The following is a 60,948-nucleotide window of genomic DNA, read 5'->3' as shown; positions in this document are numbered from 1 at the left end:
TTTTTAAATTATGTGTGTATGTGCCAGCTTGACTTTGCAGCTTTAATCTCAGCACTTGGGAGGAAGAAGCAGGCAGACCGCTGTGAATTCGAGGCCAGCTGGGGCCTCAGAGTTCCAGTTCTATATAGCGAGACCATGACTCAAAAAAAAAAAAGAAAAGGAAAGGAAAGGAAAAGAAAACAACAACAACAAAATACTTTAGAAAGAGATCTTAGGGCAGATCAGTGGTGGCGCACGCCTTTAATCCCAGCACTGGGATTTCAAGGTTCTAGATTTAGCTAATGAGGAAAACCTTGGAGGGAGCAGAGTGGGAACGAGCGGACATTCCGGAGCCCTCCAGCGCTGGCACCAGGACCTTCAGTTCTTATCAAACGAGGGCACTAGAGGCCGCTGTCCGAGTGCAGCCTGGGCGCGCAGGCGCAGAGGCGAAGTAGTCCGGAACTCTGTTTCTCAACTACCAGGCCGGTGCTCCTAGAAGGCAGGTCCGGGCGGGAAGCGCAGGCGCAGAAGCTCGGAACCCGGTGGCTGGGTTTGCGCGCGCGGCCGGGCCGAGTCCGCTGCCGTCCCTGTCCCCCGGGTCGGCGGCTCCGGCGTGACAGTGGCGGCAATATGTACGCGGTGTACAAGCAGGCACACCCGCCCACCGGGCTGGAGTTTGCCATGTACTGCAACTTCTTCAACAACACGGAGCGCAACCTCGTGGTGGCCGGCACCTCGCAGCTGTATGTGTACCGCCTGAACCGCGACGCCGAGGTAAGCCGTGTCTCCGGAGCAGAGATGCCGAGGCCGTGCCGCAGTCACCTCGGCAGGTTCCCCAGGGCAGGAACCTAGCTTTGCCTAAGGCCTCTTGTCCCCAGAGCCGGTTCTCCGCTACCACGTTGTTTGGCCTCATCCTACCCTGCGGGAATGCCCCTGCCTACGGTCTCCTATTTGTTCCTTGGGATTTCCAGCAGATTGTTGCAGACCTTCCATGTGCTTAGCAGTAAGGACATGGCAGTGAACCAGACCCTTGAGGGATATGACCCGTTAGTAAAAGAATATATACAGACTGCCGCAGTATCTCCGGGAGTGAGACCCGGTGAAGGAGGCCGGGTGCTTCCAAACCAGAGCTTTTCTGAGACTGATCGGGTTTGTTGGGGGAAAGAACACTTCTACCTAAAGGAGCAAGGCTGGATGCAGCTTGGGGACCGACTACTGGCAGTAGATGTAGTAAAGTGGAACAAACCCATCAATAGATAAGATATAGGGATGTTTTGGTTGCTGGAGTGACAGCAAGTGGTTCAGGAAGCCTTCTTGCAAAGAGGCAATTTCCGTGGAATCTTGGTAGTGCGTGCCTTCAATCTCGGGCAGAAGCAGACAGATTTCTGGGTGTTCCAGTCTAAACTGGTTCCAGCCAGCCAGGGCAACATAGTGAGACTGTCTCAAAAGAAAACCAAACAAACCAAACAAAAATGAAGCCTCAAGGGTGTTAGCTTCTTCCTTTTTTTTTTTTCACCCCTGAAATTTAAAAATTAGGTTCATTCATTTGATTTTATGTGTTCTGCTTACGTGTATGTGAACCACATGAATGCTTAGTGTCCATGGAGGTCAGTGTTATGGATGGTTGTGCCAAATGGGTCCTTTGTAAGAGCAGCAAGTGCTTTTGATGGCTAAGCCATCGCACCAGCCCCTAAAGAGGCATCATCTTAGCCAAGGTGCAGCACATACCTCTGCTGATAGCAGAGGTGTTCAGGCAGAGTCATGAGGTGGCAAAACCATGGGTACTATGAGAGAGGGCCAATGTTCTCCCTCCCCACCCCCGCGCCCAAGACAGGGTTTCTCTGTCTAGCTCTGGCTGCCCTGGAACTCATTCTGTAGACTAAATTCAGAGGCCTACCTGCGTCTGCCTCCCAAGTACTGGGATTAAAGGTGTGCACCGCCACTGCCTGGCTTTCTCAGACACTTATTAGCGTTGTCTGCTGTATGGGATTTTTGGGGAGAAGCCTGCTCTGTGGAGTGTGCCCTCCAGGGAATGACAGGTCACATATAGACAAGGAGATGCAGTGTCATTAAGGCAGCAAACCTGGGCAGGGCTGCAGTGAAGTCTCACCTGTTGAAGATGTGATTTAAATAGACAACGAGGTATGGAGAAGTATGTGTGAGTGAGACAAAGTAGTTTCAAGCAAAACTGTTTCTGTGATAGAGGCTAAAGGCGGGGAGAGCAGGTAAGAAGTAACATGGTGGGGCTCCATGCCACACTCTCCAAGCAGGGAATTTTGTCAAAGAAATGATCTTACCCAACTTAGGTTTGACAGCTGTCCCAGGAGACTAGTCAGGAAGTGGCTATAGCCATTAGGCAAGAATTAATGGTGGCCTGGACCAGTGTAGCTATGAGGTGATGGGAAGCCATCAGATTTAGGATGGATAGGTGTGCTGTTTGAGAGGAACCGAGAATGATGCCAAGATTTTGTCAGGGTGGTGGGTAACAGGTCTGGATTTGGTCTTAGCAGTTACAGGGATAGTGTTGCTATTCCATGGTAGCCAGGAGTGGAGAGCCACTCAGGAATCATGGCTGGGAGGGTAACATCTTGGAAGAGGATCCTGCACTGGTTCTGTGCTCTTAGCCTTAAGTGATCATGACAAAAGGCTATGGGGTGCCAGTGAGGATGGTTGAGGCCTGTGGAGGAGAATTGGTAGCAGGGAATCAGCTGGCTGGAAGAAGACCTGTCCAAAAGACAGCAAAGAGCCGGGCGGCGGTGGTGCACACCTTTAATCCCAGCACTTGGAAGGCAGAGGCAGGCAGATCTCTGTGAGTTTCAAGCCAGCCTGGTGTACAGAGCAAGTTCCAGGACAGGAACCAAAACTACACAGAGAGACCCTGTCTTAAAAAACAAACAAACAAACAAACAAACAAAACAAACAAGACAGCAAAGAAACAGCAGTAACTGGGAGAGAGCAAGGGTTTTAGAGATTCGTTTTAATTTTTACTTGTTTGTTTGTTTGTTTCTTGGTTGGTTGGTTTGGTTTGATTTGGTTTGTTCTTTCAAGACAGAGTTGCTCTGTATAACAGCCCTGGCTGTCCTGGAACTCACTCTGTAAGCCAGGCTGACCTCAAACTCACAGAGATCTGCCTGCCTCTGCCTCTGCCTCTGCCGGAGTGCTTTGATTAAAGGCTTAATTTTTACTTGTTAAATAATTTTATTATTATTATTGTGTGTCTGAGTGTCTGCACCACTAGTGATCATCCTTACAGATGGTTGTGAGCTGCCATGTAGTTGCTGGGAATCGAACCCAGGTCCTCTAGAAGAGCAGCCAGTGCTCTTCAACCTCTGAGCCATCATTTTAGTCCCTGTTTTTATTTCCAATTATCTGTTTGTCTGTGTGTCAGTTTGTGCACATAAGTGTAAGTGCCCACAGAGGGCAGAGACATTGGATCTCCAGGAACTGGAATTACAGGTGGTTGTGAGCCGCCTGATATGAGTGTTAAGAATGGAACTCAGACCGGTCGGTGGTCTACAGAGTGAGATCCAGGACAGGCTCCAAAGCTACACAGAGAAACTGTCTCAAAAAAAAAAAAAAATGGCACTCAGGTCAAGAGAAAGGGTTTTAAAGGTGAGGGAGAAAGCAAAACTGTACACTGGGAATTAACGGGAGTGTTTGCTTTTTGGTGTGGGGGCGATGAGACAGGGTTTCTCTGTATAGCAGCCCAGGCTGTCCTAGAACTCGCTTTGTAGACCATGCTGGCATTGAACTCACAGAGATCCTCCTGTTTTTGCCTGCTGAGTGTTTACATTTTTAATGGTTGGGTGTCCCAGCCAGCGGGATCTTCAGTAGAGACCCTAGAAGGGGGAATGGCGAATGAAAGGACAAGAGACACACAAAGAATTGACAGCAAGACAGTATTCTGATCAAGCTGCAAAATTTTATTTTTCTCAGGTGGGTTTTATAGAAGCAGACCAGGAAACTTTCTTTGGGAAAAGATCAGGGGACTGTTGAGTTGCCAAGCAACCCAACCAAGCAACCTAACCACAAAACATTGTTACTAGTGGTCACTGTAGCAGAAGGATAAGGAAATGTTATTTTCTAATAACTCAGGACTTGTCCAGTCATGTCAAAAGTTTCTGGTTAGTGGCTCAATACTGGACAACAGAAACTTAACTCAGGCAGGCAATATGGCATGGCTCTTAAAATTGTCCTCGGTCGGCAGTTGGGGTACATTCTAAGATAAATCCTTGAAACAAAAGCTGCAGCTACCAATCTCAGTTCCTCGTTTTCTGGCCCTAGCAGAACAGTATGGCTTCTCTTGTCCCACAGACTGAAGTGCAAAGTGACAGGGGGTGGAAGTGATGGAGGACTCAGTCCAGTCACTGATTTGAGACAGGCTACCTAAGATAGATAGGCACAGTGTGTCAAGACACACTGTGGTCAGGTTTGGGCAAATATAGAAGGGGCAGGCTGGGCTGTGATCTGTCCATTCTTCTGTTCTGTGTGCCTATCCTGACAGCTTATGGCCTAAGATTCGTCCGACATCTTTCTAGAACTTAGGTTTCCAGGAGGACATGGTGTCCTGCTCCCACAGCCTGGCCTTCAGGGCAGCCCTCAGTACATTTAAAGGGAAATGAGTCCTTTTTTGTTGCTGTCTTGAGTCTGTTCCTGTGGATCTAGAATATGCAGCTGTGTGTTGTGGGGACACCCAGTCCAGTACAGCTGTCACCTGGAGTTGCCAGGAAAGCTCAAGGCCTCATTTCTGTCTTATTGTTGTTATTGTTTTTTGTGGGGGTAGGGGGGGTCTTGCCATGTAACTCAGGCTGGGCAGGAACTTAGAATCCTCCTGTCCTGACCTCCTGGGATCACAGGTATGTGCTACCATGCCTGTTACCTCTTGGTTCTCGTATCCCTTGACTGTGTCTTGGTCCAGCTATCCAGCTGGACCTGCAGCTGGCACTGAGCTGCGTGGTCTCAGGTATAAGCCTATGGGTGCGCAGCTGAGCAAGGTTGGGACTGTAGAGAATGACTGTATGGCATATGGGCGGGCCTCTAGGAAAGCTGGACGCGTAGCTTTCCAGTGGGAAGCCCTGAGGATAGGGTTAGGGTATGTGAATGTAAGTTTGCCTGGGACCATCTGGCTTATACACTGACCTTGCAAAGTAGAGCTTGCTGACGGCCGGGGACCAGCCCTGGGTGGACTTCCCTGTCCTTCAGATGACTGTGTTCATGGATGAGAGAGGTCTACCCGGTGTGTGGTTCCTGACTGCTCCCTTTTCCCTTCCAGGCTTTGACCAAGAATGATGGGAGCACAGGTAAGTGTGGGATAGCCCCTCTAGCCCTGCACCTGGGTGGGGCGTGTACGGCTGGCCTGGGAACAGGGCCTAGTCCTGACTGGTTGACCTCTACTCCAGAGGGGAAGGCCCACAGAGAGAAACTAGAGCTGGTGGCCTCCTTCTCCTTCTTTGGCAACGTCATGTCCATGGCCAGCGTGCAGCTTGCGGGCGCCAAACGTGATGCCCTGCTTCTCAGTTTCAAAGATGCTAAGGTGAGCGTGTTATAGGGAGCAGTGCTGGGCTGGGGGGTCTGTCAGTGTGATCAGGGTTGGCATTGAACGGGCCGCGGTTCTGACCTCCTGCCTCCAGCTGTCAGTGGTGGAGTATGACCCAGGCACCCACGACCTGAAGACCCTGTCTCTACACTACTTCGAGGAGCCTGAACTTCGGGTAAGCCAAGCCCAAGAGTGCCCAGGCTAAGCCTAGCAATTCTCTCTTAACGTTTCTCTTCTGCTGCCCCGGGAGTTCCCTCAGGTCTTCTGTAGCCCAACTGAGGTCCCCTCTGCCCCCAGGATGGCTTTGTGCAGAATGTGCACACACCTCGTGTGCGGGTGGACCCTGACGGGCGCTGTGCGGCCATGCTCATCTACGGCACAAGGCTGGTAGTTCTGCCTTTCCGCAGAGAGAGCCTGGCTGAGGAGCATGAGGGACTCATGGGCGAAGGGTGAGTACCAGGCCGGGGTGGCTGTGGTCTTGAGCACCCAGAGCCCTGAGCTTTCTGCCCAATCACTTCCTCCTGCCGACACCTCTGGTCTGTAGGCAGAGGTCCAGCTTCCTGCCCAGCTACATCATCGACGTGCGGGCTCTGGATGAGAAGCTGCTCAACATCATCGACCTGCAGTTCCTCCACGGCTACTATGAGCCCACCCTGCTGATCTTGTTTGAACCCAACCAGACCTGGCCCGGGTAAGGCCGGGGCCCCTGCTGTGGGCCCCCAGAGGTCCTGCCCGGGCAGGGCTATATATAGAGAGGGGGATGGGGTGACTGGGTCGCTGACCTTGGGAGCAATGTGGCTGCCTCTGGATGACCTACCTGCTGCTCTAGGCGGGTGGCTGTGAGGCAGGACACGTGCTCCATTGTGGCTATCTCGCTGAACATCACACAGAAAGTCCATCCGGTCATCTGGTCCCTCACCAGCTTGCCTTTTGACTGTACCCAGGCCCTGGCTGTGCCCAAGCCCATAGGTGAGGGTGTGACGGTGTTGAATGGCAGTGGGGACGGGGGCGGCGGCAGTGAACTGCGTAACGGTGGTGTCGTCTACCTCCAGGTGGGGTAGTGATCTTCGCTGTCAATTCACTGTTGTACCTGAACCAGAGCGTTCCCCCGTACGGTGTGGCTCTCAACAGCCTCACCACAGGCACCACCGCTTTCCCGTTACGTGAGTGGGGTGTACCGTGGGCAAGGTGGGATGTGCCTGGGGCAGAGTGCAAGACATCCAGTGTGCCTGATCGTTATGAACCCCCTAGGTACCCAAGAGGGCGTACGGATCACCCTGGACTGCGCGCAGGCAGCCTTCATCTCTTATGACAAGATGGTCATCTCCCTCAAGGGAGGCGAGATGTAAGCCCACAGCCTATGACCCTGACCTCTGGGATGCCCATGTGCTCCCTTCTCCGTGCCTCGGCGTCCCTTGCCCACTCAGTGCCCTTACCTTTGCCCACAGTTACGTGCTGACCCTCATCACGGATGGCATGCGCAGCGTCCGAGCATTTCACTTTGACAAGGCAGCTGCCAGTGTCCTTACCACCAGTGTGAGTAGGAGCGGGGTTGGGAGTGTCCCGGGTCAGGTCTGGTTGTGTCTTACTCACCCCTCTCCCTCAGATGGTCACAATGGAGCCTGGATACCTGTTCTTAGGCTCTCGCCTGGGCAACTCCCTCCTCCTCAAGTACACGGAGAAGCTGCAGGAGCCCCCCGCCAGCTCTGTGCGTGAGGCGGCTGACAAGGTAAGTGGCCACAGTGTAGGGTCCCCGGGCCTGTCCTTCCACGGCCCCCATGTGTGGGACAGCCTCAGGGCTACTCACTCATTTCTCATGCCTCACAGGAAGAGCCTCCCTCTAAGAAGAAGCGAGTGGACCCTACAGTGGGCTGGACAGGTGAGAGGATGGACTGGGATGAGCAGGGGAGGGCCAGAGTCCAGGCTTGGACTCCCCTGGACTCTGTCTGCTGCAGGAGGCAAGACGGTGCCGCAGGATGAGGTGGATGAAATCGAAGTCTATGGCAGCGAGGCCCAGTCAGGCACACAGCTGGCCACCTACTCTTTTGAGGTAAGACCGGGGAAGGCCGTGGATCTCCACCCGCTCTACCCTACCTGACCGTTGCTGTGCCCACAGGTGTGTGACAGCATGCTCAACATTGGACCGTGTGCCAACGCTGCTGTGGGCGAACCTGCCTTCCTCTCTGAAGAGGTACCAGGGGCTGGGACTGTGGTATGGCGTCTAGAGGTGAGATGGAACGCCGTGTCTTTACCCTACTCTGTAGTTTCAGAACAGTCCTGAGCCAGACCTGGAGATTGTGGTTTGCTCCGGCTACGGGAAAAATGGGGCCCTGTCTGTGTTGCAGGTATGTGCGGGTGGCGGTGGGAGACCCCTGGTACGACTTGGTCGGGCTGAGCACTCAGTCCCACCCCATCTTTATTCCAGAAGAGTATCCGGCCCCAGGTGGTGACCACCTTTGAACTTCCTGGCTGCTATGACATGTGGACGGTCATCGCTCCTGTGCGGAAAGAGGAGGTAGGAACTGGGCTGAGGAGGAGACCGAGAGGGGCAGGGAATTGTGCAGCTCCTGGGGACACTGGGGGCCCGGGGGTGACAGTCACACACTGCCCTTGCTAGACTGTGGCCCCTGCTCTGACCCTCTCTTGCCCTCGCAGGAAGAAACACCCAAAGCAGAGAGCACAGAGCAGGAGCCTGCTGCCCCCAAGACAGAGGAGGACGGGCGAAGACATGGCTTCCTTATTCTTAGCCGGGAAGACTCAACCATGGTAAAAAAAAGTCGAGTCTGGGACTAGGGACAGGGTCCCCTGGGGAGGGCACCACTCACCACTGTCGCCATAGATCCTACAGACTGGCCAGGAGATCATGGAGCTGGACACCAGTGGCTTTGCCACACAGGGCCCCACAGTCTTCGCTGGAAACATTGGGGACAATCGCTATATTGTCCAAGTCTCACCGCTGGGCATTCGCCTGCTGGAAGGCGGTAGGTGGGCAGGTCTGTGTGAATGGGTCTTGAGGTGGCATGGATTGCCAGCTCCCCTAACGACCTTGTGTCCACAGTGAATCAACTGCACTTCATCCCTGTGGACCTGGGTGCCCCCATCGTGCAGTGTGCTGTGGCTGATCCCTACGTGGTCATCATGAGTGCTGAGGGCCACGTTACCATGTTCCTGCTCAAGAGCGATTCATACGGTGGCCGCCACCACCGCCTGGCACTTCACAAGCCTCCACTGCATCATGTAGGCCCCCTACCCTTGATGCCCTTGTCTTCCCCTGCCTGTCCCTCCCTGCCCTTGTCTGAACCCTATCCCATTTCCTACAGCAGTCCAAGGTGATTGCACTCTGCCTGTACCGTGATGTCAGTGGCATGTTCACCACCGAGAGCCGCCTGGGTGGGGCCCGTGACGAACTGGGGGGCCGAAGTGGCTCAGAGGCTGAAGGCCTGGGCTCGGAAACGAGGTGCGTAGGGGCTGGTAGGTGAGGCGCCAGTGTTCCCGTGGCACGCTGTGACGCACCTGTCTATGGTCCCCAGCCCCACAGTGGACGATGAGGAAGAGATGCTGTATGGGGACTCCGGATCCCTCTTCAGTCCCAGCAAAGAGGAGGCCCGCAGGAGCAGCCAGCCCCCCGCTGACCGTGACCCTGCGCCCTTCAGGGTGGACCCCACCCACTGGTGCCTGCTGGTTCGGGAGAACGGCACCATGGAGGTGGGTGCGTCACACACAGCAGAGTCACAGCACGGTAACCTCGGACCCCACTCGTAACCACCACTGTCCTCTCTCCAGATCTACCAGCTCCCAGACTGGCGGCTGGTGTTCCTAGTTAAGAACTTCCCTGTGGGACAGCGGGTCCTGGTGGACAGCTCTTTTGGACAGCCCACCACCCAGGGTGAAGTCCGAAAGGAGGAGGCCACCCGTCAGGGGGAGCTGCCTTTGGTCAAAGAGGTGCTGCTGGTGGCCCTGGGAAGCCGGCAGAGCAGGCCCTACCTGCTGGTAAGTGCCTTCTTGGCACCCGCCCCCAAGGCCTGCCCCGTCCTCATGCCCCACTTAGCTAAGCGCTATCCCTGCTCGGATCCCCAGGTACATGTGGACCAGGAGTTGCTCATCTATGAAGCCTTCCCCCACGACTCTCAGCTTGGCCAGGGGAATCTCAAAGTCCGCTTCAAGAAGGTGCCAGTGGCTAGACCCTGTCTGGGCATGGGGTGGATTGGAAGGCCAGGCCAGCGGGGTCTGGAGGACCTAACACTTCCTGCGGCCTCTGCCAGGTCCCCCACAACATCAACTTCCGTGAAAAGAAGCCAAAGCCATCCAAGAAGAAGACGGAAGGCTGCAGTACCGAGGAGGGGTCTGGAGTCCGGGGTCGTGTGGCGCGCTTCCGCTCCTTCGAGGATATTTATGGCTATTCAGGGGTAGGCGAGTGGCGTGGCAGGACTGGAGGATGGAGCCTCGCTCTCGGGGTACTCAAAAGTGCCTGCCCCTAGGTTTTCATCTGTGGACCCTCGCCTCACTGGCTCCTGGTGACTGGCCGTGGAGCTCTGCGTCTGCATCCCATGGGCATCGACGGCCCCATTGACTCCTTTGCCCCGTTCCACAATGTGAACTGCCCCCGTGGCTTCCTGTACTTCAACAGACAGGTGAGGAGGCTCAGCCTGGCTCCTCCAGTGCCACTGCTCTGGGCCAGACAGGCTGTGGGAGCAGAGGGCCAAGACCGGGGCAACTGGTGGGGCCAAGGAGTTCAACTCTGGGCTTATCCCTGGACCACGGAGGAGGAGACAGTTGGGGCGTGGAGGGGAGACCAGTGAGGTTACCATCCTGCACTTGAGGTACAGCCTCCGACTGTGTTAAAGAGCCGGGCTGAGGTGGCTGTACCATTTGCTCCGCTTCTTAGTTGCTGTGTGGCTTTGCGGCAGGCACATGCCTCTGAGGCTGATGGCAGGTGCTTTCCAGGGGCTAACAACACAGAACTGTGGTGAAGGGTGGCCTGGGTCACGGACATTGGCTCCCTTGTCTATTATTGGGGTTCCTATTGTGTCCAGTCCCTGGGGTGTCCCCTGTCCCTGGCCTTCCCATGCGCTGTACTAGTGTTCACCAACATGAAATGAGCCTAGACAGAGCCTTAGCCTCTCCAGGCCACTACCCAACACAGCAGTCCTGAATCCCATACCACAGAGCTAGAGAACATTTTGGGAGGCCTAGGTTCATTGGCTCTACCCTTATCCACCCCAGACCAAACTGACTTTGCTGCCCACTGCACCCCTAGGGTGAACTGAGGATCAGCGTCCTGCCTGCCTACCTGTCCTATGATGCTCCGTGGCCTGTCAGGAAGATCCCACTGCGCTGCACAGCCCACTATGTGGCCTACCATGTAGAGTCCAAGGTCGGTCTCTGTCCCACATCCCCCAGGCACCTTCTGAGCCTGGCCTCTGGCATGTGACACCCTCTAACACCCCAGGTGTACGCTGTGGCCACCAGCACCAACACACCCTGCACTCGAATCCCACGAATGACCGGTGAGGAAAAGGAATTTGAGGCCATTGAGAGAGGTATGCAACACTCGAGGGGAGGGTGGGGCAGAACTTGGCTGTACACTGTCTACAAGGTGACTCTCTTTCCTTGTCTCAACAGATGACAGATACATCCACCCCCAGCAAGAAGCCTTCTCCATCCAGCTCATCTCCCCAGTCAGCTGGGAGGCCATTCCCAATGCCAGGTGAGGCTGGATCTACCAGGGGCTGCTCTGCTGGCAGCTTGGAGGTGGCAAGTGCTGACAAAGCCCGGCTTCATGCAGGATCGAGCTAGAGGAATGGGAGCATGTCACGTGCATGAAGACAGTGTCGCTGCGCAGTGAGGAGACCGTTTCAGGCCTAAAGGGCTATGTGGCTGCTGGGACCTGCCTCATGCAGGGGGAGGAAGTCACGTGCCGTGGGCGGGTAAGGGCCTTTGGGTGGGGGGCAGGCAGCCCCCAGCAGGCCATCTGCCATCTCCACGCATCCCCTTGCCCTTCCAGATCCTGATCATGGACGTGATTGAAGTGGTGCCTGAGCCTGGGCAGCCCCTGACCAAGAACAAGTTCAAGGTCCTGTACGAGAAGGAGCAGAAGGGGCCCGTGACTGCACTGTGCCACTGCAATGGCCACCTGGTGTCAGCCATTGGCCAAAAGGTGTGTTATTCCTGTCCTTCCCTTCCCTCCTGGAGCGCTGTTCTGCCTCTAACAGCGGCCCTGTTCACCATCTCCCGCCCTTCAGATCTTCCTGTGGAGCCTGCGGGCCAGCGAGCTGACGGGCATGGCCTTCATCGACACGCAGCTCTACATCCACCAGATGATCAGTGTCAAGAACTTCATCCTGGCAGCAGATGTCATGAAGAGCATCTCACTGCTGCGTTACCAGGAGGAGAGCAAGACGCTGAGCCTGGTGTCCCGGGTACTCATAGGGACAGATGTGCAGGTGGGCACCAGTCCAATGCCTGCTTTCACACTGTCCTTCCCCTTCCCCAGGATGCCAAGCCTTTGGAGGTATACAGTGTGGATTTCATGGTGGACAACGCCCAGCTGGGCTTCTTAGGTGAGCACGTGGCTCCTTGGGAGGCTGCACTAGTGTGTATGGGGGGGTGTAGCTGAGGCTGAGGCTGACTCTGGTCTCTCTGTTCATCAGTGTCTGACCGAGACCGCAATCTCATGGTGTATATGTATCTGCCAGAAGGTGAGTGGTTCCTCTCTGATCTCTTCCTGGGCTGGGTACCAGGCACTGGGCAGCCATGACCTGAATTCCCGTCCCCAGCCAAAGAGAGTTTTGGGGGCATGCGCCTGCTGCGCCGAGCAGACTTCCATGTGGGTGCCCACGTGAACACGTTCTGGAGGACCCCATGCCGAGGCGCTGCTGAGGGGCCCAGCAAGAAGTCAGTCGTGTGGGAGAACAAGCACATCACTTGGTTTGGTGAGTGTTGGGATGCGGTGTCCAGGGGTGGGGGCCAGCCTGGGGTCAGGGGCGGGAGGGCCAGCCTGGCTCACATGGCATCTCCTCAGCCACCCTGGATGGAGGCATCGGGCTCCTGCTGCCCATGCAAGAGAAGACCTACCGACGGCTGCTGATGCTGCAGAACGCACTGACAACCATGCTACCCCACCATGCTGGCCTCAACCCCCGTGCCTTCCGGTGAGTGTGCCCCTTCCCTGGCCCGTCCCTGCACCCCGGTGTGCTCTGACCCCCTTATGTCCACCACCCCAGAATGCTGCATGTCGACCGGCGCATCCTACAGAATGCTGTGCGCAACGTCCTTGATGGAGAGCTGCTAAACCGCTACCTATACCTCAGCACTATGGAGCGCAGTGAGCTGGCCAAGAAGATAGGTACCACACCGGACATTGTGAGTACCACCTCTCACCCTAGCCCATTGGCCTCACCTGCCCTACCCACCCACATCTTTACCTCCCCATCGTCCCACAGATCCTGGATGACTTGCTGGAGACAGACCGTGTCACCGCTCACTTCTAGTTCTGTGACGCCACCCTGCCGCTGTACACTTCTCTCTACCCATTTTGTATAAAAGAAAAACGATTTCTTTCAGATGAGTGTGTGGTCATTGTGTTTAAGAGCCCCATAGTGTATTCCCCATTCCAGCCCCGGGTTGAAAGATACTGCACTGGGCCTGCTCAGTGTGCCCAGGCTGGAAGCTCTGCTGACCCCTGGCAGCCTTGTAGTCATCCTGGCTCAGAGACCTACATCTCCAGGTACTGGGAGACCTCCTCAGCCTTGGGGGCAAAGCCCAGGCGGGCCAGAACACGCAACAGGAGGGCCGCGAGCCGCATGGCAAGGGTCTGCAGCCTAGAGGGGCAGGGTAAAGGGTGGTAAGTTGATGGGGAGCAGATCCTGGCCAGCCAGCCACCCAGCCAGCCCCCATGTTCACTCACCTCAGGGCCACCTCAAACTTGAATGCCTCCCAGATGACCTTGATGTGGCGCAGGAGGCTGCTGCTGTAAATGCCATGGTACGCTGCACCCACCAGGCGGCTCCACCCCGAGACAGCACTGTATCAGATACACACATCAGCCTGCTCACCTGCAGCACCACCTCCAGGCTTCCCCTGGGTCACTAACCTCTTGGCCATGATGAAGTAGCGGTCCACGGGGGTGCCCAGGGTCGAGTTGATGGCACGCACTGTGTTGATGTTTCGGAGCACGAGGAGCATGGGCCGTGGCAGTGCCTTGAGCACTTCCATTATGCCTTCAAAGTGTTCACGGGCCATGTCCTGCATGTAGACCGCCTCCTCACGGGTCATCAGGTGGGAACCCCACAGCTGGCCCAGGCGCACAGGTCGCTGCATGAGCACCTCAGAAAACAGCATGTAGTCTGTGGAGAAGGCAGGAGTTCCTTTTTGGTGCACAGTGGCACGCTTCTGCCTGTTCCACAAATACGCACCCTTACCTTGTACCCCAAGTGCAGCTGCATGTGTCTTCATTGCAGTATCGTCCCTCAGGATGATGGCCCGCCACAGCTGGCACAGGGAGGATCGGTCCCTGAGGAAGGCCTAACTGAGCTCCAAGCTCCAAGCTGCAGGAAGAGGGGCCCAAGGAAGGCCCGCCCCCCTCCTGCCTGCCCCGCTAGCTTACTTCTCATCCAGGAACTGGTAGAGCCCGTGGTCCAGGAGCACCAGCTCTGCTTTTCCATCTGGACCTTTCCGCACCAGAACTAGGAACACAGCATGTCAGCTCAAGCCACCCCTCTGAGATCCCACCCTGGGGGCTTTCCTACCATTGCCAGGGTGGGGGTCAGAGTGAATGAAGCCAGTGTAGAATATCTGTTCAGCAAAAGCCTGGATCAGCTTCTTGGCTACCTAGGAGAGCATAGGGAATACATGACGACCACCATTGCCCAGCACCCACGGTCCTGCCCCAGCACGTGGCACTCACGTCCTGCACTGCCAGCCCCTGCCTCTTGATGGACTCCATGTCATTCACTTTACAGCCATCATAGAAGTCAGCCGTCAGCACCCTCTGCGAGAGCAAGAGGCGGAGTGAGCTCAGCAGCCGTGCGTTGCCCCACCCGCAGGGAAAGCCCTACCCAGCCCACCTTGCTGGACTTGTCCCAGTGCACCCGAGGGACAACAATATAACGGAAGTGCTTTAGCTCCTGAGCACAGCGCTCAGCATTTCGGCCCTCATTCTCGAAGTCCAGCTCCTGGGCCAGTGTCCCCTTCAGATCCTAGAGGTTATATAGGGGGTCAGTCACATCTGGGTTTAGCATTGACCACTAGCTGCCCCTCCCCCACCTGCTATGGGGGGCACCACCTGTAGGACCCAGCTGAAGCCGAAGGTGGGGTGCATGAGCTCTATGAGGTCCAGCAGGAGTTCCAGTGTGTGCACATCCCCATCAAAGCGGTCTCGTAGGTCGATGTACTGTACCTGCAGTAGGCCAGGGTACACTGAAATCCAGGCTCACCACTGGCCCAGGATCCAGCTGGGGTGCAGCAGCATAGATACCTTTACAGCCACATCAGTGCCGTCATGGAGCTTGGCACGGTGCACCTGAGCCAGGCTTGCAGCAGCCATCGGCTCATAATCAAACTCCCGGAAGAGCTCGTTAGGAAGTGCCTGGAAGTCTTCGAGGAACAAATTGTCCACCTGGCAAGAATGTGCTTGGAGTCACTGCCAGGGCTGCTGAGGCAGCTCCCTCTTTCCTCCTCCCCACCAGCTGGACTCACCTCCCTGAAGCCCCGAGTAAGAGCCCTGTCCTCCAGCACACGCAGCGTCTGGATGTACTCAGGTGGGAGCAGGTGGTTGAAGGAGCAGAGCCCCTGGCCCAGCTTCACATAGAGGCCCCCATTGCGGATGGCTCCTGCCACCAGGGCGTCAGCCGCACGCTGGTGACATGCAGACATCACCTCCTCATACCCCGGGCTGTTCTGACCACAGGCATGGAGAAAAGGCTGGGGACAGGTGGCCACTCCTCGGTCCCCCCCGCACCCCATACCACCAGTGTCCCCCCTCCCTGCACGTGCTCAGGATATGAGGACAAACCTCTTCCACTCCCCGCAGGACAACATTTGTGCACCACCAGTAGTCCAGGGAAATGAGCAGACCGACCTTCACAGACCTGCAGGCAGAAGCAGCTTCAGCCCCAGGCAGGCTGGGAGTGTGTTAGTTCCGGGGGCCCCTTCTGCCCTAAGCCCAAAGTCTGGCCTTACCCATTAACCCCTGTGCCTAAGGTCAGCCTCTAGTAACTTGGTCCTTATGAGCTCACAGAATACTACTCATGCACAGACTGCTAAGTTCCAGTGGGGAGAGGGATGAGGACTGTGGGCAGAGGAAGAAGTGCTGGGCATGACAGACAGCATCATGGTCCCAGGAGGGTCACTTGCAAAAGGGAGGAAGAGAGAAGTTCTTTACGAACCAGAGAAGGAGTCAGGCAGTGGTGGCGCACGCCTTAAATCCCAGCACTCAGGAGGCAGAGCCAGGCAGATCTCTGTGAGTTCGAGGCCAGCTTGGTCTACAGAGCGAGATCCAGGACAGGCGCCAAAACTACACAGAGAAACCCTGTCTCGAAAAACAAAAAACAGAGAAGGAAGTGCTGGAAAGATGGCTCAGTGGTTAAAAGTATAGGCTGTTCTTCCAGAGGACCTGGGTTCAGTTCCCAGCAACCACATGGTGGCTCACAACCACCTGTAGTAGGATCTGTTGCCCTCTTCTGGTGTAGAGGCGTACATGCAGATAGAGCACTGTGTGTGTGTGTGTGTGTGTGTGTGTGTGTGTGTGTGTGTGTGTGTGTGTCTGTGTGTGTGTCTGTGTGTGTGTCTGTGTGTGTGTCTGTGTGTGTGGCTCAAGAGGCAAAGGCATTTGCCACCAAGCTTGTTGACCAGACAGATAGAGCACTGTGTGTGTGTGTGTGTGTGTGTGTGTGTGTGTGTCTGTGTGTGTGTCTGTGTGTGTGGCTCAAGAGGCAAAGGCATTTGCCACCAAGCTTGTTGACCAGAGCCCAATCCCCAGAACCCACATGGTGAACCAACTCCCAAAATGTGTCCTCTGACCTCCACATGTGCATTCCCACATCCTCCATATGGTGTATTCCCACACATATACAATAAATAAGTAAATTAAAAAAATAAGCAAAAAGCCAGAGAAGCTGGGTTACCTATTACTCTGTGGGCTAGGAGGGTCCCACCTCCTTCCCATGTTCTAGACTAGGATGGGCAGCCTTGATCTGGAGGAGAAGTTAGGGCTCCAGCTGAGGGGGAGGAGGACAACTATTCAAGGTGGGAGGACACCAAGCCACGTCCCTTCGGGTGGTCTCAACAGGGTCCCACTTCTGGCTGTCCCACCACATAACTAAAAAGGTGACATGTCTCTGCGTCGTCGACATAAAGGGCTCCCTCTCTGGGATTCCTCTTCCTTAAGTAGCTAGGGAAGCAGAAAAGGTCAGCTCCTGCCCTGAACCTGCTAAACTCCCCACACCAGCTCTTGCCGCTCCTCCAGCGGTACCCAGAGGACAAGCAGCAGCGTGCACTACAATGTCTGCTACTGACAATGAGCAGAGAAGCCGCTGGGCTCTGAGCTCCCTCAGCTACCTGAGCTCCCTCACACTCCAGGGAACAATGTCCTTCCCTGGGCAACACAGATCTAAAGCCTTTCAGTGTTTGAAGGGAAGGGCTGGGGGCTGGGAATGTCAGACCCAAGGGGAAGAGACAAGATCGTGAGAGGGACAGGGATGTCTATCTGACCTCGAGTCCCTGCTATCCAAGGCTGGATCTCAGCAGGTCACTGTGAGAAGTGCGCATGTACAGCACAGCCCCAGCTCTCTTCTCCACTGCAAGGTACCAGCCCCTGAGAGAAAAGCTGATTCCGAAGCTGGGCAAGGAAAGACCAGTGTGAGCCTGGAGTATAATGTCCCGGGATAATGGCAGGAGTGTGTTACTACTGCCAGGAAGGGCCAAAAACTCCAAAAAAGGGGTGTGGGGTTGAAGGTCATGGAAAGGCTAATGATGAAATCTACGTGTGGACGTATGATAAAAACAGACATAGACGTGTGATAAAAAGGAGATGAAAAGGCTTGGAAGGGACAAAAGCCAGGTTGAAGGAGCTCTGGTGAGCCCGGTCTGGAGCAGTCTGCAACAAAACAACACAGGGAACAGCCTGCATGCAATAGGTATCTCCAAGTCCAGAGTGGTGAGAATCAACTAATGAGTTTGCAAACGGTAGGAGGGAAACTTTGTTTGTTTGTTTCTTTGTTTTTCAAGACAGGGTTTCTCTGTGTAGCTTTGGTGCCTGTCCTGGATCTCACTCTGTAGACCAGGCTGGCCTCGAACTCACAGAGATCGGCCTGGCTCTGCCTCCCGATGCTGGGACTAAAGGAGGTGACACCACTGGCCAGCTCTTCCTCTGTTTGGTTTGTTTTGAGGCAGGTTTTAGTATACAGCTCTGACTGGTCTGAAGCTTACTATGTAGAGCAGGCTGGCTTCAAACAAAAGAAATCTGATTGCTCTGCCTCGTAAGTGCTAGGATTAAAGGTGTGCGCCACCATACTCAGCCATTTTCAGATATTTAAAATAACTTCAGCCGGGCAGTGGTGGCGCATGCCTTTAATCCCAGCACACAGGAGGCAGAGGCAGACAGATCTCTGTGAGTTCAAGGCCAGCCTGGTCTACAGAGCTAGTTCCAGGGCAGCCAAAGCTACACAGAGAAACCCTGTCTTGAAAAAAAAGTTAAAAAATGAAAAGAGAGGCTGGGAGATGCAGAGAGCCTGCAGACCAGGAAAATCAATGTTTGAATGTCCCCCCAGCACCTGGCTACAGCCCAACTTGGCCCCTAGCAGTGAGCTGTGAAGCCTGTTTCCCATTGGTCAGGGTGGGTTGCCAGGGAGCTGCACAGTGAGGTGCTAGCAGCAGAAACAGAGTAAGGATATGAGGTTCTGTTCTCCCCAGTCCCAGGGCTGTGGGAAGTCGGGGCTCACAGAGGACAGGAGACACTGTTCAGTCTGTCAACAGGGATGCCTCAGAGCTCCACAGAACCAACCAGGACAGGTGTGGAGGGCCTCAGGGCTAGAAACAGCTATCCAGCCACACACAGACATGCCCAAGGACTAACTGGAGTAAATCTCAGTGACTTTTTTTTTTCCACACAGGGTTTCCCTGAGTAGCCCTGGCTGTCCTGTAGACCAGGGTGGCCTCCAACTCACAGAGATCTGCCTGCCTCTGCCCCCGAGTGCTGGGGTTAGAGGTGTGCGCCACCGCTGCTGAGCTTCAGTGACACTTCCTGTGAGATGCCTTCCCCGAGGAGGCAGCAGCAGCAGCTCAGGGAGGAGCAGACCTGAACTAGTGGAGCTAGATGACACCCTGCCCCAGGGGGGCCTGACCTCACCAGCTCGGAGCCAGTCGGGCTAAGAAGCTTCTCTCAGTAACAAAGCCAACGAGGCTGGCGGCAGCTGCAGGAATTCCCATCCTGGGCGGGGAAGGAGTTCTGTGAAAACCCTCTGGCACTGTGCCAGGGGTGAGGTGGCCATCCCACCCAGGCCCGAGTCCCCATGTCTGGAACACTAGGTCTCCTCGGATGGTAGGGTGAGCGGAATAGGGCAGCTTCTCTATGTCCAGGGCTGAAGCCCTTGCCCTCCAGGCTAGGGCTGACCGGCTAACGTCTGTGGGGACACTGTCACCTCCCCGACTACATGCTGCCTGTTAACCGCAAAGTCCGAGAACCACCCCACAGCCCCGGAGGAGGGGAATGTGGAGAAGGCCATCCCACCCAAAGGATCCCAGGTCTGGCGCAGTGCTCCTACCTACCTGCCAAAGCGCCCAATACCATCTACTGCGAGTCGTATCTTCCTCTTCTCCTGCGCCTCTGCCATGAAATAGCGGGTTCCGAGGAGCAAGGGCACCCCCACTGCAGTGACAGACAGCGCCCTCTTTAACAGCAGCCTGGTTCTTGAGGTCCTGAGGAGACATGGGCAGGTGCTGGAAGCGCTGCTCCTTCATGAGGGAGCTGGGGCCTCAGCTTCCCGATTTCCTGCCTGAGCAGAGCCTATTGGGACCATGTGGCCACCAGAAGACACCCAACACATTCAAGGCCCTTTTCCTAGGCTCCACAATAGCACAAATGCCAGATGCTGGAGGAGGTGGCCTGCTTCGGCTGCCTCACTGGGCAGGTCAGTACAGATCTGCAGTCTACACTATGATGGTGCAAGAGATCCTAATGGAAAGTGAGACTTGGTAGTAAAAAGCCAGCACAAACCAAACTGAGCAAGAACTTGAAGCAAGACTAGACTAGAGTCCCATAGTGCCCAAGACAGCAAACATCCACATATGCTGACTACAGCAGCGGCAGGAACACCATCCATGTCACACACGGCCTCCTCTGTGCCATGGTACACTAAAAGAAAGCGTCTTCCAGCCAGGCAGTGGTGGCGCACACCCTTAATCCCAGCACCCAGAAAGCTGAGGCAGGTAGTTCTCTGTGCGTCTGAGGCCAGCCTGGTCTACAGAGTTCCAGCACAGCCAGGGCTACACAGAGAAACCCTGTCTCAAAAAACAAAGGAGGGAGGGAGGGAGGGAGGGAGGGAGGGAGGGAGGGAGGGAGGGAGGGAGGGAGGGAGGGAGGGAGGGAGGGAAAGAAAAAAGGACAGCCTTCCTCCTTGCTCTTAGGGCCATGCAGCCACCACACCTCTTCTGGCTGTTCTCACACCTTGCTTGACGCCCCATCGAGGCAATCCCACTCTCCATCTCTAAATGACCCCTGTGTATCTGATGGACTGGGGACCGCTATCTGTAGTCCTCCCAATTTGTCAGTGTGTGCTCATCACAAAGTTCTTATGGGGAGCACATGTTTCTGAGTGTGACCGATCACAGGTCAGGAACCCTGTGGTCTCAGGTTCCAAGATGCCACAGATACAAACGCATCCTGTTTGGGGGCCCGGGGTGGGCCTCCCCATCTTTGTGATTACGCAGTCATCTCAGTGCCTGGGAAGGGGGCCCGCCTTCGGCTGCAGGGACCTCATTACCTGGCCAGTGGGCTCTTGAAGTTTCTCCTGAAGAATATGGCAGGGCATGGCCAGGGCTTCTGTCTGTTCTGCAGCAGAGTGGAGTGGAAGTGGCAGAGTCGCATCTGTGGAGAGGGTGGATGGCAAGGCTTGGCAGGGGCAGGGACACGGGCACAGCCCACGCCTCTGGCGCTGCCTGGCACCTCCGGAAGCCTGGAGCAGAGCCACACAAACTACGCATCCCCAAACTCACACTCAGGAAGGGCTGTCTGAGCTTCCAGGGCTCCAGGCAGGAAGCTGCCTAGACACCAGTCTTAGCAATAAAGACCCGGGCTGTCTACTGGATGAAAAAGCTGAAGGCAGGATCAGAAAGACATTCGTGAAAATGCCTCATCTCTGAGGGAAGAAAATTCCTCCGGACTTGGCTTATCTGTGATCAGGGCCAATGTCACCTTTGTGGTGGCACCCCTAACCTGTCGTTTACTATTTCTTGGTGCTGACACCACTAACCGGTGGCTAGGGGAAGTGGGCCACACCATGGGAGAAGTGTTAGCAATGCCCACCCACCAAATGTTAAGAGAATGGTCTCACAGAAGTGGCTTTTGTGTTGAACCTTGTTCTGAGAGCAGAAAGATTCAAGGAGAGCTGAAACTGGAAATCTGGGCAGAGCCAGAGCTGGGGAAGTCACAGGCCCCGTGAGGAAGTGGCAGCTGGTGTTCGGTAAGTGGCCATGATGCGCCCATCTAATTGTCTTCTAAATTGTTTCTGTCCGTAGAGCAGTGCTACTATCACGCTGGCCAGAGAGCTTCTCGCTGCAGTGGGCAGCAATAACTGCAGAGACTCAGAACCAGTCAAAGTGCTGAAATAAGCAAGTGACTGTCCTTGGCCTTAAGTGGGACATCTACATCACCCCTTCCAAAGCTCAAGAACACTATGGGAGAGACGGAAGAGCCCGAGGATGGGGTAGAATGCTCTGAAATGCTCTTCCCTGGGCATGACATGGCTATTGCAGTCTGTGTTGTTATTGTTTTTCGAGACAGGGTTTCTCTGTGTAATTTTGCGCCTTTCCTGGAACTCACTCTGTAGCCCAGGCTGGCCTCGAACTCACAGAGATTCATTTGGCTCTGCCTCCCGAGTGCCGAGATTAAAGGCGTGTGCTATCGCCGCCCGGCGCTACTGCAGTCTTGAACACAAAGCAGCTATGGTTACCTTCGTAAGACTGGACCCACCAATAGCCCATCATGGAGAAGAGCGACTCAGCAGTAAGCCACTGGTAAGGTGCCCATGCTCCTCTTAAGCAGTGCCCCATGCTCCTGACTATAAGGAAATTCACTGACACACACACACCATGAAAGAGAAAAGTGGACTAGCTAGAAAGAAGGGGATCATCCAGAGTGGGAAGAGGAGAAGAGAGAATGGGAGAATAAAATTAAAATACATACAACATACGTGCAGGCAGAACACTTTGCACATAATAAAATAAATATAATCTCTTTTGTTTGTTTGTTTTTCGAGACAGGGTTTCTCTGTGTAGTTTTGCGCCTTTCCTGGAACTCACTTTGTAGACCAGGCTGGCCCCTGAACTCATAGAGATCCTCCTGCCTCTGCCTCCCGAGTGCTGGGATTAAAGGCGTGCGCCAGCATAAATACAATCTTAAAAAATAATAATAAAGAAAAGAGTAACAGAGAAGTCAAAGGATAGGGTCTGTAACATACCCTCCCGGAAAAGCCTACTGACTGGACTCTGCTCTGTGACAGATGAGATGTAACAAGCACTGGTTTTCAAGGAAACCAGCCTCAGCAGATGGGAGACTTGTCGGTACCATCGACTTGGCAGCTCATTTGACACACGCCCAGTACCAATGGCAGTACGGAAGAGGAGGACTGGGCAGTTATCCAGCAGAGAGGAAGTGAAGGATCTAGGCCAAGGGTCCCACTACACTAGTGACTACATTCTGGAAGGTCAGTGAAAGTGGGAAAAGTCAGGTGTTGAGTCTAAGGGTGCCGGAACCAAGTGGGTGCACAGCACGATACCAGGACCACAGCCTGCACACTGGAGCCACAGCTACTGAAGCACAAGCTTCTGTCCCATGTCTGCTGCCCGATACTCCATCCAGCTCAGGGTTATGCGGCCACGGTCTCTCGTGATCCGCCTGCCTCTTCCTCCAGGTGCCGGGAGTAAAGGTGTGTGCTACCATGCCCAGCACCACATTTCTCTTTTTCCCTCCAGTTTTTTTTTTTTTTTTTGCTTTCTTTTTTAAAATTTTTATTTATTTTTTTTATTATGTATACAGTATTCTGTCTGCACGTATGCCTGCATGCCAAAAGAGGGCAGCAGATCTCATTATAGATGGTTGTAAGCTCCCATGTGGTTGCTGGGAATTGAACTCAGGACTTCTGAAAGAGCAACCAGTGCTCTTAACTTCTGAGTCATCTCTTCAGACCCTATTTGTAAATTAAATTTTTTTTTTCAAGGCCAGGTTTCTCTGTGTAGCCCTGGCTGTCCTAAAACTCTCTCTGTAGACCAGGCTGGCCTCAAACTCAGAGACCTTCCTGCCTCTTCCTCCTGAGTATTGGGGTTAAAGGCATACAGAGCTAGTTCTAGGACACTATGCTTGACTACATGGTATATTTGAGGCCAGCCAGAGCTACATGATACCTTGCCTTAGGGGGTAAAAAGAAAGCTGGGCATGGTCTACACTAATTTTAGCACTCCAGAGGCAGAAGACAGGCCACTCAGTCAGTGCCACACAGTGAGTCTCTGTCTCAAAAACAAACAATAGCAAATTTGTAGTAAGCATGCCTTTAATCCCAGCATTCAGCACTGAGAAACAGAGACAGAGAATCTCTGAGTTCAAGGCCAGCCTAGGCATGTAACTAGTTCCAGGACGTCTGGCCAAGGATACACAAAGAAACCGTGTCTCAAAAAATCAAAAAAAATTTTTTTTAATTAAGTATTAAATAAGTATCTCGGGGCGGTGGTGGCACACGCCTTTAATCCTAGCACTCAGGAGGCAGAGATAGTCAGATCTCTGTGAGTTCTAGGCCAGCCTGGTCTACAGAGCTAGTTCCAGGACACTCCAAAGCTATACAGAGAAACCTTTTCTCGAAAAAACCAAAAATAAAATAAAATAAAACATCTGTGACTTACTTCCAAATGGGCCAACAACAACAACAAAATTTCAAGTAGGAAGGTAATTTATTTATTTGATTTTTTAATTTTATTATCACTGGTGTCAATTCTGTTCTTTACAGTGAGTTTTCCCCCCTTAATAAATTCTTTGCCCTTTAAACAGACTCCGTGAATTTCTGGCATCAGTAGGTTCAGGCAGTAGGTATCTGAACAGTTAAATATATATACCACTTGATTATTTTACCTCCATTGTTAAATGCTTTTCAATGACGCAACTATGAGGCGGTAGACGCTACCTGCTGATCTGAGCGTTGCATGTTGTGCACACATGAGGATACAGTCCCTGTACTCAACGAATATGCACACACCTGTGCCAAACTAACTAAACATCTAGGCATGGTAGCAGTCACCTGTAATCCTAACACCTAGTGGGCAGAGGACAGAGCATCACTAACGTTTGAGGGCCAGTCTGAGCTACGCAGTGAGTCTGAGGCCAGCCTGGTGTACACAAGTAACCCTGACTCAAATTAAAAGTAAAAAAGGGCCGGGCGGTGGTGGCGCACACCTTTAATCCCAGCACTCGGGAGGCAGAGCCAGGTGGATCTCTCTGAGTTCCAGGCCAGCCTGGGCTACAGAGTGAGATCCAGGACAGGCACCAAAGCTACACAGAGAAACCCTGTTTGGGGTGGGGGGCGGTAAAAAAGGGGTAATATGCACAAGACCTGGTTCATTATCCAATAGCACAAGGGGGAAAACGTTACAAAAGATTTTCTGTAATAACAAAATCCTAGGATAGGAGGTAGTATTCTGCAAATGCGACCGCTATTTTAGGGCAGGGCCTCTAATCTGAGATGATTCTGTGCCCGGGATATCTGCCATCTGCTAGAGACTCTTACTATGACCTGACTTGGGGAAATTGTGCTTTTTAGGGGTTTTTTTTTGTTTTGTTTTGTTGAGAGAGGATCTCACTATATATAGCTTGGGTTGTCATGGGAAAAGGGGGTTCTTAAGGACCAGGGAAGTAAAGACTAGAGAAGCTATTCACACCAGCAGAGCAAATTGAATGAAGCCCCTGGATGACTCTGGAGAAGATCCTGGCTATAGCACTTATCTATGCAAACCGAATTCATTTTCCTCAATAAGCCTCAGTTTCTTGCTTTGGAAAGTACAGATCACTGCATAATAAAAGAGTGAGTTAAACTCACAAAAATGATTTACAAACCCTTGGAGCATTGCCTAACATACCAAACACTATGAATGTGTGTCCAGCAGGCAAGCACCAAGGCCACACTGGGATCAAGGATTTCCCCACATAGCACTCCAAGGCTCTGGCCCTGTGCCAGTTCTGAGCCGGTCCCCAGTGTCCTCAGCTCTCTCCATCTAACAGATAAGAATCCCCAGTCTACTTTCCAGACTGAAGTGTCCAGACTGAATTGTTGAGTATCAGCTTCCCACTGTTTTTCTTCCTCTTCTTCCTCTTTCTCCTCCTCTTCTTCTTCTCCTTTTCTTCCTCCTCCTCCTCCTCTTTCTTTTCAAAACAGAGTTTCTCTGTGTAGCCCTGCCTATCCTTGAACTAGCTCTGTAGACCAGGTTGGACTTGAACTCAGAGATCCACCTGGCTCCTCTGCCTCCTGAATGCTGGGATTAAAGGCCTGTGCCACCACACACACACACACACACACACTCCACCCCCTCAACACAACACACACACACACTCCACCCCCTCAACACACACTGCTTTTCTTTTCTTTCTTTCTTTCTTTTTTTTTTTAAGACTTATTTATTTCATGTATATGACTGTTCTATCTGCATGTACAACTTTAAGCCAGAAAAGGGGATCAGATCCCGCTATAGCCTGTTGTGAGCTATCATGTGGCATGTGGTTGCTGGGAATTGAACCTGGGTCTTCTGGAAGAGCAGCCAGTGCTCTTAACCTCTGCTGCGTCATCTCTCCAGCCCCCATCCACTGCTTTTCTTTCTCTTTCTTTCTTTCTTTTTTTTTTTTTTTTTTTTTTTTTTGAGACAGGTTTTCTCTGTGTAGCTTTGGAGTCTGTCCTGAAACTCACTTTGTAGACCAGGCTGGCCTCGAACTCACAGAGATCCACCTGGCTCTGCCTCCCAAGTGCTGGGAATAAAGGTGTGTGCCACCACCACTCGGCCCCACTGCTTTTCAAATGGGGAAAAAACCCAGGTTACTTCTCTCAGTAGGGAAATCAGACCATTTCCAACACAGGCACACAGGTTCTACCCTGAGAATGCAGAAACACTTTCAGTAGCTGGGGCAAAAGGGCAGGAGAGGACTGGCTGAGATTTCAAGGGGGCCACTGAATCAGGCCTGTCACTGCTGAGAGCAGAGAAGCGTGGAATGACTAAAGCGGACAGGCCTCGGCTCCTTGAGACTTATCACTCCCAAGAGGATGCACAAACCCTCTGCCAACAGACAGGAAGCGGAAAGAGTAAGACAGGCAATACACATTACCCAAGGCAACAGAAGCCGGGAAATCTCACACACGGAAGCCCTCTGTGCTGGACAGAGCTTGGGCTCACAGAAACCTGTCCAGAATCCCAGGCTGAAGCCAGCATGAAGCCCCAGTCTTACACCAAGTGGGAAGGGTCTGTGCACGGCCCCTTGCTGACGTAAAGCAGCAGCTCAGAGCTGCAAGCTGAGAGAGCTCATTGCTCGTGACCCAAACCTTCCCTGCAGACAAGGTCCTTCAGGGAGATTCAGAAGTGTCTCAGGGTCACTCATCTCCAACGAGGCCTGTGCTGCCTCAGCCAAGCACCAGCTGTCAGTGGCACCCTGGGTTTGCTGGTGATGTAGGGACAATACAGTGTCTAGATGGCAACCTCCTTTTGAAGGCACAGTGCAGAGGCGACAAGGCTGGCCAGGTCAGTCCACCCAGTATGCCCAGAAGGGGGCTTGTGTCACACCCCTTATCTCTAAAAGCCTGGGGAGATGGACACACTTAGCACGCACAGGTAAGTCACTAAAGGTTCATGCTGCTGTTGACTACACGGGAGGCCCCAGCTCCCAATGACTACCACTGTCGGGGCTCTGGTGAGGAAGGACTGGTTGGAGCACGCTGCCTTCTCCCCCATTGCCAGCATGGTGCAAACTGCTCTTGCAGGCAAGGTCATCCACCCCCTCTACCCCCCCCCCCCCACCGTAACTTCTTAGGAATCAGCACTGCAATTGAAGGGCTCTGGCTGCCTCTTAACCTTCCCCACTCAGGATGTAGAACAAAGATTCTTTTAGGAGGCACCTGTAATGCCCTCTACCCCACCAGGACTTATCTACAGCAAAAGGTCACAGTCAGGTGGGAGATGCCAGTCATGGTGTCAGGTAGATAAAGAGCCCTGTCCTGAAAACTCCCGAGCTACCACCCCCTCCAAGGGTTACTCACATGCCTGGGTCCTTCTAGGATAGGCTACCTGGCACCCATTAAGCTATCTTCTCAAATCCCCATCAAATGAGAAAGAATCTTAGGCCTCAAAAGGCATGGGTGTATGGGTGTGTGTGTGTGTGTGTGTGTCAAACCTACAGCCAGACCTGCTCAAATCCAAACAAACCCCAAACAAAAACCACCCAATGCTGTGGTCCAGAGGGTCTGCAGTTCCTTCCTCAAGCCTGAACCCTGACCCACATGCGGCAGCCCCATGCTGTGGGGAAAACTGCAGGCAGCAGCTAAGGCCAAGGAGGAGTGTCCTCTGGGGCAAAACAAGGCCACAGGGGCAGGGAAGTGCAGAAGGAAGGACTCAGATAAGAGGCTGAGAGATACTGTTTGCTCAAGCTCTGCCTGCAGCGCTGGCGAGTTAAACGCTATATAAACAGCAGTGGGGAAAATAAAAACTTTATTCTTCAAGGGACCCCAGAGTCTTACGTCTCTGTCTGCCATGACCCCTCCTCTCCAGGTCCCTGTGATGCCCACAGCTCCGCTGGTGGCGGCAGCTCAGAACACGGCCACCACGCTGCTGTCAGTGCGTTCTCTTCCACCCGGAGACCAGGTCCGTACTCGCCAGCCTGTGGTGATGATGGTCTACAACTGTCCTACAGCCCCTTCACCCTTCCAGTTTGGACAGTGCCATAGGCTCTCTGGACCTGGTTCTCCTGTTGTTGTTTGGTTGGTTTTTTTGTTTGTTTTGTTTTTTAAGGACAGGGTCACACTATATGGTTCTGCCTGGCTTGGAACTCACTGTGTAGATCAGAATGGCCTTGAACTCAGAAATCTTCCTGCCTCTGCCTCCCAAATGCTGTGCCCCCATGCCTGGTAGTTCTCATGTTTTTTATAGGGAATGTGTGGACAATCTGTCTGCAGAAACATTCAGAGTTCTTCTCCAGTGACTGCATGAAGCAGCAAAACTCATCATGCTCTAAGGAGAACCCTACAGCCAAACTCAGTGGGTTAGCAGAAGATGAACGATGTCCATATAAGCCAGCTGTACATAACAGGAAGTGACTCTCAAGCCTCAGGCCAGGGCCCTTCAAAAAGATGACCAGACTAAGAAGTTTAACAGGACAGATGGCCCAGTGCACCTCAACAGGAAGGGAAATCAAGGCACAGAACATTTGCCAAAGTTGGGAGCGAACAGACTGGAAATTTGAGCTAAAGGGAGTGGAATTTACAAGGAATACCATCCCACAACAGGACTCAACTGTCCTGCGCAGCAGCTCCTAATCAGAGGTTAAAATTTGCCTTTCCAGTCCCGAAGTGGTGGTGGAGCATGCTTTTAATCCCAGCACAGGCAGGAAGATCTCTGTGAGTCCAGGCCAGCCTGGTCTACAGAGCTAGTTTCAGGACCCAGGAATACAAAGAGAAACTCTGTCTCACAAAACAAAACTTGCCTTTCCCTAGGGCTGCCTGGAGGACTAAGTTACATGGAGAAGTTTTGCAATTGTCAAGGGCTGTGTTAAAATCCAGTACCAGTTGACAAGACTCCATCAGAAAGCGCGCCCACAGCAGGGCAGCTCACTGCAAGCCAAAAGTTAACCCAACTCTGTGCCTATCAGTATAACCTGCAAGGCCAGATGTACTAGAAAAACAACCTCAGAGAAGTCCAAGTTTAAAAAAAATACAACTGCAGAGGGGGCCGTACTCCAAAGACAGGGGATAGGCGAGGACATCTCCAAGGCCAGAACAGGGGGCCCAAGGAAGCGAGGGCAAGCCTAACCCAGCGGGTATCATGGAGTGTCTCCCGCCCCAGAAGCAAGTAGAGGGAACAGAGCAGCTTCCCCTGGAGACCCGGTGCGATGGGTGCGGATAAGGGCAGGAGGGAGAGGACCCTGAGGTAAGGAAGGTTAAGTGATGCTGAATCTTCCCAAGGGGGAGCTGGGGCGCAAAGGGAGGCCGGGGACCTTTGGGGTCGATGGGTAGGGGCTCGGGCCTGGGTTGGGTCCAGGACCTCGGGGGTACCGAATGAGACCCAACGCAGGGGTGCGGAGAGCAGAGAGTCAGGGCCCGGGTCCAGGGTCCTCACCGGCCGCCACATGTCCCCGGCTGCGCTCTCCTCTTGGTTTCGCCGCAGACGTCTCGGGTGCCCAGCCGACCGCGCGAGCGGGTAGGCGACGCGCATGCGCACCGGCCCCGCACTCTCCTCACCGAGCGGGGTCGAGTGGAGGGGCCACGCCCCCAAGGCGTGCAGGCCTCCGCCCCGCCGCAGCGGCCCCTTGAGGTCGCCCGCGGCATAGCCGCGTGGGAGACTCCAGTTTCGTGCTCGCAAGGAGGCACTTTCCGGGGTGTTTTTTTGTTTGTTTGTTTGTTTGTTTCGATCGGCTTTATTTATTTATTTATTTATTTTTTTAGACAGCGTTTAACTCTTTACCCTAGGCTGGCCTAGAACTCGCGGCAGCCTTTCTGCTTCGGCCTCCCAAGTGCTGATATTACAGATGCGAGCCACCATGCCCATGACCAGCTAGCACTTGGAATTTTCCTGACCAGTTCTGTCAAAATCACCCGAGGCCCCATGAGTGATAGGTAAGCACTCTCCCACTAAGCTATGTTCCCAGCCAGAGGTAGCTTTTTTGTTTGTTTGTTTGAAGATTTATTTCTTTTCATGGATGGAGATTTAGCTCAGTGGTCGCGATTACCTACCAAAATGCAAGGCCATGGGTTTGGTCCTCAGCTCTGAGAGGGAAAAAAATATGTGTTTTTATTTTATGCGTATGAATGTTTTCTGCCCGCATACATGGGTCCGGGTTGCAGTGTCTGTAAAAGCCCCGAGGAGGGTGTCAGATCTTATGGAACTGAGGTTACAGGTGGGTGAGCGCTACCCTGTGGGGGCTGAGAGCAGGAAGACGCTTAGCCGCTGAACCATCTCTCCAGGCCCAAGGGGTGAGTCTTTAACAAGTTTTTTGTCTGTCTATTATATTTGGATGTTAGGGAACAATTTTCAAGAGTCGGTGTTTGTTTTTGTTTGTTTGTTTTGTTTCCCCCACACACGGGGTTTCCCTGTAGCCCTGGCTGTCCTGGGCTGTCGCTGAGTTCACAGACACACACACACACACACACCCTGCCTCTGTCTCTGTGCTGGGATTAAAGGCTTGTGCCGCCACTGCCTGGCAGTCAGCCGGTTCTTGCTTTCCAGCTTCGGAGGCGAGGTTCAGTTTCTGTAGTGCTGTGGCTAACGGGCCAGCCAGCTTATGGGCAATTCTCCGACCTCCCCCTCCTCTCCCATGCCGGCAGTGCTTTGTGCATGGTTCTAGGGACTTGGCTTCCTAGAGCACGGTTTCACCATCTCCCCAGACCCTCGAGTTGGCGCTTTCATTTTGCCAGGCTCACCTTCCTCCCTAGAAGATGGCAGTGTTAACACAAAGCTAACACTTGGACATTGTCATTACGTCTCTCAGTAGTCACTCGCATAGACTGAAAAGGCAGTTGGCAGCACCCTCCAGAGCCACCTGCTGAGCCGGCCACGTAGAGAGCCAGTGACACTTTAGCTTTCTTGCCCGCAATGCAGTTAGAGTCCCGGATCTTGCGTCCTCCACGCTTCACTCTCCATGATACATACTCTTCTGCAATACTCTTCTGGAGGGGCCCTGTACCACCCGGTTCCCCAGAACTCCCCCTGAAGTCCCTGCTGTCCTGGCCGCAGGCATCCCTCTCAACAGATGCCCCTTAGGACCCAGAGACCACCCTGTGTTGACCACTGTGTTCTTCAAGGCCACCCTGAGCCACTTCCTTTTTTTATTTTTTTATTTTTTTCATACTTGCCGGAGCTGGGAAGCTGCCTTCTGGTTGGCTCTGGAAGCGGTGTCATGCCTTCAATCCCAAACTGGCTTTGGAGTGTCTGGCAGGAGGCAGAGAGTATCAGATATGAGGTGGGTACCAAAGTTCTTGAGCCGGGGAATCCAGGCTGGTGGCACCCATTTCAGGGTCGTCTCTTTCCGGAGCTGTTCCTTGCCAGACCTAGGAAGTGCTTGTTGTATAGCTGAGATGTCTGGGAGTAATTGGGGTGCAATGTGTCAGGGACAAAAGGATTGCGGGAGCACAAACCCCAAGACTACAAAGAAGAAATGGGTGATCTGAGACCAAGCTCCTCACAGAACAGATGGGAGAGGTAGGCAGAGCGGGGAGAGGAACAATTGGATCCAGATATACAGTCGGGAGCAGATCAAAGTCCTCAGCCCTAGGAGGTCACACCCGAACCGTAAGACAGGCCAGCTAGTGGTCTGGGAGACGGTGGTAGTTTAAATGTAATTGGCCCCCCAAAACTGATAGGGAGTGGCGCTGTTAGGAGGTGTGGCTTTGTTAGAGTAGGTGTGGTCTTGTTGGAGGAAGTGTGTCACTGTGAGGGTGAGCTTTGAGGTCGCCTGTGCTCAAGCTATGCCCAGTGTAGACACAAAGATGTAGAACTAAAAAAAAAAAAAAAAAAAAAAAAAGATGTAGAACTCTCAGCTCCTTCTCCAGCACCATGTCTGCCTGCACGCTACCATGTCCTGCCATGATGATAATGGACTAAACCTCTGAAAATGTAAGCCACCCCAATTAATGTCTCCCTTTATAAGCATTGCCGTAGTTATGGTGTCTCTTCAGAACAATAGAAACCCTAACTAAGACAGAGACCTACCTGAGAGCTAACAGGGACCTGTTGGAATGTCTTGGGGCCCAAAATAGTTTCTGAAAACTCCAGAACACCCATTTAACCCAACATTATGGGGTGCAGTCTCTGCCAACAGCCTGTCCCTGAGCATCTGCGTCAGAATCCCCACACTTTATAGTGACAGTGTGTATTTTGGGTGCCATGTGTCAGGATATACATAAAGTCACTCAGCTATACCGGGACTCAGAGACTGGGAGGTCTCAAACCAGTATAACCTCACAGTGCAAGTGATGGGTCTACCCATAAAACTAAAAGCCAAGCTTGGGGCTGAGGTGATAGGGCAGCAGACACATGACCCCATGGTAGAGACATCGGAGAGTGGGCAGAGGGTGTTTGCAGATAAAATTGGTACTATGGAGAGAGAAAAGTAGGAGACCAGGCTACCCTAGGTGCCAGCTGGTCCAGCAGGTAGGAAGGGGTGGTGCTAACCTACCTGAAGGTGCTTGTACCTGTGTGGAGGCACCCACGTGGGCATGTCCAGCAGTCCGCTCAGGAAGGCCAAGTACAGTTAAAAGGGCTTAGCTCTGTGCTGCGGCCAGGAGCCACCACTACTTGGCTTTACTGAGTTTCTATCCAGCCTCAAAATGGGGCAATAAAGCCGGGTGGTGGTGGTGGTGGTGCACGCCTTTAATCTCAGCACTCGGGAGGCAGAGACAAGTAGATCTCTGTGAGTTCCAGGACAGCCTGGGCTACAGAGTGAGATCCAGGACAGCCGGGGCTGCACAATAAAAGCATAATGTGGAAAAAGTGTGTGTGTGCGGGGGTGGGGGGGGAGGGGGTAGGAGAGACACACACAACTCCTAGCGACAAGGCTGGACACCTTGACCAGAGAGATAGGACTAACCTTTGGAATGATTAACTGCCTTGATTTCCACTCCTGAGGTAATTTGCTGCCCAGAGATGAGATGCACACCTTATCTCTAGGCTGTTTATCTGCTACCTTCACAGTGATAAAGTGCGCACTAAACTATCACTTCCTGTTTGTGCTCATTGGCATCTGTGATGACAGGCAGCATGACCTCTGACCTCTGGCAATCAGGCTAAAGATTGACCACAAATGAGAGGAGATAAAATCGAGCCATCAGTGAAGTACACAGGTCCAAAGGCCAAAAGGAGTGCATGCTAAGATTCTGACAGGTACAACCCAGAGATCCAGTTCCAAAGCCCTTTACACAGGTCCAAAGGCCAAAAGGAGTACATGCTAAGATTCTGACAAGTACAACTCAGAGATCCAGTTCCAAAGTGTTCACCAAAAACAATGTCGGAGTCTGACATAGTTTGAATCTATCCTTGTAGATCATGTAAAGCACATAGATGTGTTGCTATTAGCAGAATTATCAGAAATATACACATAGCACTTAACCTTGATCAACCGACATCTTTTATTCCTGTAGATGGAATGAAAATGGAAATTAGATGATTATACTAGTGGAAAACATTTCTGGTCAGGAAATAACATGAATAAATTGGCATAATCATCTAAGGCTGTTTATCTTGAGTATAAAAGGCAGAAACAAAAGGCTGGCCAGAATCAAGGACATACAATAAGCATGGCCTTAAAAAGTATGTGTGCCTACCATGTGCGGGCCTAGTACCTGTAGAAACCAGAAAAAGATACCTGGTGTCTGGAACAGCATTACAGAAAGTTGTAAGCCACAACATGGGTGCTGGGAACAGAACCTGGGTCTTCTGGAAGAGTAGACAGTCTTAGCCACTGAATGAACCATCTCCCCCGTGCCAAGAAATGGCCGTGTGTGTGTGTGTGTGTGTGTGTGTGTGTGTGTGTGTGTGTGTGTGTGTGTGTGTGTGGTGTAGCTCTGGCTGTCTTGAAACTCACTGTAGATTAAGTTGGCCTCCAACTCAGAGATCCACCTGCCTCTGCCTCCGAGCGCTGAGATTAAAGGTGTGCGCCACCACTGCCCGGCTTCTTGGGTTTCTTCCCAAGTGTAACGTGATAATGATGAGTCCGGATGGTACTGACCGGATGGCCTTGATGCTGTGAATGACAATTATATGGGGAAAGTGCCTTCCAGAAAGAGTTCACTGCTATCCCTGAGCTCCCTCTCCCATATTCATGTCTGTCTTTCTTTCTTTAGAGCAGAGTCTCACTGTGTCATGTTGCCGTGTGTCCGATAGATAGGTCTGTGTGTCTGGCGTTCCCGATGTGATCTGAATACACTCATGTGCCACTGCAGTCTTCATTAGTATTGAGACATCTTTCCACCAGCCTGTACTTTCTGTTTTCCTGCCTGGCTTCTAACTCACTATGTAGACCCAGCTGGCCTTGAACTCATAGACATCCTCCTGCCTCTGGATTTGTCTCCTGAGTGCTGGGATTAAAGGCACCCTACACCATACCTGGCCCCACCCTATATGTTTTAATTAACACCCATCCCACAGTTGAAAAGGATTATCTTGTTTTTTTCTATGCACTAGGCATATTCTTTGATGGTTTGTTGTGATTTATTAGTTATGGAGGCTTAAAGCTTGGTCTTTGTCATATACCAGACACAATGAATACAGAATAAGGGTACCCAGGAGGCACCTGAGGGCTTAGACCGAGAACTTAATAAGGGATTACTTCTACAGGCTCTAGGGAGGACTGTTGGGAACACTGTCCTCCAGGTAGGCAGAGTCTTTTTTGCTTGTTTGTTTTGTTTTGTTTTTCGAGACAGGGTTTCTCTGTGTAGCTTTGGAGTCTGTCCTGGATCTCACTCTGTAGACCAGGCTGGCCTCGAACTCACAGAGATCCACCTGCCTCTGCCTCCCGAGTGCTGGGATTAAAGGCGTGCACCACCACCCGGCTGGAGTCTTTTTTTTTTTTTTTTTTGTTATTGTATGTGTGTGAGTATATGAGTGGGTACTTGAGCCGTGGTGTGTGTGTGGAGGTCAGAGGACAATTTTGTGGAGTCTGTGCCCTCCTTCCACCTTTACAGGGGTTCCAGGGATCCCACTGGGGTGGCCAGGCTTCAATAGCAGCTGTTTGTTATCACCCACTGAGCCCCCTCACCAGCTTCCTGGAAAAGCTTTTTAATGGATAACTTCGGGATCTGATTAGCACCCTTATCTTTCCAGGGAATTGAGGTCCGTAGAGATCAGGAAATGCCCTACTCCAGGGTAGTCCATATCATGTGAAGCAGTGGTTTTTTCAGACGGTGTTGCCCCAAGAGACTCCGCTTTATAAGCAGCATTTGACTCCATTTTGAGGATGGAGTCCTGACCTACTGCACTGCGGTCTCATCCTCCAGTTCACCTGTGTGGACCCGCTGTCTGCTGTCCGTCTGAGGGACTAGGAGTTAGACAGACTGCCTGATAGGCTGATGGGTAGGGAGGTGACCGAGGCGATAGGTAATAAATAATTATACAGCTGGTAATAAAGGTGGCAATCTTCCAAGACGGATGGCTTCTTCCTCCCTCTTCAGACCGACAGATGGCTTCTTCCTCCCTCTTCAGACCCAGACAAAAGCCTGACAGCTTAGAACAAAGTCCTCTCCTGCTTCTTCTCCTGCCTGTAGGGCCTAACTCTGATGGACTGGCTTAACAAGTCAGGTTAGGGATGATGCTTACGTAATAGTGGTGAGCCAAAGAGCCCTCTGGTCTTTTTTCAAACTGAAAACCCCAAATTAGGGGAGGAAGACTCTTCCAAGGTTTAAAACAAAAGACAAAAAACCCAGCCCTCAAGGAAAAACTGGGCTATGGTTTTTAGTACTCCTGTACTTTGTGGAGAGTCTTTCTCTCTGCTGATCTAGGGACTATTCCTGTTTGCTGTGTTCATGATTTCCAAACTGCTGCCTGCCATGCTTAAGATTTTCCTTCCGTTTATTATTTATTTGTTTGTTTATTTGTTTTAGTTTTTTTTTGAGACAGAGTTTCTCTGTGTAGTCCTGGCTGTCCTGGAGCTCGCTCTGTAGACCAGGCTGTCCTTGAACTCACAGAGATCCGCCTGCCTCTGCCTCCTGAGTGCTGGGATTAAAGGGGTGCGCCACCACACCTCACTTTTCCTTCCTTTTAATTCTTTAACCTTCAGAAAAAGTGAGCTGCATCCAGACACATCATCTGCCCAAACCCGGTCTTGCCCTTCACCTTTAAGGCTTTACCACACCTCACTCTTGCGTTCAATCCTGACCCTACAGCCTGATGCTAAGGCAGCCAGGAGCCATAGGAGCTCCCCAGCAGACTTCAAGGTGTACGTCCTTATGTTATCCTACAATTTCCCCCACAGGCCGGTGCTCCAGAGTTACAGTCTTTGCCCTCTCTTGTCTAGCATAGCCCCTGCTCCAGATTACCCATCCTATTGGCTCAGGGTGCAAACTTACCTAACGAATGTCCTGGGTCTTGAGATCGCCACCTTCATTTGATTGTGGGCTCAGTCGTGTCTTGGACTGCCTGTAAATTTTCAACCCTAGGAGCACCTAGAAAAGCAGGTACCAAGTGCCAGCACCAGCAGAGGGTCCTAGTGCCTCTGGCTTATCTGTGATTCTCTGGTGGGTCTAAGTGCACCTCATCCTGAAAAGACCATAATGATTTCAAGGTTTACTTAAGGCTCTTTCCCATCAGCTGGGATCCAGGGTTGAGTCAGAGGTCAACTGGAACCTAGGGCTTCCTCATTCTGGAGATACCATTTGGGGCCCTGGCTTGTGGGGGGCATTCCTTTGATTCTTGAGGCTATAAACCCTCCAATTTCCTGTCTTACCACGCTGAGTGCAAGGAGTTTTTAGGAGCATGTTAATATTTGGGCCATTTTTTTTTTCTAGAGAGCAGGTTATAGACAGATACAGCATTTATCTTTTATTCTGTTTCCTCTGGGAGTGAAGTGCGAGATTTGAAACCATCCCTTAAGGCTGCAAGAAGTCTTTTCTGCTGGTTTCCTAACTAAAGTCAGAGGCCAGATTCTCTGCCAGGTCGTTTTCTGCAGGCCTTTTGTATTCTCTCTCTGGTACCTTCAGCTTCCTTTTGTGCTCTGTTCCTTTTCAAGATCCTTATCGTAGAAAAGAGAATCTGCCACACTTTTAGTAGGTCATGGGTGGAGTCCTGTGATGCAATGGACTCTATGTTGTGAAGACAGGGAGCTGGGGAAGAAGCTGTCCCCGCTGTGAGTCAGGCTGCCTCGGGCCACAGGAGGAAGCTGCCAAGTTGAGTCTAGTTACAGAGGCAAAAGGGCAGAGCCATGGCCAGATGAACAGTCAGGTGGATGGATGGATGGATGGGTGGATGGATGGATGGATGGATGGATGGGTGGGTGGGTGGATGGATGGGTGGGTGGGTGGATGGATGGGTGAATAGATGGGTGGATGGGTGGATGGATGGATGGATGGATAGGTGGGTGGGTGGATGGGTGGATGAATGGATGGATGGATGAATGGATGGATGGATGGATGGATGGTTGGATGGGTGGCATAGCGAAAGACGTGAGCAGGAGGAGGAGTAGACAGCAGTTCCAATAGGCCATGTCAACAGCAGGAACAGGGCTAATCTGAAGGACCAAGACAGTAGTTATTATTATTGCCCACAACAGGTGGTCAGATGACAGGTCAGCAGAGTCTGTCACCATAGTGTGTCAAGTGAGAACGTGACCGCTCGGAGCGATGGTGGAGGGGGAGGTTTTTTTTGGTTTTTTTTTTTTTTTTTTTTTTTTTTTGGATTTTCAAGACAGGGTTTCTCTGTGTAGCTTTGCACCTTTCCTGGAACTCGCTTTGGAGACCAGGCTGGCCTCGAACTCACAGAGATCCGCCTGCCTCTGCCTCCCGAGTGCTGGGATTAAAGGCGTGCGCCACCACCGCCCGGCTTGGGGGGAGAGGTTTTTATTGTAGCTATGAGGGAGAGTGCAGCCCGAGGCATCTGGGAGCATCCAGAGCGAAGAGAGAAAGTAGGAGATGGGACATGACAAGCAGACTGAACTAGGCCATGGGGAAGTGAGGAGGTGAGAGAGGAGGACAGAAGACAGAGAGCAAGAGAGGGGTCAAGAACTCACGTAGGTCCACCGGGCAGTGGTGGCGCACGCCTTTGAACCCAGCACTCAGGCAGAGGCAGAGGGATCTCTGTGAGTTCAAGGCCAGCCTGGTCTATAGAGCAAGTTCCAGGACATCCAAAGCTACACAGAGAAACCCTGTCTCAAAAAAACAAAACAAAAGGAACACACACAGCTGAAATGGCAGGGTTGTATAGACATGAGAAGCTGAGGAAGGAAAGCCCCTGGGATGGAGAAGTTTAGGGGAGGCGGAGGGGTGAGAAGAGCTGAGAGGAGCCACAGATACCGAATGAGCCAGCATGTGCTTTGGTATGCTTATAGGCACCACAGATAGCCATTTTGAGACAGGTTTTCACTGTGTAGCCCTGGCTGTTCTGGAACTCACTCTGTAGACCAGGCTGGCCTGGAACTCACAGAGATCCACCTGCCTCTGTCTCAAGTGCTGGGATTAAAGGCGTGCGCCACCACTGCCCAGCTAGATAGGTTTTTATACTACTTAAAGGTTCCAGAATTTTCCTCAGGAGCATTTTCTACCCAGGTGACTTTGCATTAACTCCTAAGGAAAGACACAATGGTCTGCCCTGTTCTTTATTAGAAAGCTTCTGGCCAGAGAGTAATCTTATCTTTCAGGAGGTTTAGAATGTCACATCTCCACTCAGGTCCCACAGCCTCAGTGCCTGGCTTTACAGGCTGTTAATTATGAGGGAGGTAGTGTATCCTCCTCAACTTTTAAGCCTGTTAGTACCCAAATGCCCACCTAACGCTAGACGGTTCTAGATAAACAGTACATGCTCCGGACTGACTGTGGGGAACCCAGTGACCTTGTAATACCCTTCCACCCTCAGTGAGTTAGGGTGTTGTTTTTTAGTTGGACCAAAGAAAATCTTCCGCAGGGAGCTGGCAAGATGGCTCAATGGATAAAGACACTTGTCACCAAGCCTGATGACCTCAGTTCTTGGGACCCACATGCTAGAAGGAGAGACCAGGCTCCTATAAGTCTCTTACACATGTGTATTCACACATACGGGCACACCCTCCCACACACAAGATAAGTGAGTAAATATAATAACAATATCATGTCCGGGTGGTGGTGGTGCACGCTTTTAATCCCAGCACTAGAGAGGGAGAGGAAGGTTGATCTCTGTGAGTTCAAGGCCAGCCTGGTCTACAGAGCTAGTTCCAGGACAGCTAAGGACATACAAGAAAAACCCTGTCTTAAATCCCCCCTCCAATTTTTAAAGAAAGACACCCCCTCATCCCAAGAAACCAGGACAGCCCCCTCCCTTGAGTCAGAGAACCATAACTCCTTCTGCTTCACCAGGACAGCCTCCTCCCACCAAGCCTCCATGGTGGCTTAGTGACTCCAGCTCCAGGAGGTCCGTCACTCCCCTTCTGGTTCCCGTATGTACCAGGCACACACGCAGTATACACACACACACACACACACACACACACACACACACACACGAAGGCAAAACACTCATACGCATAAAATAAAAATTAATACATCTTTTAAAAAAAAATCAAATCACACCAAACAAATAAAAAGCTAGCCTAGTTACCCTTTTGAAGGAGGGGATGGGCATGGGGGGGGTAGGCTGGGGAGCAGAAGGAAGGGTGAGGGGGATCTGTGGTTGGTATGTAAAATATAAAAATATTATTTAAAAAATGAATGAATGAAAAAGCTAGACCAGCCGGGCAGTGGTGGTGCACTCCTTTAATCACAGCACTCAGGAGGCAAAGCCAGGCAGGTCTCTGTGAGTTCGAGGCCAGCCTGGTCTACAGAGCGAGATCCAGGACAGGCAACCAAAACTGCACAGAGAAACCCTATCTCAAAAAAAAACAAAAACAAAAAACAAACAAAAAGAAAGAAAAAGAAAAAACTAGACCAGGCCAGGTGTAGTGGTATATATCTTCAATCCTAGCACTCAAGAGGCAGAGGCAGGTGGATCTCTGAGTTCAAGGCCAGCCAGAGTTACATAGTGAGATCCTGTCTCAAACAAATAACTAGATCAAGAACTCTAGAATTCTTTCCATACTTTATTAACACAGCTTTCAAGATACGATTCTCTGTGTATCTGGCGCTGGCTTTCCTGGAACTTGCTTTGTAGACCAGGCTGGCCTTAAACTCACAGATTATCCACCTGCCTCTGCCTCCTGTGTTGCTGGGGTTAAAGGCATGCGCCATCACCGTCTGGTGATTTCAAGGTCTTTGATGACTAAGCAAAGACCCTGAAAGTCAGAAAAGACAAATTGGAGAAGCAGAGATAACAGATTCCCCATAAGGCCACAATAATTGTCTGTTCTGTCTCAGGAAATTCTGGAGCGCCATCTCGTGGCCATCCCGGTTCAGTTGGCGGGCACTAACCCATCCTTGGGTCAAAGGACTCTTTCCTGTTTGTGTGGTCAGCTGATGTTTCTGCTTCGAGTGCCCAAAGCTTCTGAGCCTCCGCTGGAGCCAAGTCCAGCCACCAAAATGGGAATTCCTTGGAATCAATAAAGTCCTTTCTTTCTTGTGAGGGAAGGCTAGCTCATATCTGCGGACCACACACAGGTTGAACCTGAGAAAGCACAAATGCCCCTGACTATTCCTGGACCATAAGGAGTCCAGGGAAGACTGAGTACTGATAAGACCCTGAAGTTGTGAGTTCTTCTATATTCTCCTTCTCCCTAGATGTTGCAAGAACCAAAGTTATTCTTTTGTTGTTGTTTTGTTTTGATTTTCGAGACAGGGTTTCTCTGTGTAGCCCTGGCTGTCCTGGAACTTACCATGTAGACCAGACTGGCCTCAAACTCAGAGATCCTCCTACCTCTGCCTCTTGAGTGCCGAGATTAAAGGCACCACCACTGCCGAACCCAAAGTTACATTCTTTAAGATTTACTATATTTTGGTTTTTTTTTTTTTTTTTTTTTTGGTTTTGTTTTGTTTTGTTTTTTTTCGAGACAGGGTTTCTCTGTGTAACAGCCCTGGCTGTCCTAGAACTTGCTATGTAGACCAGGCTGGCCTTGAACTTTCAGAGGTCTGCCTGCCCCTGCCTCCTCAGTGCTGGGATCAAAGGTGTGGGCCGCTGCTGCCGCCGCCGCCGCCGCCGCCGCCGCCGCCGCCGCCGCCGCCGCCGCCGCCACCACCACCACCACCACTCATAGCCTTCCAAAATCAGGTTTCTTTTGTGTAGCCTTGGCTGTCCTGGAACTAGCTCTGTAGACCAGGCTGGCCTCAGACTCATGGAGATCTGCCCGCCTCTACCTCCCAAGTGCTGGGATTAAAGGTATGTGCCACCACTGCCTGTCTTGGTTCCCTCCTTAACTATGTAGGACCTGGGGACTGAACTTAGGGCCTCAAGCTTGGTGGCAAAGTGTGCCTTTACCCACAACTATCTTGTGACTTTTTTTTTAAAAGATGTATTACTTATTATTTATTTTTGTATGAGTGTTTTGCCTGCATGTATGTATGTGTATCATGTGCATGCCTGATGCCTGAGGAGGTTGGGGGTGGGGGTGGGTGGGGGATAGAATCCCCCTGGAACTGGAGTAACACATGGATGCTAAGAAATCAAACCTGTGTCCTTTGCAAGAACAGCAATTGCTCTTAACTGCTGAGTTATCTATCCAGCCCCATGTTGTGGTCTGTTTCTTTTTTTCCCTTTTTCTTTCTCTCTCTCTCTCTCTCTCTCTCTCTCTCTCTCTCTCTCTCTCCCTCTCTCCCTCCCTCCCTCCCTCCCTCCCTCCCTCCCTTCCTTCCTTCCTTTCTTTCTTTTTTTGGTTTTTCGAGACAGGGTTTCTCTGTAGCTTTGGAGCCTGTCCTGGACTAACTCTGTAGACCAGGCTGGCCTCAAACTCACAGAGATCCACTGCTTCTGTCTCCCGAGTGCTGGGATTATAGGCGTGCGCCACCACCTCCCAGCTTCCTTTCTTTTTTTAAAAAGATTTATTTATTAAGTATACAGCGTTCTAGCCGGGCGTTGGTGGCGCACGCCTTTAATCCCAGCACTCGGGAGGCAGAGGCAGGCGGATCTCTGTGAGTTCGAGGCCAGCCTGGGCTACCAAGTGAGCTCCAGGAAAGGCGCAAAGCTACACAGAGAAACCCTGTCTCGAAAAACCAAAAAAAAAAAAAAAAAAAAAAAGTATACAGCGTTCTGTCTGCGTGTACATCTGCACGCCAGAAGAGGGCACCAGATCTCATTGCAGATGGTTGTGATCTATCATGTGGTTGCTGGGGCTTGAACTCAGGACCTCTGGAAGAGCAGCCAGTGCTCTTAACCTCCAGCCCCCTTGTGATCCGTTTCTAAAGTTTGTCCTAGGTGTTGTCAGGATAACCCTGAGGACCACATAGACCTCCAGTCTTCTGCAGCCTATTCAGCCTGGGGAAACTATGCTGGAGGAAGACAGGCAGATAAATTTTTGCTTACATACTCTGTGCAAGGGACTCAAATATCTCCTAGTCCTGGAAGATACCTTCACCAGAGAGATAGAAGCATTCATCGCTAACACAGAAAGGGCCGCAGACACAACCTCTTAGAACACATTATTTCTTGTCTTGCGCTCCCTGTCCAATAATGGCCTGTCTGTCTGTCTTTATCCTCTCTCCCACCTCCTCCCTCCCTCCCTTCATTTCTCTCTCATTTTTAACTCCCTTTTCTTCTCTCTCTCTCTCTCTCTCTCTCTCTCTCTCTCTCTCTCTCTCTCTCGATATTTTTGTGAGACAGGGTTGCACTGTGTAGCCCAGGATGGCTTGAATTTCCTTCTGCCTCTGCCACCTAAGTGCTAGCATTAGAGGCGTGTGCCACCATGCCCAGTCTGGCTTTAACTTCTGATGCCAAAGAATGTAAAGCTCTTTAAATTAAATATTATCTCTAGGGTTGGGGATTTAGCTCAGCGGTAGAGCGCTTGCCTAGCAAGCACAAGGCCCTGGGTTCAATCCTCAGCTCAAAAAAAAATCTATCTATCTATCTATCTATCTATCTATCTATCTATCTATCTATCTATCTATCAATCATCTATCTATCTATCTATTATCTATCTATCTATCTATTATCTATCTATCTATTATCTATCTATCTATCTATCTATCTATCTATCTATCTATCTATCTATCTATCTATCATCCCTATGCTACCCCATAACTTCCACCTTCTGGAAAGATTGAGAAGGCTAATCTAAACCTTGAGAGATTTCTCACTAAACTTGAGACTCAACAGTCTTGGCCGATGCTTCCAATTACACTTCCGTAACCCTACGTAGTGAGCTTGAGGCCAGCCTGGGCTACATGAGACCTTGTCTCAAAATACAAACAAAGAAAGAAAAAACCCACCACTACCACCACAACAAAAATCCATTTTGCATTTTACCATTTCCCAGCTCTGCGCCCAGCCCCGACAGCTACTTACCTGTCCTTGTCACCTTCTGCCAAAGGCCAATGATCTTATCTTTTTGCTTTCCTGGTAATTCCCTCTCCTGGTCCACTAACTGGCATAATTGTTCTTTTTGCCTCTTGCTTACTTAACCTGATACAGTTGGAATCCTCCAGGTTACAGGCCATTAAGCTTTGAATGTCATTGTCTCGGGAATATCAACCATTACCATCAATACCTGTGCTCATCTCTCTCCACTGACGCTTTCTCCATCTCCATGTGACGTCATACTCTAGCCTTCCACCTCTTATCATAGCCACTTCCTCCCCTCACCAGGATGCTGCTCAAGCATTTTCCACCTTACAGAACTATGAACCTATGATTAACTGCTGAGCCATCTCTCCAGCCCCTCATAAAAATAAGAATTTGCTATAGACAAACACTACCTCCCATGTGCTGGGATTAAAGGTGTGGATCATTATGCCCAGCTTTAATTTTCTTAAATATTTTTTAAAATTACATCTAATTTTTTGGGGGGTAATATGTGTCATGGGGAACATGTGGATGTCGGAGGTCAACTTGTGGGACTCAATTCTCTCCTACTTTCTGGGTCCCAGGGATTGAATTCAAGTCCTTGATGAGGAGTTTTTTTATCCACTGATTTCTGAGACAGGGTTTCTTTTGTAGCCTTGACTGCCCTAGAACTAGCTCTGTAGACCAGGCTGGCCTTGAACTCACAGAGATCTGCCTGCTTCTGCCTCCCCAAGTGCTGGGAGTAAAGGCCTGCACCGCTGCCGCCTAGCTTGTTTTTATTTATTTCTTTTGAAACAGGGTCTCTCTACATTTCCCTGGTTGGTCTGGAACTTGCTATGTAGACCAGGCTGGCCTTGAAGTCACAGAGATCCACCTGCCTCTGCTTTCTGAGGGCTGGGATTAAAGGTGCACATCACCACACCTAGCATTTTTTTTTTTTTTTTGAGACAGAGACAGTGACAGTTTCTTTGTGTAGCTCTGGCTATTCTGGAACTTGATCTGTAGACCAGGCTGGCCTCAAAGTCAGAGATCTACCTGCCTCAGCCTCATGAATGGCTGGGAATAAAGACATGAGCCACCACACATGGATTTTTTTTTAAGATTTATGTTTTTATTTTCTGTGTATGAGTGCTAAACTGTACCCATGTATGTCTACCACATCCGTGACTGGTGACTGGTGCCCTTGGAGGCCAGAAGAGGATATTGGATCGCTCATAACTGGAGTTGCAAACAGTTGATGTAGAGACTTGCCTGTCTCCACCTTTTACCTCTTCATAGAAATGGTAGGATTAGGGATGCAAGCTATTGCATCCAGCTTTACTTGGGTTCTGGGGATTCGAACTCAAGTCTTTAAGCTTGTATGATGTGTTAGTTGGGTTTCTACTGCTGTGATAAAACATAACGACTAAAAGTAACTTGGGGAGGAGAGGGTTTATTTCACCTTCCAGCCCATCATCCAGAGAAGCCAGGGCAAGAACCTGGAGGCAGGAACTGAAGCAGAGGCCATGGAGGATCGCTGCTTATCGGCTGCCTCCTCATGGCTTGCTCAGCCTGCTTTCTCACCACCATTCAGGACTACCTGCTCAGGAGTCACAGCAGCCAAAGTGGCTGGTCTCTCCCACATCAATCATCAGTCAGGAAAATGTCCCACAGACCAGTCTGGTGAGGGCATTTTCTCAATTGAGATTCCTTCTTCTCAAATGACTCTGACCTGTGTCAGGTTGAGAAAACATTAGCAAGAGCGTTACCCATTGGCCCTTCTCCCCAGCCTGTGCTCTGCGCTACTTCCTTTTTCCTTTCTAAAAACTGTGTGTGTGTTATGTCTGTCTGTCTGTGTATGTGTTGTATGTGGGTGGGCTTCAGAGGCCAGAGGAGGACAACTGGTATCTCCTATCACTCTTATTTCCACTGCCACTGATAAAAATGTCTTGTCACACCCATAGAACCATGGAGGCTATATATATAGCATGGAGGTCCCTAGGATGACTGTGGTTTATAATAAATTTCGGTTTTACTCAATTATTGGGAAAAAAAATAGCCAAACAAATGGAAACACATGAACTATGAACCAAAGGCTGAGGGGCCCCCAGCTGGATCAGGCCCTCTGAATAGGTGAGACAGTTGATTGGCTTGATCAGTTTGGGAGGCAACTAGGCAGTGGGACCAAGTCCTGTGCTCATTGCATGAGTTGGCTATTTGAAACCTGGAGCTTATGCAGGGACACTTGGCTCAGTCTGGGAGGAAGGGACTGGACCTGCCTGGACTGAGTCTACCAGGTTGATCGCAGTCCTCGGGGGAGGATTTGCCCTGGAGGAGGTGGGAATGGGGGGTAGGCTGGGGGTAAGGGGAGGGGGTGGGAGGGGGGAGAATAGGGGAACCCGTGGCTAATATGTAGAACTGAATGGTATTGTAAAATAAAATAAATAAAATTTAAAAAAAAAAGTCTTGTCACATTGTCAAAAATCAACTAAGGCTGGAGAGATAGCTCAGTGGTTAAGAGCACTGGCTGATGGCACTCACCTGTAATCTTAATCCCAGCACTTGGGAGGCAGAGGTAGGAAGAGGCAGGAAGCAAGTTTAAGGCCAGCCTGGGCTATGCAGTAAGACTTTTTTTTTTTTTTTTTTTTTTTTTTTTTTTCGAGACAGGGTTTCTCTGTGTAGCTTTGCGCCTTTCCTGGAGCTCACTTGGTAGCCCAGGCTGGCCTCGAACTCACAGAGATCCGCCTGGCTCTGCCTCCCGAGTGCTGGGATTAAAGGCGTGCGCCACCACCGCCCGGCTGCAGTAAGACTTTTTTAAGACAGGGTTTCTCTGTGTAGCCCTAACTATCCTGGAACTCATGCTGTAGACCACCAGGCTGGCCTCGAACTCGGAGATTCGCCTGACTCTGCCCCCACCTCACCTCCAAAGGCAGGGATTAAAAGTGTTTGCCACCACCCCCAACAAGACCCAGTTTAAAAAAAAAAAGTGTTTAACCATAAATGTAAGGGTTTTATTCTGAACACTCCGTTCCTTGGTTTGAGAATGAAACAGCTATGGCATATGGCATCCTTATGCCGACTTCTAACACCATCCTGCCTTTTGACAAAGGATCTCACGAGGCTGGAGAGACAGCTTCGCCATTAAGAGCCTTTGCTGCTCTTCCAGAGGACCCAGGTTCTGTTCTCAGAATCACTTGGTGGCTCACAACAACCTGCAATGTTCCCTCAGCCTTAGGTGCATGAGTTGTGATACAGATTATCAGTTGGGACTGAGCTCCACACTTTGGACTTTCATTGGTTGTGGTTTTCTGTTAGTCTCCACCTGTTGTTTCCTTGATGAGGGGTGAGGACCACACTTACCTGGTTAGATCCTGGAGAGCAGTGTCTGTTTTGTTGTATTGTTGCTGTTTCAAGTAGAGTTAGATGTGTAATTAATATTTAAAAATATAAGCCTAAACACAAGGGTTAAGAGAAGCAGGTGAGATAAAAATAAGACACACCCAAGGGCATGGGTGTGGACTTCATGACAGGGTCAACCTGATTTGCTCTTTTGTGCTGGTCTTTCCAGGAATACAATCCCCATGTACACCTAATGAGGTTTGTTCCACGGCCTCAGTCTATCTTGGAGGTATTGCACATATGTGGGGGAAAGGTCACTGTGTTAGGTCTGGCCAGACTACAGAGTCCACTTACATTACAGCTGATGACAAGGACATCCCTCACATCCTTTTGTTCCTCTGTTCTCCCACTACTGTCGTGTGTTCTGAACATCTGTTCTAACGATGCCTTTTGATTACTTTTTTTGTTTGTTTTGGTTTTTTGAGACAGGATTTCTCTGTGTAGTTTTGGTGCCTGTCCTGGATCTCGCTCTGTAGAGCAGGCTGGCCTCGAACTCAGAGATCCGCCCGCCTCTGCCTCCCAAGTGCTGGGAGTAAAGGCATGAGCCACCACCGCCCGGCTGATTACTGTTTTTTTGAGAGAGGGTCTCATCTGTAGCTTGGGTTGGCCTCCAACTCATGATGATCCTGCTGCCTCAGACTACTGGGTTATGATATGATGATAGGAGTGTCACCACATCTGGATCAACTGTTCCACTTTAATTTTTACCCCTCTGTGTAGCCCTGGCTGTCTGGAACTCATTCTGTAGACAAGGTGGCTTTGAACTTAAGACATCTGACTGCCTCTGCCTCCCGAGTATTGGGAGTGCATGCTCCAGACCAAGCCCATTTTAATTCTTTTGTTATTTTCTTCTGCATTTTGTTCTCTTAGTAATTTTCTCTCTGGATTACACTTCACACACACACACACACACACACACACACACACACACACACACACACACACACACACACACAAGCACACACAGTCTCATTGAGTATTCCTGGCTTTCCTGGAACTCACTATGTAGACTGGGCTTGAACTCACAGAAATCCACCTGCCTCTGCCTCCTGAGTGTTGGGCTTCCAGCAGTGTGCCACCATGCTCAGCAAAGTATAATAATTTCTGTTCTTCATATTAGTTCAACAATATGCAGAAACTTTGCATAAAATTTCCTATATTTCCCCGTCTCATCCTTCTCAATCAGGACTCACAGCTGCCAAAGAGACGACTCGTGCCTCTGTGGGCACCGGGCACCATGCACAGGAGATAAAAAACAATAAGCAAAGAATTTTAAGGCAGGCGGTGGTGGCGCTCATCTTTAATCCCAGCACTTGGGAGGTAGAGGCAGGTGGTCCTCTGTGAGTTTGAGGCCAGTCTGGTCTATAGAGCAAGTTCCAGGACATCTAGGGCTGTTATACTGAGAAACCCTGTCTTGGAAAAAAAAAAAAGAATTTTAATTATCCATAATCATTACACAAATCACACCTTTATGTAAAACCAACACTTACTGTTTTGCACTATTGTATTTTTCTGTTCCACATATGCTTTTATTATGTGGTACTTTAAACATAGACAGAATTAGGCCAAAGAGTGTAAAATCTTGAATATGTCCATTTCCGGCCGGGCGTTGGTGGCGCACGCCTTTAATCCCAGCACTCGGGAGGCAGAGGCAGGCGGATCTCTGTGAGTTCGAGGCCAGCCTGGGCTACCAAGTGAGCTCCAGGAAAGGCGCAAAGCTACACAGAGAAACCCTGTCTCGAAAAACCAAAAAAAAAAAAAAAAAAAAAAAAGAATATGTCCATTTCCAGTTTCAACAGCTGAGGCCTATCTTATACCAGGCATGTCCCTCAGCCTGCGGCCTGGTTACTTCTAGAAAACCCCATCCACGATGTTCATTCATTTCTAAGTATTTGATGGCACTAAAAGATAATTCTTTTCCAAAGTCTGGTGATGCACACCTTTGAACCCAACACTCAAGTAGCAGAGACAGGTAGATCTCTGTGAGTTCCAAGCCAGCCTGGTCTACATAGTGAGACCCTCCCTATCCCAACAAACAAACAAACAAACAAAAAGACCAGGCTAGGCTATAGGAGGCTGTCTTAAAACAAAACAAAAAGTTTACTATCTTAACCACTTTTTAATTTTTTTTTATTTTGAGACAGGGTCTCTCTATGTAACACTGTGTAGACCAGGCTGAACTTGAACTGAAGGAGACCCACCTGCTTCTGCCTCCCAAGTACTGAGAATTAACCACTTCCAAAGTACAGGGCAGTGGCTTAAAAAACATTCAGAATGTTGTGTAACCACCACCACCACCACCACCACCACCACCACCACCACCACCACCACCACCACCACCCAGCCCCGTGACTCTTTCATCTTTCAAAGAAAACTTTGGACCCATTAAGGATCCCCCTTCTCTCCCACCGACCATTATCGTACTCTCTGTACAGTTAAGCTGTTTTCATTTTGCAGTGCTGTGGGCCGAACTCGGTGTCTTGCAGATTCTAGACAAGCACTCTACCAATGAGTCATACCCCAGACCTGCTCCTATAGTTCAGATCACACAGGATAATAAAGAATTAAAGAGAAATATATACACAAGGGGCCAAGGACATGACACAGTTCATGGACTGCTTGTCTAACATACACAATGCTCCACATCCAACCCCCAGGACTGCACAAACAGGCAAGGTGGTGCTCATCTGTAGCCCCAGTACACACGGCAGGGGTATCCTTGGCTACATAGTGAGATTGAAGCCAGCTTGGGCTACTTGAAATCTTTGTTGTTGTTGTTGTTTTTGAGACAGGTTTTCTCTGTGTAGTTTTGGTGCCCGTCCTGGATCTTGCTCTGTAGATCAGGCTGGCCTCGAACTCATGGAGATCCGCCTGCCTCTGCCTCCCAAGTGCTAGGATTAAAGGCATGTACCACCACCGCCCAACGGGCTACTTGAAAGAAAGGAAGAAAGAGGGAGGGAAGAAGGGGTGGGGGGAAAGAAAATGAAGGGAGAGGAAAATACAATGAACAGTAGATGTGTATCCCTGGAAGCTGTGTAAGCACTTCAGCAGAGGCAGGGCAGCCTCCCGGTCCCCTTGGAGACACGATAGAGCGGGATCACCCAAAGCGGCTATTTCTTGAACTGTGGATGCTCCACACCCTCTCTTGCCTGTCTTCCGGCATCACAGAAGTTAGGGAAATCCCTCTGAATTAAAGTGTGGTGTACCTTAAAGGACTGTTCTGTGCCCTCAAATCAGGTTGGATCTGAGCAGGTTGAGAATGAAAGGTGGTCGTGGTGGTGGTGGTGGTGGTGGTGGTGGTGGTGGTGGTGGTGGTGGTGCACGCCTTTAATTCCAGCACTTGGGAGGCAGATGCAGGTGAATCTCTGAGTTCAAGCCTGGTTTATAGAGCGAGTTCCAGGACAGGCTCCAAACACAGAGAAACCTTGTCTTGAAAAAACGAAAAAAGAATGAAAGGCTGTCACATCTGCAGTTACATCAGAACCCACAGCTATTGAGGACCCAGTGGGCTGAGAACCCAGGAAGGTCAAGACATTGATGTTCATCATTCAGTCCCAGTAAGACAAGCCTTGTCCCTGATCATGGGCCACCTCACCCCTGGGAAAAGAGGCTACCTGTAAATGGCCCTTTTCTGACTTCTAAAGGCCAAGGGGACATTCACAGTGGTGGCACACAGTCCTCAAGGGCCTGCCTGCCTTCTGGGACAAGAAGTCTTCGAGACCCGGATGTTGAGCTGCACCTCATGGATACCCATGGACTTGGCAGACAGCCTTGCCTCCCTCCTGGACTGGTTATTTTCACCCTGTGTTATTTTGACCCTTGCCCAGTTTTCCGTGGAGGGACAGGAAGGCACTAGAACTTCAAAGAGCAGCGGCTTCCTTAAACCGCCCACTTCTGGCTCAGGCTGGCCGGGATCTGGGGCCCTGGCTTCCCTTCTCTCCAGGAGACCACACATATGTGAAGGGCCGTGCTTGTCCTGGGCCCTTGGGCCCAGCATACCTTGCATAGATACAGGTGAGCTCAGGGCAGAGGCCGTCTGATTACTGACCCGAGAAAACGGAGAAAAGGAGCCGGGAGGGTAGCCTGACCGGTCTCTAGCCTCAGATGACAGGAGGGCGGGCCCAGGCAAGGGTGCTGACCGGGGGACGCGGGCAAAGTACAAAAGGGGAAGAGGGTCACTGGAGCAAGAGTCCTGCAGAGTTCAACCTCGATACTCGCCTCACTCGATCGACTCCTGAGGGCACCCTCACCCCTGCAGGCCTTCAGTAGCTGCCCACCTGGCCAGGCCAGCCCTGCTTCTCTGAGCCATAGGGAATCAGGGAGGTCCCCCTGCTCAGGTGGTCTGGCAAGGTATGGGAGCCAGGGGGGAGGAGAGCAAGGCCAGGCGGCCAAGGACAAAAGGCTTCGGTTCAGAAAGATCATCTGAAGAACTTGGGCAGCGGGGGGGGGGGGGGGGGGGGGGGGGGGGGGGCTTCTCCCCTTCAATTCCTGGGAGGATGCGGCTTCATGCTATCCCAGTCATACTGGGACACACTTGGTGTCCTGCCTCCCCCACAGGCCGCTCTCCTCTGTGCCATAATAGGAAAAGAAGGCAGAAAGTCAGACCCTTGCCCTGGCATGACCCTCCCCCCTCCCAATCCTCCTGGTTCAAAGGATCTTTCCAGTTCTACCTGAGGCTCCAGCCCTTTGTGTGAGAGCCTTAGAACCACCCAGGCCTGAGATGACCCTACAGACCCCGGGGCAAAGGCCGTGTGCAGGAGTCTGGGTCGAGGATAGCTACAAAGTGTCTACCTGAACAGAGAACCCGGGGGGCTTTGACTATAGGAGCTGGGAACTGGGAGCTGGAGGGCTGGTAAGCAATGCTCTCAAGCTGAGAAATCCTGAGAGGGCTGGAACCTTAAAAACCAACTCTCGGGGCTGGAGAGAAGGCTCAGTGGTTAGGAGTACTTACTGCTGCTCCAGAGGACCTGGGTTCGATTCCCAGCACCTGCACGGCAGCTCAGAGCAGTCTGTTACTCCAGGTCCGCGGGATCAGGAACTCTCCACTCCTGCAGTGGGAAGCTGACCTGGTACAGGGAGCCGGGCTCACGGGATCAACAACTCACTAGATAGAAATGTTTTTATTGTGCAAATCCCACAAAGGTCCCAGGGTGAAGGCCACAAGCCCCAACCTATCCCTGGCTCCAGGCCTGCGCTTTGGTCCTCATCCTGGTCTTTTTCTCAAAAGCCAGGTCTCCTATGGAGTGTGCAAAATCCACGAGTGCATCTGTGAGTAGGGAGGCCACACAGGGCTCAGTCAAAGTGGCAGTCTCCAGGTGGAGACCAAGGGAGGGGATGTGCGTCCCACACGTCCCAGGTTCAAGGCTGACACTGGTCCACACAGTCCTCTCCACTTCGAAACACTCGGTAGATGCTGGTGGGAGGGAACATGGCCATGGCCCCCAGGAGAGAGCCCACCTGGATGGCCACACCAGCTGCAAGCAACGCTGGCCGGCCTCCACTGTGCAGCATGGAGCTGACTGCCACCTTGACGTATGAGAACACACCTGCGCACAGTACCCAGGAAAGCACCTGGAAGTGGGGGCAGAGGGGCGTTTTGCAGCGGCAAGCTCAACGTGAAATCCCCCTGCTCTGAGACAGGCCCTCTTCCTCTTTCAGGCCCCCACTATACTTACCACGAGGACCACACCTGCAGAGGTGCCCACCAGAGGAGGGCAGGGACTTAGGACTGCCAGCGTCATTAGGTAGGCTCCAAAGCACATGCCCAGCACAGACAGACCATACAGCCCTGCCAGAGACCTGCCAAGGATGGGCTGAGATTCAGGACTGGCTGTCCCAGGCACCGGCTGACCTCAAGTTCCTCCCCTCTGGGGCTTGGGACCCATGTGCACCTGCACAGCACTGCCATGGCCAGAAAGCAGGCAAGGGGGTTGGCGAGGCTACCCAGTACGACAGCCAAGTGGTAGGCCAGGCGCCCATAGGGCAGGCAGGAAAAGCTCTGTACGGCGGGCAGCACACCGTTGGTCAGCGCGTTGGTGACAGCCAGGAGCCCCAGCAGACCGACACTTCGGGAAGAGAACAGTTGAAGGGCCTTAGGGTCGGAGCTGGGACTAGTCACTGCCACCGGGCCTGGTGGCTCCTGCAAAGGTGAGGCCTCTTCCTCTTCCTCCTCTGCTCCTGGTGTTCCTTCCCGGAGCCCTGGACCCATCATGGGTACAGATGGTGCCGACGGCAGTACTAATAGGAGACCTTGGAAGGCAGCAGCTGAAGTGCCCAGAAGGGCAGTCAACACCCAGAAGAAAGTGCTGGCAGAAAAGCGCTCTGGGAAGTTGATGGGAGACACCTTGATGGGCGGCCCGGTGGTACCATTGTCAGGCACAGGCAGGCACTCAAGGCGGCCCACCCCCTGCGCCAGGGCTAGCACACAGGGCAACAGAGCGCTCAGGCCCTGGCCCAGGAAGAAAGACCGTAAAAAGGGAGGTGGCAGGTGGCTCAGGAAGGGCAGGAAAGTGACATTTGAAGCACAGCAGGCTAGTGCCAATATAAACGCCAGCGTCAGGAAGGCCACCGAGTGGGGCTGCCCTGCCACTGGGGCCTCATAGTGCCACAGAGGGGCCAGCAGGGCTGTGCCCGCGATGCTTAGCCCCTGCACCACTTGGATAGGGATCCGCTCGCCCTTGCCGCGGGCCAAACGCCGCCACAGGGTCACCAGCAGCAGACCCAGGTTCCCCAGCGCCACAAGCACAGAGAGGTACGAAGGGAGGCTCCAACCTGCAGTGGAGGGAGGAGACTGCGTAAGCCCCCACCCCAGGCTAAGGAGCCAAGAGCACCTGCAGCCCACCTCCGCCCACTTCTCCTCACTCACCCTCCGGGAGTTCTTTCACCACTACAGGCAGCTCCACCCAGATCCCGTTGACCGCAGCCCAGGAGCCCATGCCGAAGAGGGCCACCAGCAGATGGGTCAGCACCAGTCGGCCCAGCGGAGGTGCTGCCATTAGGTCAGAGGGGGCAGGATCACAGTCCACTCTTCCCCCACGTAGGTCCGAAGCTCCTCTAGCTACTCTAGGAGCCAAACCTCTTCCTGCTGGAAGGAGACAAAAAAAAAAAAGGCGAGTGGACAGAACCGGGGTCTGAGGTAAACAAATCGCAAGACTAAGGCACCTGAAGGGAGGAGGCAGATCGATCAAGAGTTGCACGCACCAAGGAGCCTGCACCGGGACCCCACAGCGCAAGACTGGCAAGCGGGAGAGCAAGACGCTGGCCTAAAGCGTGGCTCTGGGGAGGAGGACCAGCGAAGGAGCAGTGCCTGCAGCTTGAGAAGGAAGTCTCGGCACTGCTAAACCAATCGGGACCACAGCGAACTCCAAGGCAACCGGCGCGGGTCGGTGAGGGGCGTGGCACGGCTGGCTTTACCCCGGGCTCCACCGCCGAGCGCTGTGCATCTGGGCCGTGGGGCCGGAGATGCCCGCCCAGCACCAGCAGCACGCGGCTTGGTCCCGGACTCAGCCAAACCCCAGCCCCAGACCTGGAGGAAAGACACCCGCAAAGCCGCTGTCCTCGCGGCGGAAGTCCCGCCCCCGGAAGCTGAGTGTGGTGGAAGACCTGAGGTCGAGGGCCACGCCCCTTCCTCCCAGCCCACCCGTCCACCTTCCGCTTTAGCGGGGGGACCGGAGCTATGGCTCCTGTATCCTCTGGGCGAGTTCGGCGTCGAGCTCGGGGCTCCAAGCGGGCCGACGCGCGGGCCCGCTCGGCCGAGGACTGGTGGTGGGACAGGCTGGCGCCCCGCGGCTCTGGGTACCACCTGCAGCAAGCGGACAGCATGCTGCTCGTGCTGCCGGACCTGGAACCTACCCGCGCTCGCGCGCACAGGCGCGCCCCTCGCCGCGCTCCGAGACCCCCGGCTCGCGGCCCCACGGCGGCTGCCAAGCACAGGACCAAGCCCCGACCCGAGCCGTCGCCGGATCAGGGCCCGGACTCCGGCTGGGGAGACCGTATTCCCTTAGAAGTCCTGGTGCATATTTTCGGGTTGTTGGTTGCGGCTCATGGGCCCATGCCTTTTCTTGGCAGGTACGCTAACAGCGCCTGCCAGGGGTATGGACTGGCGCACTGAGCAGGTGGAGCTGCAAAGGCAGAGGGCAGAGCATCTCAACGGGTTATACACGAGTGCTCCGGCACCTATCTCCACTTGGAGCCCCCCAAAGCCTGGCTTTAAGACCACGGCGCCGCAAGTTGCAAGGGCAGATAGGCTGCTCCTGAGACACTTTACTGTAGGCATCGCTCACGAAAAGTCATGCACTCTCAGCCAACTCTTTCTTCTCCTAGGGCTGCACGCGTTTGCCGCCGTTGGCATGAAGCCACCTCCCATCCTGCACTCTGGCACACTGTGACCCTGTCACCCCCGCTGGTTGGCCGGGCTGCCAAGGGCAACCTTAAGGCAGAGAAGAAGCTCCTTGCTTCCCTGGAGTGGCTCATACCCAATCGGTGAGGGTCCCTTGTCGTTCCCTTGCTCTGCCTGTGCCTCCGCGCATCAGCGTTGGGCAGGGAGGATGCTGGCCCGAGGGGGCAGCCCGAGGACTCTAGCGCAACTGGGCCTTGCTGTCGCCCAGGTTCTCACAGCTCCAGAGGTTGACCCTCATCCATTGGAAGTCTCAAGTGCACCCTGTGTTGGAGGTGAGAGCTTGAGACTGCCCTGAACACCAGCTGTAACATTTGAGTTGTCCACTGTCGGGACAGTGCCCTTGGTGCTGCCCCACAGAGATGTCTGTCTGCCCCGCTCAGTTCTGTCTTGCTCACACCTTAGGTAGGAAGTTGCCAGAGGAAAAGGCACCCAAGTGGGCCTGGCCTGGGCAGAATGGGCTTTGTCAGGACGTCCGTTGTCTCTGTAGACTTTTACCTGCCCTCCCCAACCCCAGATGGCCTCTCTCTTGCCACAGCTGGTTAGCAGGTTCTGTCCCCGGCTCACCTTCCTCAAGCTTTCAGACTGCCACAATGTGACTGCTGACACGCTGGTCATGTTAGCCAAAGCCTGCTGCCAGCTCCACAGCCTGGACCTACACCATTCCATGGTGAGTCCTGTGCCCCAAGGGGCCCCGACGACGCCTGGGCCCTTGTGAGGTGACACACACCGCCCCCCCCCACACACACACCCTGTGCTGGACCCCTAGGTAGAGTCTACAGCTGTGGTGAGCTTCTTGGAGGAAGCAGGGTCCCGAATGCGGAAGCTGTGGCTGACCTACAGTTCCCAGACGACAGCCATCTTGGGTGCGCTGCTGGTAGGTTGGTGAATGGGCAGGGACTGAGCTGCGCGGGAACTGCCAGGCCTTTGACCTAGTGTGTTCCCCCACCATTACAGGGCAGCTGCTGCCCCCAGCTGCAAGTCCTGGAGGTCAGCACTGGCATGAACTGCAACAGCACACCCCTGCAGCTGCCTGTGGAGGCCCTGCAGAAAGGCTGCCCCCGGTTACAGGTATCTATGCTCTCCCTTCTCCCACGTTGCCACTTGGCGACGCGTCTGCAGCCTGTCCCTCCCCCCGACTCACAGGTGCTACGACTGCTGAACCTGATTTGGCTTCCCAAGCCTTGTGGACGAGGGGGGGTGCCCCAAGGACCAGGCTTCCCCAGCCTCGAGGAGCTCTGCCTGGCTGGCTCCACCTGCAACTTTGTGAGCAACGAGGTTCTGGGCCGCTTGCTCCATTGCTCCCCCAAACTGCGCCTGCTGGATCTCCGAGGCTGTGCTCGGATCACGCCCACGGGCCTGTGTGATTTGCCGTGTCAAGGTCAGCTGGCCTTGCGTGGTAGATGGGATGTGGGAAATCATCGCCTGCCTCCTGTTCACACTCGGTTCTCTCATCCCAGAGCTGGAGCAACTCTACCTGGGCCTGTATGGCATGTCTGACGGCTTGACGCTGGCTAAGAAAGGCAGCCCTCTGTTGACCCAGAAGTGGTACCACACCCTGAGGGAGCTGGACTTCAGTGGCCAAGGCTTCAGCGAGAAAGACCTGGAACAGGCCCTGGCCGTTTTTTCTGGCGCCTCTGGGGGCTTACACCCAGCCTTGTGCTCCCTCAACCTAAGGGGTACCCGAGTCACACCAAGCACAGTCAGGTCAGTGCCTCTTTCTCTGGGTCTTTGACTCTCGTACTGCTTGGTGCCATATCTGACTTGGGGAACCAGAGGTGTCCTTCCCGGTGTCACAGGGGCCAAGCAGAGTATAGGCACTGGCCAGACTCCTGCTTGGGGCCATCAGGAGAACTAAGCTTAGGCCTGGGTGGCTATAGGTAGTAGGCCTGGTGTAAAGTGAGGACAGAGAGGGCTCCCTGGCCCACAGCTCACTTTCCCATGGCCTTGCCTGTTCCACAGTTCTGTGATTAGCAGTTGCCCGGGGCTGCTGTATCTCAATCTGGAGTCCTGCCGGTGCCTCCCCAGGGGTCTGAAGCGAGCTTACCGGGGCCTGGAGGAAGTCCAGTGGTGTCTAGAACAGCTGCTTACAAGCCCACCAGCCTCCAGATAGTCCACTGGACTCAGACACCTCCCAGCTCTTTTCCCTGCCCCTTTTCACTTGGAAATGTTTGAGCTTTTGTTACAATAAAGTATTTTTAAGCATTCTGTATGGTCCTTTGTTGTTTTCTTTGAGATTCTGCTCACACTAATCTAGGAGGCTGGCCTGGAACTCAGTGTAGCCCAGGCTGACCTTAAACTCACAGTAATCCAACCTATCTCAGCCTCCCAAGTGATAGGCTTACAAGCATGGACCAACATATGGTCCTTAGAGTAAGTTGTTGGATGAAAAACAGGGTCGTACCTGATGGTGCAGGCTACAGCAGCCCAGGCCTGAGTATATGGGAATGGCTCTTAGGTCTCCTAGCCCAAGGGTTTGCTGTGTCTGCTCACTGCAGGGTTTGACCCCTGAACTGTGTGAATTCCACCCTTGGAACACGGTTATCTGAGGGTAGGGTAGGCAGTGAGGGGTAAAATGGTGGGGAAAAAAAAGGTACAGAGGCCTTTATCAGCCACTAGAATCCGGGAGTTGACAGTGTTGGTAGCATTGACTTAGGCTGTCCAGCCATGAGGAAGCCAGGCTGCCTTCCAGGTCGTGGGGACTGACCGGAGAGTGCAATGCTCACTAGAAAGGTGTGGTCAATAGAACAGCCCCTTCTAGAACCCTCGGCCCTGAACTTCTAGAACCCAGGCAGCCCGGCCTGGACTGCTGTCTACTTCCCTGCCCTCCTCTTGTCTGGCACTCTTGTTCCTTCCTGAACTGCCACCCTGGAATTGTCTCGGGTGCGAGTCCTCTATAGAGGCGGTGGGTGAGGGCAGTGGGCAAGCCGTACGCTGACTACTTCTACCTAACCAGGTCCCCAAGGAACAGACCAGTGGCTTCTCCACGTCTGCCATTGCCCAGCACTTCTGGTTCTGGGCCCTAGGTCTCTACTCTACTGAGCGTCACTTAGCCAGGAGGCTCAAGCACAACAGCTTTTACCCCTTCCAGCAGCAGCAGCAGGATGGTAGGCAGGGGACTGGGCATGGCCAGGCGCCTAGAAGTGGAGAGGCTGGCTGAGGCCTGGATGGGTGAGGGTAGGCACTGTAGTAGCATGGAGAACCTCCACTGGGTGGGCTCTATCCCCCAAATCCCTGGTACCCTCCAACGCCTGGGGGCAGCTCCTGGCTGTCCTCATGTGCCGGATCATGCTGTCCTCAGTCTTTGTGCTAGAGTACTTCCTGGACACGCTCTGGAAGGGGATGCTGCTCTTCATCTTCTGCCTTGTCTTGGTCTGCACTGGTACCCTGGAACAGGTCAGAGGTCCTACACCCCACCCCACCCCACGCAAGAACCTCCTGCCAGCACTCACCTCCCTATTAATCCTTGGTGCCCACAGGTAGAGAAGCAGGAGACCTGGTGTTTTCCTGCCTATGGCATGGCTATCGGCCTGTGGCTCATGATCTCCTCATTGCCCCGGCGCCGCCTAGTGCTGAATCACACCCGTGGCATGTACCATTTCTCCATCAGCGGCCGAACTGTATGTCAGGGGCCAATGCATCTGGTCTACGTGCGCCTGACACTCAGCTCTGATGGTGATGTCTGGGATGGGAGAGGGGAGAGGGAGAGGGACGTGGATTCAGAGCTGGGAAGGGCCAATAAACAGTCCATCTGGACGCTCCCACCCTGGAGGCCCAACCCCTGCCATCCTGCCCCTAGGCTCTGGGAGGTTAGGGTCCTGGCTCAGTTGCGTATCTGTTGCTAGCCTATGGCAGGTGCTTCTTCCAGCTGGTCCTTTGTGGCCACAAGCTAGAGCCGCTTGTCCTGGTACAGCTGTCAGAGCGCTATGAGGTAGGTCCTGCACCCCACCCCACCCCAGCCCCCCAAAAAAGATAACCTGCTGCTCAGAGTTCTTGAGTGGGGCTAATTTTCCCTCGGAGGGTAAATATATAGCACAGTTTCTTTAGTGAGGCCTCCACTCTGCCAAGGGTGGCAGGAGCACCGTGGATCCTAGGCAGGGCTAGGGGTACTTCCTTGGTAAGGGGAAAGGATACCTAAAGAGCATGCTGGTGGGGGGCAGGCGGGGGGATTCTCCTACCTGGAGAATGGAGACCCGGCTGCCATTCACTTATTCATAGCAAATGGAATTCCTGGGCCGGCACATTGCCCGGAAACTCAACATCAACTACTTTGACTACCTGGCTGCCTCCTACCGTCACGTGGTCCGCCACTGGCCACTGGGGGCGACCTTTAACCCTGGCATTGTGCAGCGAAAGGCACAGGCCTACACCAAGTCAAGTGTCACCGACCTGGATGTTTAACCCTGGGGCCTGAATCCCAACCTCCTTTTCCCGACACTGTCCTTATCCCCATCCTGGAGGGACGGCCAGCCAGCCCCACCTACCAGCCTTCCTCTTACTAAAGCTGCTTCCGTCTCCAGCCAGGTGGTTCTCTGTTTGTTTGTTTGTTTGTTTTTGAGGGGGCATTCTTTAAGGGTCTTCCCCTAGCACAACCTTCCAGGGCCTGAGAATCCCATCTTCTCCAGCCTCTGGAGCGAATCCCACAGTTTGGGTTAGAAGCAGCGAGCAGAGTATCATGTAACCAGGCCTCTGAGTATCTGAACTCATCACTAGGTTTAGGACTTCCTGTCCCTCTTAGCCCGCAATGCTGAATTGGGGCTAACCAATGAAGCCCGGCAGTCAGAATATGATTGGTCTGTCTGACTTAAGCACCTGCCCCTCGTCCAGCCAGCAGTGATATGGGGCAGAGTCAGATGATATGCCCTGGGCCTTCTGGCATAAATGGGACTCCGTATCCCAACGTTGCTTATGCACACTTGGCTTCCAGAGTCCTCGGCCAAGCTGCCAGGCCCACCATGGCATATACTTTGTGTCTCTGATGAGCATCCTTGTCTGGAAGAACACTCTAGCTCCCACTGAGGCCTCCTGGTGCCTGGGGCTGCCATGGGAGCAGAGGACCACTGTCCATCTGGCTCTGTGGTCAACATGTTGGCATGTGTCCCTGGTACCAGGACTAGCTACATAATTAGTAGAGCTACAAGATAAAGATATAGAGCCTTGCCTAGTGCATGCCTTTAATCCCAGCACTTGAGAGGCAGAGGCAGGTGGATCTGTCTCTGATTTTGAGGCCAGCCTGGTCTACAGAGCGAGTTCCAGGGCAGCCAAAGTTACACATAGAAAAACTGTCTCAAAAAAAAAAAACAAAAACAAGGGGCTGGAGTGATGGCTCAATGGTTAAGAGCACCAACTGCTCTACCAGAGGACCCGGGTTAAATTCCCAGCACCCACATGGCAGCTAACAACTGTCTGTAACTCTAAGATCTGACACCCTCACACAGACATACATGCATACACCAATGCACATAAAATAAAGATAAATAAAAATAAAAAGAAACCAACCCACCCACCCCCCCAAAAAAAAGAGAGAAAGAAAATATGGAGTCTTCATTAAAATGTTGTTAATCTACACACCTATAATCTCAGCTTTGGGTGGATAGAACCAGGAAGATCAGAAGTTCATGGCCATCCTCTGATACACTGTGAGCCCAAGGTTTGGGCTACAGAGATCCTGTCTCAACAATAAAAATCACTAAGGGGTTAGGCAGAGTGGAACACCTTTAATTGTAGCACCCAGGAGGTAGAGACCAGAAGTTTGATAGTATGACGGTAATAAGATACTGTCTTAGAAAAAAAAGTTTAGTAAGGGATCTGGAGTGTAGGATGAAGCTCACATGTGCAAGGCATGGGTTTCATCAATCCGTTGGGACAAAAAAAAAAAAAAAGGAAGGAAAAAGAGAGGAAGAGGGATGGGGAGGAAAGGATGATGGACAGAAAACATCCTTGGAAAATTACAAATTGTTAGTCACGCCAATGGAAAATGGCTGGGAAGTTCAATGAGAAGCCCTGTGAGCAAGAGAAGGACAAGTAGAAGCACTAAGGTTTCAAGAACTGCAAAGAGGAGTCGGCTGAGGTCACAGCTTGAAGGATTTACTGGGTAGGTAGGCCCGGGGAAACAAAGGCA

The 60,948-nt window shown here is 52.3% G+C and overlaps 5 protein-coding genes across 11 annotated transcripts; 3 read left to right on the top strand and 2 right to left on the bottom strand.

The window, feature by feature from the left end:
* The first annotated feature begins 491 nt into the window (after positions 1-491).
* Positions 492-13,077, top strand: Cpsf1 (cleavage and polyadenylation specific factor 1). Its single transcript, XM_006989361.4, has 37 exons — positions 492-753; positions 5,252-5,279; positions 5,379-5,512; positions 5,610-5,690; positions 5,813-5,964; positions 6,060-6,206; positions 6,345-6,484; positions 6,568-6,678; positions 6,767-6,860; positions 6,964-7,051; positions 7,122-7,244; positions 7,343-7,394; positions 7,471-7,565; positions 7,632-7,706; positions 7,780-7,860; positions 7,941-8,030; positions 8,171-8,281; positions 8,355-8,496; positions 8,574-8,752; positions 8,836-8,972; positions 9,046-9,220; positions 9,299-9,505; positions 9,593-9,682; positions 9,778-9,921; positions 9,994-10,146; positions 10,773-10,889; positions 10,965-11,055; positions 11,138-11,222; positions 11,301-11,442; positions 11,520-11,672; positions 11,758-11,934; positions 12,009-12,075; positions 12,166-12,213; positions 12,292-12,447; positions 12,537-12,666; positions 12,739-12,877; positions 12,958-13,077. The coding sequence occupies exons 1-37, from the start codon at positions 610-612 to the stop codon at positions 13,003-13,005; spliced, it is 4,326 nt and encodes a 1,441-aa protein (XP_006989423.1). The 5' UTR covers positions 492-609; the 3' UTR covers positions 13,006-13,077.
* On the bottom strand, positions 13,069-29,237 carry Adck5 (aarF domain containing kinase 5). The gene is made up of 15 exons (XM_006989360.4): positions 29,081-29,237; positions 20,494-20,597; positions 19,280-19,429; positions 15,528-15,603; positions 15,212-15,412; positions 14,991-15,131; positions 14,799-14,912; positions 14,581-14,712; positions 14,421-14,504; positions 14,263-14,344; positions 14,121-14,199; positions 13,936-14,027; positions 13,608-13,860; positions 13,422-13,538; positions 13,069-13,335 (listed from the first exon to the last, which is right to left on the bottom strand). Exons 1-15 carry the CDS (start codon positions 29,174-29,176, stop codon positions 13,230-13,232), a joined length of 1,827 nt encoding a protein of 608 aa, XP_006989422.2. The 5' UTR covers positions 29,177-29,237; the 3' UTR covers positions 13,069-13,229.
* Positions 29,238-51,537: 22,300 nt separating this feature from the next.
* On the bottom strand, positions 51,538-57,341 carry Slc52a2 (solute carrier family 52 member 2). Of its 3 annotated transcripts, none has more exons than XM_042264789.2 (5): positions 57,232-57,341; positions 53,298-53,516; positions 52,324-53,203; positions 52,108-52,231; positions 51,538-52,003 (listed from the first exon to the last, which is right to left on the bottom strand). In XM_042264789.2, exons 2-5 carry the CDS (start codon positions 53,425-53,427, stop codon positions 51,791-51,793), a joined length of 1,347 nt encoding a protein of 448 aa, XP_042120723.1. In that variant the 5' UTR covers positions 53,428-53,516; positions 57,232-57,341; the 3' UTR covers positions 51,538-51,790. The 3 variants fall into 3 exon arrangements, with proteins under 3 accessions (XP_042120723.1, XP_006989418.1, XP_015863216.1); XM_006989356.4 differs by lacking the exon at positions 57,232-57,341 and adding an exon at positions 53,633-54,007; XM_016007730.3 differs by lacking the exon at positions 57,232-57,341 and adding an exon at positions 53,633-53,759 and having other exon boundaries at positions 53,298-53,513.
* Fbxl6 (F-box and leucine rich repeat protein 6) lies at positions 54,050-57,037 on the top strand. 2 transcript variants are annotated; one of them, XM_042264787.2, is made up of 9 exons: positions 54,050-54,499; positions 54,755-54,913; positions 55,039-55,102; positions 55,318-55,497; positions 55,597-55,704; positions 55,785-55,898; positions 55,974-56,208; positions 56,288-56,534; positions 56,790-57,037. In XM_042264787.2, exons 1-9 carry the CDS (start codon positions 54,108-54,110, stop codon positions 56,938-56,940), a joined length of 1,650 nt encoding a protein of 549 aa, XP_042120721.1. In that variant the 5' UTR covers positions 54,050-54,107; the 3' UTR covers positions 56,941-57,037. The 2 variants fall into 2 exon arrangements, with proteins under 2 accessions (XP_042120721.1, XP_006989416.1); XM_006989354.4 differs by having other exon boundaries at positions 54,052-54,499; positions 55,366-55,497.
* Positions 57,342-57,607: 266 nt separating the features above from the next.
* On the top strand, positions 57,608-59,346 carry Catsperq (catsper channel auxiliary subunit theta). Of its 4 annotated transcripts, XM_042264791.2 has the most exons (6): positions 57,608-57,710; positions 57,784-57,934; positions 58,129-58,223; positions 58,307-58,502; positions 58,673-58,758; positions 59,046-59,346. In XM_042264791.2, exons 3-6 carry the CDS (start codon positions 58,170-58,172, stop codon positions 59,226-59,228), a joined length of 519 nt encoding a protein of 172 aa, XP_042120725.1. In that variant the 5' UTR covers positions 57,608-57,710; positions 57,784-57,934; positions 58,129-58,169; the 3' UTR covers positions 59,229-59,346. The 4 variants fall into 4 exon arrangements, with proteins under 4 accessions (XP_042120725.1, XP_076412288.1, XP_076412289.1 ...); XM_076556173.1 differs by lacking the exon at positions 57,608-57,710 and having other exon boundaries at positions 57,793-58,223; positions 58,307-58,447; XM_016007620.3 differs by lacking the exons at positions 57,608-57,710; positions 57,784-57,934 and having other exon boundaries at positions 57,953-58,223.
* The last annotated feature ends 1,602 nt before the right edge of the window (positions 59,347-60,948 follow it).

This window comes from Peromyscus maniculatus, chromosome 20 (genome assembly GCF_049852395.1).
Source record: "Peromyscus maniculatus bairdii isolate BWxNUB_F1_BW_parent chromosome 20, HU_Pman_BW_mat_3.1, whole genome shotgun sequence".
Taxonomy (NCBI): domain Eukaryota; kingdom Metazoa; phylum Chordata; class Mammalia; order Rodentia; family Cricetidae; genus Peromyscus; species Peromyscus maniculatus.
This window is presented reverse-complemented; position numbering and strand designations above follow the sequence as displayed.

Bases quoted from the DNA above. Each gene is read 5' to 3' on its own strand.
- Fbxl6 (XM_042264787.2), top strand. From the start codon at position 54,108: ATGGCTCCTGTATCCTCTGGGCGAGTTCGGCGTCGAGCTCGGGGCTCC. The intron at 55,103-55,317 runs GTGAGAGCTTGA...TTGTCTCTGTAG, and splicing joins AAGTGCACCCTGTGTTGGAG to ACTTTTACCTGCCCTCCCCA. The intron at 55,899-55,973 runs GTATCTATGCTC...CCCGACTCACAG, and splicing joins AAGGCTGCCCCCGGTTACAG to GTGCTACGACTGCTGAACCT.
- Adck5 (XM_006989360.4), bottom strand. From the start codon at position 29,176: ATGCGCGTCGCCTACCCGCTCGCGCGGTCGGCTGGGCACCCGAGACGT. The intron at 14,345-14,420 runs GTGAGTGCCACG...ATGCTCTCCTAG, and splicing joins AGGGGCTGGCAGTGCAGGAC to GTAGCCAAGAAGCTGATCCA. The intron at 13,539-13,607 runs GTTAGTGACCCA...TATCTGATACAG, and splicing joins TACTTCATCATGGCCAAGAG to TGCTGTCTCGGGGTGGAGCC.
- Catsperq (XM_076556173.1), top strand. From the start codon at position 57,932: ATGGTAGGCAGGGGACTGGGCATGGCCAGGCGCCTAGAAGTGGAGAGG. The intron at 58,448-58,672 runs GTATGTCAGGGG...ATCTGTTGCTAG, and splicing joins TCTCCATCAGCGGCCGAACT to CCTATGGCAGGTGCTTCTTC. The intron at 58,759-59,045 runs GTAGGTCCTGCA...ACTTATTCATAG, and splicing joins AGCTGTCAGAGCGCTATGAG to CAAATGGAATTCCTGGGCCG.
- Slc52a2 (XM_042264789.2), bottom strand. From the start codon at position 53,427: ATGGCAGCACCTCCGCTGGGCCGACTGGTGCTGACCCATCTGCTGGTG. The intron at 53,204-53,297 runs GTGAGTGAGGAG...CCTCCACTGCAG, and splicing joins GGTGAAAGAACTCCCGGAGG to GTTGGAGCCTCCCTTCGTAC. The intron at 52,004-52,107 runs GTAAGTATAGTG...CCCCACTTCCAG, and splicing joins CTGCAGGTGTGGTCCTCGTG to GTGCTTTCCTGGGTACTGTG.
- Cpsf1 (XM_006989361.4), top strand. From the start codon at position 610: ATGTACGCGGTGTACAAGCAGGCACACCCGCCCACCGGGCTGGAGTTT. The intron at 6,679-6,766 runs GTGAGTGGGGTG...TGAACCCCCTAG, and splicing joins CACCACCGCTTTCCCGTTAC to GTACCCAAGAGGGCGTACGG. The intron at 11,443-11,519 runs GTAAGGGCCTTT...TTGCCCTTCCAG, and splicing joins AAGTCACGTGCCGTGGGCGG to ATCCTGATCATGGACGTGAT.